This window comes from Anastrepha obliqua, unplaced genomic scaffold (genome assembly GCF_027943255.1).
Source record: "Anastrepha obliqua isolate idAnaObli1 unplaced genomic scaffold, idAnaObli1_1.0 ptg000106l, whole genome shotgun sequence".
In the NCBI taxonomy this organism is placed as follows: Eukaryota; Metazoa; Arthropoda; class Insecta; order Diptera; family Tephritidae; genus Anastrepha; species Anastrepha obliqua.
In genome coordinates, this window is record NW_026562223.1 from 4,166 (window position 1) to 76,254 (window position 72,089).

General features: G+C 36.4%; 5 protein-coding genes across 5 annotated transcripts; 1 reads left to right on the forward strand and 4 right to left on the reverse strand.

Annotated features, from left to right (window-relative positions):
- Positions 1–6,745: 6,745 nt before the first annotated feature.
- LOC129251922 (jerky protein homolog-like) lies at positions 6,746–7,242 on the reverse strand. The gene is made up of 2 exons (XM_054890871.1): positions 7,111–7,242; positions 6,746–7,045 (listed from the first exon to the last, which is right to left on the reverse strand). Exons 1-2 carry the CDS (start codon positions 7,240–7,242, stop codon positions 6,746–6,748), a joined length of 432 nt encoding a protein of 143 aa, XP_054746846.1.
- Positions 7,243–33,730: 26,488 nt separating this feature from the next.
- LOC129251923 (jerky protein homolog-like) lies at positions 33,731–34,227 on the reverse strand. The gene is made up of 2 exons (XM_054890872.1): positions 34,096–34,227; positions 33,731–34,030 (listed from the first exon to the last, which is right to left on the reverse strand). Exons 1-2 carry the CDS (start codon positions 34,225–34,227, stop codon positions 33,731–33,733), a joined length of 432 nt encoding a protein of 143 aa, XP_054746847.1.
- A 10,337-nt stretch (positions 34,228–44,564) lies between these two features.
- LOC129251924 (uncharacterized) lies at positions 44,565–45,056 on the forward strand. The gene has a single exon (XM_054890873.1). The coding sequence runs from the start codon at positions 44,565–44,567 to the stop codon at positions 45,054–45,056; it is 492 nt and encodes a 163-aa protein (XP_054746848.1).
- A 7,536-nt stretch (positions 45,057–52,592) lies between these two features.
- LOC129251925 (jerky protein homolog-like) lies at positions 52,593–53,113 on the reverse strand. Its single transcript, XM_054890874.1, has 2 exons — positions 52,976–53,113; positions 52,593–52,910 (listed from the first exon to the last, which is right to left on the reverse strand). Exons 1-2 carry the CDS (start codon positions 53,111–53,113, stop codon positions 52,593–52,595), a joined length of 456 nt encoding a protein of 151 aa, XP_054746849.1.
- A 6,636-nt stretch (positions 53,114–59,749) lies between these two features.
- On the reverse strand, positions 59,750–60,270 carry LOC129251926 (jerky protein homolog-like). The gene is made up of 2 exons (XM_054890875.1): positions 60,133–60,270; positions 59,750–60,067 (listed from the first exon to the last, which is right to left on the reverse strand). Exons 1-2 carry the CDS (start codon positions 60,268–60,270, stop codon positions 59,750–59,752), a joined length of 456 nt encoding a protein of 151 aa, XP_054746850.1.
- Between the last annotated feature and the right edge of the window lie 11,819 nt (positions 60,271–72,089).

The window sequence follows — 72,089 nt, forward strand, 5'->3', positions numbered from 1 at the left end:
GCAAATCTTGAAGAGTTTTTGTGGGCTGAGGCGGTGCAGACCGCAGTGTATTTGCGCAATAGATGTCCTACTCAAGTACTAAATCAAGTGACTCCATTTGAAATATGGAAAAAGCGCAAACCTTCGGTGAAACATCTACGTATTTTCGGGTCAAGAGCATTTGCAGTTAATAAAACAAGTAAGAAGAAGTTTGAAGCAAAATGCCATGAGTCTATATTTGTCGGATATTCAAATACAGGGTGAACGATATGAAGTATTACCAACTTCACACTGCTTGTATCTGTAAAACAGCTCATGACATCAACGCCAAAATTGTTCTAATGACAGTCACCTCAAAGTTAATAAAATGTTTGTGTATCGCACTATAAAACGTTACAATGAGACTGGTAGCATTGCAACACGCTATGGAGCTGGACCAAAAAAAAAAACGCAACAACGCCAGAAATGGTTCGGAAAGTGAAGGCTCGACTTGAACGGAATCCACGTCGAAGGTGAAGAAAAATGGCCAAAGAACTGAAAATATCGCAAGACAGCATTCGACGCATATTGGAAAATGAGCTCACCGTCAAGGCTTACAAGTTCCAAAAAGCACACGATCTTTCACTCCAGCAGAAAAAGTTCGGTGCGATAGAGCAAAGGAGTTGTTGCGCCTGCACGAACGTGGCGAATTTCCTAACATTGTGTTTTCTGATGAAAAAAATTTCCCAATTGAGCAGTTCATAAACACTCAAAACGATTGTGTTTACTTGAGCGAACGCTCTTACGAGAATTTGAGCCTACGTATGGCCACTCTAATCAAATTCCCATCGCAGGTAAAGGGACCGCTGATGGACGCTCTACAATCGTTTTTATCGAGCCCGGTGTCAAAGTGAATGCGACTTTTTATCGGGAAAATGTTTTAGAAGCTGCTTTAGAGCCATGGACACGCAAACATTTCGGTCGTAGATACGCTTAAGTTTAATTCGTTCATATACATAAATATAGAAAGACTCACATACTTTATGTGGAACTAAAAAAATTTGAAATTTTTGTTTGTTTTGTGCAAGCTCGGTTGTTCAATACTACGCTGCTTCTAAGTCTCTGGAGCGTCATAATATCGTCTAAATAGGCATTATTTTGATCAGCCCATTCTAAGCAAATATTGTATGCTGATATAGTCTCCTCCTGTGTAACTTTCTTCGTATTTACTACCACGTTGTTTGTTTCTTCTGATGGTGAAGTTTGGTCACAATTGATACAGGGATCTTCATTTTGTTCAAAAGACTCCAAAATGGTTTCAGCAATCCATTGCTAAATTTCAGAATCGGATATTTGCTGCAATGGTTTTATTTCTTGAAGCAAATTTGAAATTGCTTGAATATTGGATGTATCTTTAACAAGCTGTAAGCGTAACTCTGAAAGAGGGATGACATCTTCACTATCCCTTTCGGCTGTTACCTCAAACAGTTTTTGAAATGATGACTAAATGGAGGTCACATTAACAGCATCTCAGGCATTAGCTAAAAAGCATATTGCGTGTTTTAAGTTGATATTTCGCAGAGATTCGTCTATTGTTTTTCCACGGCGAACGATGTCACTTAAAAGGCTTGTTTTGTAGTTCAATTTCGTAAGTCTTATAACATTCTGGTCCATGGGCTGTATAAGTGCAGTACAGTTCGGAGGAAGACACATTACAGATATTTGACCATCACTACTCATTAACTCGCCGTCTTTGGGATGGCATGGAGCATTATCAATAAGCAATAGAGCCTTTTCGGGAAGATTTTCGACTCGAAGGAACCCTTTTACCTGCAATTTTAGCAAATTTAAATTAATAAACCAAATTTTTTACAAACAAAGATGACCAGATGTACCTCTGGAACAAATGTTTTGTGAAACCATTCCTCAAACAAAGCCAAGGTCATCCAAGCACTTTTGTTTCTGTTCAGAATTCGTCCAATCTGGCACCAGCTTAATTTATAGCAACTTTCTATGTACCATAACATATCTACTAAGTATTGGTATTATTTCTTCGTACGCATCTGTTATTTACTTCATGATGTACATACATACATATGGTATTTATGCACAGTTAGCTTTAAACAGTTATTTTCCTGATATTCTGCTTTGTACTTAAAATGAGACGCTCAATAAAATTCATTGCTTGTACAGCTTCGAAGTGATCACACGTTTTACATTTTTGCTTAAACAGTTTCCTTTGTAGACAACTGAAATATCCGTAAAATTGTTAAGTGATCGTGGGTTTAATGATTTCCCAATAACCATTAGTTTTACTCTGTGATTTCCAGATGCATTCGTGCAAGCCAGAAAAGTTATTCTTTCCTTACTGATTCCAGAAGAGACCAGATTTATCGGCATTGTATATCTGGTCCTTGGTCAAACCTAAATCAGCAATTGTTTTGTTCAGTTTTTGTAAAAATGGATTAACTGAATGAGTCTTATTCGAAAGTTTTTCTCCACATATTTTGAGGTTTCGTATTCCATATCTTTCTTAAAGTTGGTAATCCAACCATTGCTAGCATGGAAGTCCCCGATTTTTTCTGAATTTTGGAATGGAGAAACTTGGCCTTTTGTTTAAGCATATCATAAGTGATTGGTAAATTCTTGGCTCGTTGATTTGCAAACCATTTCATCAATGCTCTTTCCATTTTAGGAAGCTCTGCAGGCTTAAACGTTTTTCTCTTCCCAGGACCAGGTTCAGCATGCGCCAGGAACTTCCTTATGGTGTTCTTCTTATTCTTAATGCGGTTTATTGTTGACCTGTGCACGTGAAAACTTTTGGCTAAGGTATCGATAGAAAATCCTTCACTTTGCTTCCTTAAAATTTCAGCTTTTTGCTTTATTGTAAGCAACGTAAATTTTTTCCCTGCCATTGTGAGACCGCACTCAATGAAACGTCCGTTAAAATTGATTCAAATGTCCCAAAATACACGCGCGTAAGAGAAATAGCCAATCACAGCAACTCATTTCCGAAATAAATCGGGACTTCCCCGAATTTTATTGAATCTAAGGAACCGTTACCAAAAGCAACAAGGCAATGTCGCAAGTATCGAAGTCAAATTTTTTGGATGTCGCAAGTACTGAGTACGTAATGGAAAAATTTATTATATTATATTATATTATATTATATTATATTATAATATATTATATTATATTATATTATATTATATTATATTATATTATATTATATTATATTATATTATATTATATTATATTATATTATATTATATTATATTATATTATATTATATTATATTATATTATATTATATTATATTATATTATATTATATTATATTATATTATATTATATTATATTATATTATATTATATTATATTATATTATATTTTATTATATTGCTCAAATTATAAGACTAATATTTGTCCTATGTGGTAACCTGGCATATGAAATGTCATCCACTACTTTGTACATTTTTGAGTTTATAAGTTTGAAATAAACCTTTGAGACATTCAGCTACGCGTTTCATCTAAGAAAACTGATTCTCTGTAACAATGGTTATGGGCCCAGAACGTGAAAACTGCTTTTAAATACAAGATATATAAAATAAATTTGTAAATACGTGTGTGACGCGAAACACCGGTTTTTAATTTGCGATAAAAATGAGTCTCGCGCTGCAAATAGAAAAACTTACAGAAGACAATTACGACGTGTGGTCGGTATCGGTGCGCAGTGTGTTAATTACAACGGACTTGTGGAGCGCTGTTTGCGATGGATCGCCAGAAAAAGTAACTAGTAACTAGAAAAAGTAACCAGAAGTCGCTGGCATGTATATTTTTAAATGTGAAACCTACGCAGTTAATGCATATCAAACCATGCAAAACTGCGTCAGAAGCATGGCAAAAGTTACGCCGAATTCATATGTATGCCAGTTGGTCCTGTTAGAAAAGTTCAGTTGTACCAGAAACTATTACGTTTAAACATGCAGCAAGATGATAATGTATCAAAGTATGTACACTCGTTTATTGAGACGATCGACAAGCTTGCAGAGCTAAACATACATATAAACGACGAATTGAAAGTTATTATGCTGTTGTCTAGTCTTCCCAATTTGTGGGAAAACTTCGTTGTTGCTGTTGAGACTCGCGACAGATTGCCGACGTTCGATGCCATTAAGGCGAAAATTCTAGAAGAAGGTGTTCGTAGGCAAGAGCGAAATGAAAGAGAGGGCATGCAAGCAATTTATAAATGTGAGAATAAAACTAAAAATACAAGCATTGTAACAAAGCATACAAACACGGATAACACACACAACGATATGCAAAGTGAGGTGAATTCAAAGGCGACAAAGATACCGAAGATGCAAAAGAAAAATATTTGGTGCATTGACAGTGGCGCTACTTCACGTACCTAAGTTTTGTGATAAAAGTGTATTTATTTCTTTTATTGCGAAAGAAGTTAAAGTAATGTTGGCAGCAGATAAATTTGTTGAATCACACGGCATAGATACTGTAGAATTACAAAATGGTAATCAAAAAATAACCCACCAAAATGTTTTGTATGTTCCATCGTTGCGTATGAATTTTTTGTCTGTGAGTAAAGCAGCAGAATTTGGTAATTTCACCACATTCACATTTGAAAAACGATTAGACACAGTGAGAGATAAAACGAATGCAATAGTATTGCAAGCAAAACAAACAAATAACTTGTATTTGTACACTGAAAACAAATTAGTTAGCGTAAATATGTTAAGTGTTGATTCAATGGCAACGATGTGGCATAATAGTTATGAACATTTAAATTTTCAAAGCCTAAAACAACTTGGTGAGAATGGTCTGGTTTGTGGTATAAATTGGAAAAATATGACAAGGCAGGTAAATTGTGATACATGCAATAAAGCGAAAATTTGTACATTGCCATTTCCACGCAAAGTTGAACGTTCAACAAAGAAAGTGCTTGAACTTATACACACAGATGTGTATGGGCCTATGAATGTAAAATCATTGGATGGCAATCGGTATTTTGTCACATTCATAGACGATTTTTCTCGAAAAATGTTTGTATATTTTGTGAAAGCCAAAAATGAAGTTTTTAAAACATTCAAAGAATTAAAAAGCTATGTTGAATGTCAAATGGACTGTAATATTAAAACTTTGCGAAGCGATAACGGCACAGAGTATGTTAATGGTGATTTTGAAAATTATTTAAAAAGAGAACTGACGGTACCGTATACACCACAACAAAACGGTGTAGCGGAGCGAGCCAATAGAGCCATAGTTAAGATGGCGAAAAGTTTATTGATTCATGCAAATCTTGAAGAGTTTTTGTGGGCTGAGGCGGTGCAGACCGCAGTGTATTTGCGCAATAGATGTCCTACTCAAGTACTAAATCAAGTGAATCCATTTGAAATATGGAAAAAGCGCAAACCTTCGGTGAAACATCTACGTATTTTCGGGTCAAGAGCATTTGCAGTTAATAAAACAAGTAAGAAGAAGTTTGAAGCAAAATGCCATGAGTCTATATTTGTCGGATATTCAAATACAGGGTGAACGATATGAAGTATTACCAACTTCACACTGCTTGTATCTGTAAAACAGCTCATGACATCAACGCCAAAATTGTTCTAATGACAGTCACCTCAAAGTTAATAAAATGTTTGTGTATCGCACTATAAAACGTTACAATGAGACTGGTAGCATTGCAACACGCTATGGAGCTGGACAAAAAAAAAACGCAACAACGCCAGAAACGGTTCGGAAAGTGAAGGGTCGACTTGAACGGAATCCACGTCGAAGGTGAAGAAAAATGGCCAAAGAACTGAAAATATCGCAAGACAGCATTCGACGCATATTGGAAAATGAGCTCACCGTCAAGGCTTACAAGTTCCAAAAAGCACACGATCTTTCACTCCAGCAGAAAAAGTTCGGTGCGATAGAGCAAAGGAGTTGTTGCGCCTGCACGAACGTGGCGAATTTCCTAACATTGTGTTTTCTGATGAAAAAAATTTCCCAATTGAGCAGTTCATAAACACTCAAAACGATTGTGTTTACTTGAGCGAACGCTCTTACGAGAATTTGAGCCTACGTATGGCCACTCTAATCAAATTCCCATCGCAGGTAAAGGGACCGCTGATGGACGCTCTACAATCGTTTTTATCGAGCCCGGTGTCAAAGTGAATGCGACTTTTTATCGGGAAAATGTTTTAGAAGCTGCTTTAGAGCCATGGACACGCAAACATTTCGGTCGTAGATACGCTTAAGTTTAATTCGTTCATATACATAAATATAGAAAGACTCACATACTTTATGTGGAACTAAAAAAATTTGAAATTTTTGTTTGTTTTGTGCAAGCTCGGTTGTTCAATACTACGCTGCTTCTAAGTCTCTGGAGCGTCATAATATCGTCTAAATAGGCATTATTTTGATCAGCCCATTCTAAACAAATATTGTATGCTGATATAGTCTCCTCCTGTGTAACTTTCTTCGTATTTACTACCACGTTGTTTGTTTCTTCACCATCAGTAAGGTCACAATTGATACAGGGATCTTCATTTTGTTCAAAAGACTCCAAAATGGTTTCAGCAATCCATTGCTAAATTTCAGAATCGGATATTTGCTGCAATGGTTTTATTTCTTGAAGCAAATTTGAAATTGCTTGAATATTGGATGTATCTTTAACAAGCTGTAAGCGTAACTCTGAAAGAGGGATGACATCTTCACTATCCCTTTCGGCTGTTACCTCAAACAGTTTTTGAAATGATGACTAAATGGAGGTCACATTAACAGCATCTCAGGCATTAGCTAAAAAGCATATTGCGTGTTTTAAGTTGATATTTCGCAGAGATTCGTCTATTGTTTTTCCACGGCGAACGATGTCACTTAAAAGGCTTGTTTTGTAGTTCAATTTCGTAAGTCTTATAACATTCTGGTCCATGGGCTGTATAAGTGCAGTACAGTTCGGAGGAAGACACATTACAGATATTTGACCATCACTACTCATTAACTCGCCGTCTTTGGGATGGCATGGAGCATTATCAATAAGCAATAGAGCCTTTTCGGGAAGATTTTCGGCTCGAAGGAACCCTTTTACCTGCAATTTTAGCAAATTTAAATTAATAAACCAAATTTTTTACAAACAAAGATGACCAGATGTACCTCTGGAACAAATGTTTTGTGAAACCATTCCTCAAACAAAGCCAAGGTCATCCAAGCACTTTTGTTTCTGTTCAGAATTCGTCCAATCTGGCACCAGCTTAATTTATAGCAACTTTCTATGTACCATAACATATCTACTAAGTATTGGTATTATTTCTTCGTACGCATCTGTTATTTACTTCATGATGTACATACATACATATGGTATTTATGCACAGTTAGCTTTAAACAGTTATTTTCCTGATATTCTGCTTTGTACTTAAAATGAGACGCTCAATAAAATTCATTGCTTGTACAGCTTCGAAGTGATCACACGTTTTACATTTTTGCTTAAACAGTTTCCTTTGTAGACAACTGAAATATCCGTAAAATTGTTAAGTGATCGTGGGTTTAATGATTTCCCAATAACCATTAGTTTTACTCTGTGATTTCCAGATGCATTCGTGCAAGCCAGAAAAGTTATTCTTTCCTTACTGATTCCAGAAGAGACCAGATTTATCGGCATTGTATATCTGGTCCTTGGTCAAACCTAAATCAGCAATTGTTTTGTTCAGTTTTTGTAAAAATGGATTAACTGAATGAGTCTTATTCGAAAGTTTTTCTCCACATATTTTGAGGTTTCGTATTCCATATCTTTCTTAAAGTTTGTAATCCAACCATTGCTAGCATGGAAGTCCCCGATTTTTTCTGAATTTTGGAATGGAGAAACTTGGCCTTTTGTTTAAGCATATCATAAGTGATTGGTAAATTCTTGGCTCGTTGATTTGCAAACCATTTCATCAATGCTCTTTCCATTTTAGGAAGCTCTGCAGGCTTAAACGTTTTTCTCTTCCCAGGACCAGGTTCAGCATGCGCCAGGAACTTCCTTATGGTGTTCTTCTTATTCTTAATGCGGTTTATTGTTGACCTGTGCACGTGAAAACTTTTGGCTAAGGCATCGATAGAAAATCCTTCACTTTGCTTCCTTAAAATTTCAGCTTTTTGCTTTATTGTAAGCAACGTAAATTTTTTCCCTGCCATTGTGAGACCGCACTCAATGAAACGTCCGTTAAAATTGATTCAAATGTCCCAAAATACACGTGCGTAAGAGAAATAGCCAATCACAGCAACTCATTTCCGAAATAAATCGGGACTTCCCCGAATTTTATTGAATCTAAGGAACCGTTACCAAAAGCAACAAGGCAATGTCGCAAGTATCGAAGTCAAATTTTTTGGATGTCGCAAGTACTGAGTACGTAATGGAAAAATTTATTATATTATATTATATTATATTATATTATATTATAATATATTATATTATATTATATTATATTATATTATATTATATTATATTATATTATATTATATTATATTATATTATATTATATTATATTATATTATATTATATTATATTATATTATATTATATTTTATTATATTGCTCAAATTATAAGACTAATATTTGTCCTATGTGGTAACCTGGCATATGAAATGTCATCCACTACTTTGTACATTTTTGAGTTTATAAGTTTGAAATAAACCTTTGAGACATTCAGCTACGCGTTTCATCTAAGAAAACTGATTCTCTGTAACAATGGTTATGGGCCCAGAACGTGAAAACTGCTTTTAAATACAAGATATATAAAATAAATTTGTAAATACGTGTGTGACGCGAAACACCGGTTTTTAATTTGCGATAAAAATGAGTCTCGCGCTGCAAATAGAAAAACTTACAGAAGACAATTACGACGTGTGGTCGGTATCGGTGCGCAGTGTGTTAATTACAACGGACTTGTGGAGCCCTGTTTGCGATGGATCGCCAGAAAAAGTAACTAGTAACTAGAAAAAGTAACCAGAAGTCGCTGGCATGTATATTTTTAAATGTGAAACCTACGCAGTTAATGCATATCAAACCATGCAAAACTGCGTCAGAAGCATGGCAAAAGTTACGCCGAATTCATATGTATGCCAGTTGGTCCTGTTAGAAAAGTTCAGTTGTACCAGAAACTATTACGTTTAAACATGCAGCAAGATGATAATGTATCAAAGTATGTACACTCGTTTATTGAGACGATCGACAAGCTTGCAGAGCTAAACATACATATAAACGACGAATTGAAAGTTATTATGCTGTTGTCTAGTCTTCCCAATTTGTGGGAAAACTTCGTTGTTGCTGTTGAGACTCGCGACAGATTGCCGACGTTCGATGCCATTAAGGCGAAAATTCTAGAAGAAGGTGTTCGTAGGCAAGAGCGAAATGAAAGAGAGGGCATGCAAGCAATTTATAAATGTGAGAATAAAACTAAAAATACAAGCATTGTAACAAAGCATACAAACACGGATAACACACACAACGATATGCAAAGTGAGGTGAATTCAAAGGCGACAAAGATACCGAAGATGCAAAAGAAAAATATTTGGTGCATTGACAGTGGCGCTACTTCACGTACCTAAGTTTTGTGATAAAAGTGTATTTATTTCTTTTATTGCGAAAGAAGTTAAAGTAATGTTGGCAGCAGATAAATTTGTTGAATCACACGGCATAGATACTGTAGAATTACAAAATGGTAATCAAAAAATAACCCACCAAAATGTTTTGTATGTTCCATCGTTGCGTATGAATTTTTTGTCTGTGAGTAAAGCAGCAGAATTTGGTAATTTCACCACATTCACATTTGAAAAACGATTAGACACAGTGAGAGATAAAACGAATGCAATAGTATTGCAAGCAAAACAAACAAATAACTTGTATTTGTACACTGAAAACAAATTAGTTAGCGTAAATATGTTAAGTGTTGATTCAATGGCAACGATGTGGCATAATAGTTATGAACATTTAAATTTTCAAAGCCTAAAACAACTTGGTGAGAATGGTCTGGTTTGTGGTATAAATTGGAAAAATATGACAAGGCAGGTAAATTGTGATACATGCAATAAAGCGAAAATTTGTACATTGCCATTTCCACGCAAAGTTGAACGTTCAACAAAGAAAGTGCTTGAACTTATACACACAGATGTGTATGGGCCTATGAATGTAAAATCATTGGATGGCAATCGGTATTTTGTCACATTCATAGACGATTTTTCTCGAAAAATGTTTGTATATTTTGTGAAAGCCAAAAATGAAGTTTTTAAAACATTCAAAGAATTAAAAAGCTATGTTGAATGTCAAATGGACTGTAATATTAAAACTTTGCGAAGCGATAACGGCACAGAGTATGTTAATGGTGATTTTGAAAATTATTTAAAAAGAGAACTGACGGTACCGTATACACCACAACAAAACGGTGTAGCGGAGCGAGCCAATAGAGCCATAGTTAAGATGGCGAAAAGTTTATTGATTCATGCAAATCTTGAAGAGTTTTTGTGGGCTGAGGCGGTGCAGACCGCAGTGTATTTGCGCAATAGATGTCCTACTCAAGTACTAAATCAAGTGAATCCATTTGAAATATGGAAAAAGCGCAAACCTTCGGTGAAACATCTACGTATTTTCGGGTCAAGAGCATTTGCAGTTAATAAAACAAGTAAGAAGAAGTTTGAAGCAAAATGCCATGAGTCTATATTTGTCGGATATTCAAATACAGGGTGAACGATATGAAGTATTACCAACTTCACACTGCTTGTATCTGTAAAACAGCTCATGACATCAACGCCAAAATTGTTCTAATGACAGTCACCTCAAAGTTAATAAAATGTTTGTGTATCGCACTATAAAACGTTACAATGAGACTGGTAGCATTGCAACACGCTATGGAGCTGGACAAAAAAAAAAACGCAACAACGCCAGAAACGGTTCGGAAAGTGAAGGCTCGACTTGAACGGAATCCACGTCGAGGGTGAAGAAAAATGGCCAAAGAACTGAAAATATCGCAAGACAGCATTCGACGCATATTGGAAAATGAGCTCACCGTCAAGGCTTACAAGTTCCAAAAAGCACACGATCTTTCACTCCAGCAGAAAAAGTTCGGTGCGATAGAGCAAAGGAGTTGTTGCGCCTGCACGAACGTGGCGAATTTCCTAACATTGTGTTTTCTGATGAAAAAAATTTCCCAATTGAGCAGTTCATAAACACTCAAAACGATTGTGTTTACTTGAGCGAACGCTCTTACGAGAATTTGAGCCTACGTATGGCCACTCTAATCAAATTCCCATCGCAGGTAAAGGGACCGCTGATGGACGCTCTACAATCGTTTTTATCGAGCCCGGTGTCAAAGTGAATGCGACTTTTTATCGGGAAAATGTTTTAGAAGCTGCTTTAGAGCCATGGACACGCAAACATTTCGGTCGTAGATACGCTTAAGTTTAATTCGTTCATATACATAAATATAGAAAGACTCACATACTTTATGTGGAACTAAAAAAATTTGAAATTTTTGTTTGTTTTGTGCAAGCTCGGTTGTTCAATACTACGCTGCTTCTAAGTCTCTGGAGCGTCATAATATCGTCTAAATAGGCATTATTTTGATCAGCCCATTCTAAGCAAATATTGTATGCTGATATAGTCTCCTCCTGTGTAACTTTCTTCGTATTTACTACCACGTTGTTTGTTTCTTCACCATAAGTAAGGTCACAATTGATACAGGGATCTTCATTTTGTTCAAAAGACTCCAAAATGGTTTCAGCAATCCATTGCTAAATTTCAGAATCGGATATTTGCTGCAATGGTTTTATTTCTTGAAGCAAATTTGAAATTGCTTGAATATTGGATGTATCTTTAACAAGCTGTAAGCGTAACTCTGAAAGAGGGATGACATCTTCACTATCCCTTTCGGCTGTTACCTCAAACAGTTTTTGAAATGATGACTGAATGGAGGTCACATTAACAGCATCCCAGGCATTAGCTAAAAAGCATATTGCGTGTTTTAAGTTGATATTTCGCAGAGATTCGTCTATTGTTTTTCCACGGCGAACGATGTCACTTAAAAGGCTTGTTTTGTAGTTCAATTTCGTAAGTCTTATAACATTCTGGTCCATGGGCTGTATAAGTGCAGTACAGTTCGGAGGAAGACACATTACAGATATTTGACCATCACTACTCATTAACTCGCCGTCTTTGGGATGGCATGGAGCATTATCAATAAGCAATAGAGCCTTTTCGGGAAGATTTTCGGCTCGAAGGAACCCTTTTACCTGCAATTTTAGCAAATTTAAATTAATAAACCAAATTTTTTACAAACAAAGATGACCAGATGTACCTCTGGAACAAATGTTTTGTGAAACCATTCCTCAAACAAAGCCAAGGTCATCCAAGCACTTTTGTTTCTGTTCAGAATTCGTCCAATCTGGCACCAGCTTAATTTATAGCAACTTTCTATGTACCATAACATATCTACTAAGTATTGGTATTATTTCTTCGTACGCATCTGTTATTTACTTCATGATGTACATACATACATATGGTATTTATGCACAGTTAGCTTTAAACAGTTATTTTCCTGATATTCTGCTTTGTACTTAAAATGAGACGCTCAATAAAATTCATTGCTTGTACAGCTTCGAAGTGATCACACGTTTTACATTTTTGCTTAAACAGTTTCCTTTGTAGACAACTGAAATATCCGTAAAATTGTTAAGTGATCGTGGGTTTAATGATTTCCCAATAACCATTAGTTTTACTCTGTGATTTCCAGATGCATTCGTGCAAGCCAGAAAAGTTATTCTTTCCTTACTGATTCCAGAAGAGACCAGATTTATCGGCATTGTATATCTGGTCCTTGGTCAAACCTAAATCAGCAATTGTTTTGTTCAGTTTTTGTAAAAATGGATTAACTGAATGAGTCTTATTCGAAAGTTTTTCTCCACATATTTTGAGGTTTCGTATTCCATATCTTTCTTAAAGTTTGTAATCCAACCATTGCTAGCATGGAAGTCCCCGATTTTTTCTGAATTTTGGAATGGAGAAACTTGGCCTTTTGTTTAAGCATATCATAAGTGATTGGTAAATTCTTGGCTCGTTGATTTGCAAACCATTTCATCAATGCTCTTTCCATTTTAGGAAGCTCTGCAGGCTTAAACGTTTTTCTCTTCCCAGGACCAGGTTCAGCATGCGCCAGGAACTTCCTTATGGTGTTCTTCTTATTCTTAATGCGGTTTATTGTTGACCTGTGCACGTGAAAACTTTTGGCTAAGGCATCGATAGAAAATCCTTCACTTTGCTTCCTTAAAATTTCAGCTTTTTGCTTTATTGTAAGCAACGTAAATTTTTTCCCTGCCATTGTGAGACCGCACTCAATGAAACGTCCGTTAAAATTGATTCAAATGTCCCAAAATACACGTGCGTAAGAGAAATAGCCAATCACAGCAACTCATTTCCGAAATAAATCGGGACTTCCCCGAATTTTATTGAATCTAAGGAACCGTTACCAAAAGCAACAAGGCAATGTCGCAAGTATCGAAGTCAAATTTTTTGGATGTCGCAAGTACTGAGTACGTAATGGAAAAATTTATTATATTATATTATATTATATTATATTATATTATATTATATTATATTATATTATATTATATTATATTATATTATATTATATTATATTATATTATATTATTTTATATTATATTATATTATATTATATTATATTATATTATATTATATTATATTATAATATATTATATTATATTATATTATATTATATTTTATTATATTGCTCAAATTATAAGACTAATATTTGTCCTATGTGGTAACCTGGCATATGAAATGTCATCCACTACTTTGTACATTTTTGAGTTTATAAGTTTGAAATAAACCTTTGAGACATTCAGCTACGCGTTTCATTTAAGAAAACTGATTCTCTGTAACAATGGTTATGGGCCCAGAACGTGAAAAGGCCTTTTAAATACAAGATATATAAAATAAATTTGTAAATACGTGTGTGACGCGAAACACCGGTTTTTAATTTGCGATAAAAATGAGTCTCGCGCTGCAAATAGAAAAACTTACAGAAGACAATTACGACGTGTGGTCGGTATCGGTGCGCAGTGTGTTAATTACAACGGACTTGTGGAGCGCTGTTTGCGATGGATCGCCAGAAAAAGTAACTAGTAACTAGAAAAAGTAACCAGAAGTCGCTGGCATGTATATTTTTAAATGTGAAACCTACGCAGTTAATGCATATCAAACCATGCAAAACTGCGTCAGAAGCATGGCAAAAGTTACGCCGAATTCATATGTATGCCAGTTGGTCCTGTTAGAAAAGTTCAGTTGTACCAGAAACTATTACGTTTAAACATGCAGCAAGATGATAATGTATCAAAGTATGTACACTCGTTTATTGAGACGATCGACAAGCTTGCAGAGCTAAACATACATATAAACGACGAATTGAAAGTTATTATGCTGTTGTCTAGTCTTCCCAATTTGTGGGAAAACTTCGTTGTTGCTGTTGAGACTCGCGACAGATTGCCGACGTTCGATGCCATTAAGGCGAAAATTCTAGAAGAAGGTGTTCGTAGGCAAGAGCGAAATGAAAGAGAGGGCATGCAAGCAATTTATAAATGTGAGAATAAAACTAAAAATACAAGCATTGTAACAAAGCATACAAACACGGATAACACACACAACGATATGCAAAGTGAGGTGAATTCAAAGGCGACAAAGATACCGAAGATGCAAAAGAAAAATATTTGGTGCATTGACAGTGGCGCTACTTCACGTACCTAAGTTTTGTGATAAAAGTGTATTTATTTCTTTTATTGCGAAAGAAGTTAAAGTAATGTTGGCAGCAGATAAATTTGTTGAATCACACGGCATAGATACTGTAGAATTACAAAATGGTAATCAAAAAATAACCCACCAAAATGTTTTGTATGTTCCATCGTTGCGTATGAATTTTTTGTCTGTGAGTAAAGCAGCAGAATTTGGTAATTTCACCACATTCACATTTGAAAAACGATTAGACACAGTGAGAGATAAAACGAATGCAATAGTATTGCAAGCAAAACAAACAAATAACTTGTATTTGTACACTGAAAACAAATTAGTTAGCGTAAATATGTTAAGTGTTGATTCAATGGCAACGATGTGGCATAATAGTTATGAACATTTAAATTTTCAAAGCCTAAAACAACTTGGTGAGAATGGTCTGGTTTGTGGTATAAATTGGAAAAATATGACAAGGCAGGTAAATTGTGATACATGCAATAAAGCGAAAATTTGTACATTGCCATTTCCACGCAAAGTTGAACGTTCAACAAAGAAAGTGCTTGAACTTATACACACAGATGTGTATGGGCCTATGAATGTAAAATCATTGGATGGCAATCGGTATTTTGTCACATTCATAGACGATTTTTCTCGAAAAATGTTTGTATATTTTGTGAAAGCCAAAAATGAAGTTTTTAAAACATTCAAAGAATTAAAAAGCTATGTTGAATGTCAAATGGACTGTAATATTAAAACTTTGCGAAGCGATAACGGCACAGAGTATGTTAATGGTGATTTTGAAAATTATTTAAAAAGAGAACTGACGGTACCGTATACACCACAACAAAACGGTGTAGCGGAGCGAGCCAATAGAGCCATAGTTAAGATGGCGAAAAGTTTATTGATTCATGCAAATCTTGAAGAGTTTTTGTGGGCTGAGGCGGTGCAGACCGCAGTGTATTTGCGCAATAGATGTCCTACTCAAGTACTAAATCAAGTGAATCCATTTGAAATATGGAAAAAGGGCAAACCTTCGGTGAAACATCTACGTATTTTCGGGTCAAGAGCATTTGCAGTTAATAAAACAAGTAAGAAGAAGTTTGAAGCAAAATGCCATGAGTCTATATTTGTCGGATATTCAAATACAGGGTGAACGATATGAAGTATTACCAACTTCACACTGCTTGTATCTGTAAAACAGCTCATGACATCAACGCCAAAATTGTTCTAATGACAGTCACCTCAAAGTTAATAAAATGTTTGTGTATCGCACTATAAAACGTTACAATGAGACTGGTAGCATTGCAACACGCTATGGAGCTGGACAAAAAAAAAAACGCAACAACGCCAGAAACGGTTCGGAAAGTGAAGGCTCGACTTGAACGGAATCCACGTCGAGGGTGAAGAAAAATGGCCAAAGAACTGAAAATATCGCAAGACAGCATTCGACGCATATTGGAAAATGAGCTCACCGTCAAGGCTTACAAGTTCCAAAAAGCACACGATCTTTCACTCCAGCAGAAAAAGTTCGGTGCGATAGAGCAAAGGAGTTGTTGCGCCTGCACGAACGTGGCGAATTTCCTAACATTGTGTTTTCTGATGAAAAAAATTTCCCAATTGAGCAGTTCATAAACACTCAAAACGATTGTGTTTACTTGAGCGAACGCTCTTACGAGAATTTGAGCCTACGTATGGCCACTCTAATCAAATTCCCATCGCAGGTAAAGGGACCGCTGATGGACGCTCTACAATCGTTTTTATCGAGCCCGGTGTCAAAGTGAATGCGACTTTTTATCGGGAAAATGTTTTAGAAGCTGCTTTAGAGCCATGGACACGCAAACATTTCGGTCGTAGATACGCTTAAGTTTAATTCGTTCATATACATAAATATAGAAAGACTCACATACTTTATGTGGAACTAAAAAAATTTGAAATTTTTGTTTGTTTTGTGCAAGCTCGGTTGTTCAATACTACGCTGCTTCTAAGTCTCTGGAGCGTCATAATATCGTCTAAATAGGCATTATTTTGATCAGCCCATTCTAAGCAAATATTGTATGCTGATATAGTCTCCTCCTGTGTAACTTTCTTCGTATTTACTACCACGTTGTTTGTTTCTTCACCATAAGTAAGGTCACAATTGATACAGGGATCTTCATTTTGTTCAAAAGACTCCAAAATGGTTTCAGCAATCCATTGCTAAATTTCAGAATCGGATATTTGCTGCAATGGTTTTATTTCTTGAAGCAAATTTGAAATTGCTTGAATATTGGATGTATCTTTAACAAGCTGTAAGCGTAACTCTGAAAGAGGGATGACATCTTCACTATCCCTTTCGGCTGTTACCTCAAACAGTTTTTGAAATGATGACTGAATGGAGGTCACATTAACAGCATCCCAGGCATTAGCTAAAAAGCATATTGCGTGTTTTAAGTTGATATTTCGCAGAGATTCGTCTATTGTTTTTCCACGGCGAACGATGTCACTTAAAAGGCTTGTTTTGTAGTTCAATTTCGTAAGTCTTATAACATTCTGGTCCATGGGCTGTATAAGTGCAGTACAGTTCGGAGGAAGACACATTACAGATATTTGACCATCACTACTCATTAACTCGCCGTCTTTGGGATGGCATGGAGCATTATCAATAAGCAATAGAGCCTTTTCGGGAAGATTTTCGGCTCGAAGGAACCCTTTTACCTGCAATTTTAGCAAATTTAAATTAATAAACCAAATTTTTTACAAACAAAGATGACCAGATGTACCTCTGGAACAAATGTTTTGTGAAACCATTCCTCAAACAAAGCCAAGGTCATCCAAGCACTTTTGTTTCTGTTCAGAATTCGTCCAATCTGGCACCAGCTTAATTTATAGCAACTTTCTATGTACCATAACATATCTACTAAGTATTGGTATTATTTCTTCGTACGCATCTGTTATTTACTTCATGATGTACATACATACATATGGTATTTATGCACAGTTAGCTTTAAACAGTTATTTTCCTGATATTCTGCTTTGTACTTAAAATGAGACGCTCAATAAAATTCATTGCTTGTACAGCTTCGAAGTGATCACACGTTTTACATTTTTGCTTAAACAGTTTCCTTTGTAGACAACTGAAATATCCGTAAAATTGTTAAGTGATCGTGGGTTTAATGATTTCCCAATAACCATTAGTTTTACTCTGTGATTTCCAGATGCATTCGTGCAAGCCAGAAAAGTTATTCTTTCCTTACTGATTCCAGAAGAGACCAGATTTATCGGCATTGTATATCTGGTCCTTGGTCAAACCTAAATCAGCAATTGTTTTGTTCAGTTTTTGTAAAAATGGATTAACTGAATGAGTCTTATTCGAAAGTTTTTCTCCACATATTTTGAGGTTTCGTATTCCATATCTTTATTAAAGTTTGTAATCCAACCATTGCTAGCATGGAAGTCCCCGATTTTTTCTGAATTTTGGAATGGAGAAACTTGGCCTTTTGTTTAAGCATATCATAAGTGATTGGTAAATTCTTGGCTCGTTGATTTGCAAACCATTTCATCAATGCTCTTTCCATTTTAGGAAGCTCTGCAGGCTTAAACGTTTTTCTCTTCCCAGGACCAGGTTCAGCATGCGCCAGGAACTTCCTTATGGTGTTCTTCTTATTCTTAATGCGGTTTATTGTTGACCTGTGCACGTGAAAACTTTTGGCTAAGGCATCGATAGAAAATCCTTCACTTTGCTTCCTTAAAATTTCAGCTTTTTGCTTTATTGTAAGCAACGTAAATTTTTTCCCTGCCATTGTGAGACCGCACTCAATGAAACGTCCGTTAAAATTGATTCAAATGTCCCAAAATACACGTGCGTAAGAGAAATAGCCAATCACAGCAACTCATTTCCGAAATAAATCGGGACTTCCCCGAATTTTATTGAATCTAAGGAACCGTTACCAAAAGCAACAAGGCAATGTCGCAAGTATCGAAGTCAAATTTTTTGGATGTCGCAAGTACTGAGTACGTAATGGAAAAATTTATTATATTATATTATATTATATTATATTATATTATATTATATTATATTATATTATATTATATTATATTATATTATATTATATTATATTATTTTATATTATATTATATTATATTATATTATATTATATTATATTATATTATATTATAATATATTATATTATATTATATTTTATTATATTGCTCAAATTATAAGACTAATATTTGTCCTATGTGGTAACCTGGCATATGAAATGTCATCCACTACTTTGTACATTTTTGAGTTTATAAGTTTGAAATAAACCTTTGAGACATTCAGCTACGCGTTTCATTTAAGAAAACTGATTCTCTGTAACAATGGTTATGGGCCCAGAACGTGAAAAGGCCTTTTAAATACAAGATATATAAAATAAATTTGTAAATACGTGTGTGACGCGAAACACCGGTTTTTAATTTGCGATAAAAATGAGTCTCGCGCTGCAAATAGAAAAACTTACAGAAGACAATTACGACGTGTGGTCGGTATCGGTGCGCAGTGTGTTAATTACAACGGACTTGTGGAGCGCTGTTTGCGATGGATCGCCAGAAAAAGTAACTAGTAACTAGAAAAAGTAACCAGAAGTCGCTGGCATGTATATTTTTAAATGTGAAACCTACGCAGTTAATGCATATCAAACCATGCAAAACTGCGTCAGAAGCATGGCAAAAGTTACGCCGAATTCATATGTATGCCAGTTGGTCCTGTTAGAAAAGTTCAGTTGTACCAGAAACTATTACGTTTAAACATGCAGCAAGATGATAATGTATCAAAGTATGTACACTCGTTTATTGAGACGATCGACAAGCTTGCAGAGCTAAACATACATATAAACGACGAATTGAAAGTTATTATGCTGTTGTCGAGTCTTCCCAATTTGTGGGAAAACTTCGTTGTTGCTGTTGAGACTCGCGACAGATTGCCGACGTTCGATGCCATTAAGGCGAAAATTCTAGAAGAAGGTGTTCGTAGGCAAGAGCGAAATGAAAGAGAGGGCATGCAAGCAATTTATAAATGTGAGAATAAAACTAAAAATACAAGCATTGTAACAAAGCATACAAACACGGATAACACACACAACGATATGCAAAGTGAGGTGAATTCAAAGGCGACAAAGATACCGAAGATGCAAAAGAAAAATATTTGGTGCATTGACAGTGGCGCTACTTCACGTACCTAAGTTTTGTGATAAAAGTGTATTTATTTCTTTTATTGCGAAAGAAGTTAAAGTAATGTTGGCAGCAGATAAATTTGTTGAATCACACGGCATAGATACTGTAGAATTACAAAATGGTAATCAAAAAATAACCCACCAAAATGTTTTGTATGTTCCATCGTTGCGTATGAATTTTTTGTCTGTGAGTAAAGCAGCAGAATTTGGTAATTTCACCACATTCACATTTGAAAAACGATTAGACACAGTGAGAGATAAAACGAATGCAATAGTATTGCAAGCAAAACAAACAAATAACTTGTATTTGTACACTGAAAACAAATTAGTTAGCGTAAATATGTTAAGTGTTGATTCAATGGCAACGATGTGGCATAATAGTTATGAACATTTAAATTTTCAAAGCCTAAAACAACTTGGTGAGAATGGTCTGGTTTGTGGTATAAATTGGAAAAATATGACAAGGCAGGTAAATTGTGATACATGCAATAAAGCGAAAATTTGTACATTGCCATTTCCACGCAAAGTTGAACGTTCAACAAAGAAAGTGCTTGAACTTATACACACAGATGTGTATGGGCCTATGAATGTAAAATCATTGGATGGCAATCGGTATTTTGTCACATTCATAGACGATTTTTCTCGAAAAATGTTTGTATATTTTGTGAAAGCCAAAAATGAAGTTTTTAAAACATTCAAAGAATTAAAAAGCTATGTTGAATGTCAAATGGACTGTAATATTAAAACTTTGCGAAGCGATAACGGCACAGAGTATGTTAATGGTGATTTTGAAAATTATTTAAAAAGAGAACTGACGGTACCGTATACACCACAACAAAACGGTGTAGCGGAGCGAGCCAATAGAGCCATAGTTAAGATGGCGAAAAGTTTATTGATTCATGCAAATCTTGAAGAGTTTTTGTGGGCTGAGGCGGTGCAGACCGCAGTGTATTTGCGCAATAGATGTCCTACTCAAGTACTAAATCAAGTGAATCCATTTGAAATATGGAAAAAGGGCAAACCTTCGGTGAAACATCTACGTATTTTCGGGTCAAGAGCATTTGCAGTTAATAAAACAAGTAAGAAGAAGTTTGAAGCAAAATGCCATGAGTCTATATTTGTCGGATATTCAAATACAGGGTGAACGATATGAAGTATTACCAACTTCACACTGCTTGTATCTGTAAAACAGCTCATGACATCAACGCCAAAATTGTTCTAATGACAGTCACCTCAAAGTTAATAAAATGTTTGTGTATCGCACTATAAAACGTTACAATGAGACTGGTAGCATTGCAACACGCTATGGAGCTGGACAAAAAAAAAAACGCAACAACGCCAGAAACGGTTCGGAAAGTGAAGGCTCGACTTGAACGGAATCCACGTCGAGGGTGAAGAAAAATGGCCAAAGAACTGAAAATATCGCAAGACAGCATTCGACGCATATTGGAAAATGAGCTCACCGTCAAGGCTTACAAGTTCCAAAAAGCACACGATCTTTCACTCCAGCAGAAAAAGTTCGGTGCGATAGAGCAAAGGAGTTGTTGCGCCTGCACGAACGTGGCGAATTTCCTAACATTGTGTTTTCTGATGAAAAAAATTTCCCAATTGAGCAGTTCATAAACACTCAAAACGATTGTGTTTACTTGAGCGAACGCTCTTACGAGAATTTGAGCCTACGTATGGCCACTCTAATCAAATTCCCATCGCAGGTAAAGGGACCGCTGATGGACGCTCTACAATCGTTTTTATCGAGCCCGGTGTCAAAGTGAATGCGACTTTTTATCGGGAAAATGTTTTAGAAGCTGCTTTAGAGCCATGGACACGCAAACATTTCGGTCGTAGATACGCTTAAGTTTAATTCGTTCATATACATAAATATAGAAAGACTCACATACTTTATGTGGAACTAAAAAAATTTGAAATTTTTGTTTGTTTTGTGCAAGCTCGGTTGTTCAATACTACGCTGCTTCTAAGTCTCTGGAGCGTCATAATATCGTCTAAATAGGCATTATTTTGATCAGCCCATTCTAAGCAAATATTGTATGCTGATATAGTCTCCTCCTGTGTAACTTTCTTCGTATTTACTACCACGTTGTTTGTTTCTTCACCATAAGTAAGGTCACAATTGATACAGGGATCTTCATTTTGTTCAAAAGACTCCAAAATGGTTTCAGCAATCCATTGCTAAATTTCAGAATCGGATATTTGCTGCAATGGTTTTATTTCTTGAAGCAAATTTGAAATTGCTTGAATATTGGATGTATCTTTAACAAGCTGTAAGCGTAACTCTGAAAGAGGGATGACATCTTCACTATCCCTTTCGGCTGTTACCTCAAACAGTTTTTGAAATGATGACTGAATGGAGGTCACATTAACAGCATCCCAGGCATTAGCTAAAAAGCATATTGCGTGTTTTAAGTTGATATTTCGCAGAGATTCGTCTATTGTTTTTCCACGGCGAACGATGTCACTTAAAAGGCTTGTTTTGTAGTTCAATTTCGTAAGTCTTATAACATTCTGGTCCATGGGCTGTATAAGTGCAGTACAGTTCGGAGGAAGACACATTACAGATATTTGACCATCACTACTCATTAACTCGCCGTCTTTGGGATGGCATGGAGCATTATCAATAAGCAATAGAGCCTTTTCGGGAAGATTTTCGGCTCGAAGGAACCCTTTTACCTGCAATTTTAGCAAATTTAAATTAATAAACCAAATTTTTTACAAACAAAGATTACCAGATGTACCTCTGGAACAAATGTTTTGTGAAACCATTCCTCAAACAAAGCCAAGGTCATCCAAGCACTTTTGTTTCTGTTCAGAATTCGTCCAATCTGGCACCAGCTTAATTTATAGCAACTTTCTATGTACCATAACATATCTACTAAGTATTGGTATTATTTCTTCGTACGCATCTGTTATTTACTTCATGATGTACATACATACATATGGTATTTATGCACAGTTAGCTTTAAACAGTTATTTTCCTGATATTCTGCTTTGTACTTAAAATGAGACGCTCAATAAAATTCATTGCTTGTACAGCTTCGAAGTGATCACACGTTTTACATTTTTGCTTAAACAGTTTCCTTTGTAGACAACTGAAATATCCGTAAAATTGTTAAGTGATCGTGGGTTTAATGATTTCCCAATAACCATTAGTTTTACTCTGTGATTTCCAGATGCATTCGTGCAAGCCAGAAAAGTTATTCTTTCCTTACTGATTCCAGAAGAGACCAGATTTATCGGCATTGTATATCTGGTCCTTGGTCAAACCTAAATCAGCAATTGTTTTGTTCAGTTTTTGTAAAAATGGATTAACTGAATGAGTCTTATTCGAAAGTTTTTCTCCACATATTTTGAGGTTTCGTATTCCATATCTTTATTAAAGTTTGTAATCCAACCATTGCTAGCATGGAAGTCCCCGATTTTTTCTGAATTTTGGAATGGAGAAACTTGGCCTTTTGTTTAAGCATATCATAAGTGATTGGTAAATTCTTGGCTCGTTGATTTGCAAACCATTTCATCAATGCTCTTTCCATTTTAGGAAGCTCTGCAGGCTTAAACGTTTTTCTCTTCCCAGGACCAGGTTCAGCATGCGCCAGGAACTTCCTTATGGTGTTCTTCTTATTCTTAATGCGGTTTATTGTTGACCTGTGCACGTGAAAACTTTTGGCTAAGGCATCGATAGAAAATCCTTCACTTTGCTTCCTTAAAATTTCAGCTTTTTGCTTTATTGTAAGCAACGTAAATTTTTTCCCTGCCATTGTGAGACCGCACTCAATGAAACGTCCGTTAAAATTGATTCAAATGTCCCAAAATACACGTGCGTAAGAGAAATAGCCAATCACAGCAACTCATTTCCGAAATAAATCGGGACTTCCCCGAATTTTATTGAATCTAAGGAACCGTTACCAAAAGCAACAAGGCAATGTCGCAAGTATCGAAGTCAAATTTTTTGGATGTCGCAAGTACTGAGTACGTAATGGAAAAATTTATTATATTATATTATATTATATTATATTATATTATATTATATTATATTATATTATATTATATTATATTATATTATATTATATTATATTATATTATATTATATTATATTATATTATATTATATTATATTATATTATATTATATTATATTATATTATATTATTTTATATTATATTATATTATATTATATTATATTATATTATATTATATTATATTATATTATATTATATTATATTATAATATATTATATTATATTATATTATATTATATTTTATTATATTGCTCAAATTATAAGACTAATATTTGTCCTATGTGGTAACCTGGCATATGAAATGTCATCCACTACTTTGTACATTTTTGAGTTTATAAGTTTGAAATAAACCTTTGAGACATTCAGCTACGCGTTTCATTTAAGAAAACTGATTCTCTGTAACAATGGTTATGGGCCCAGAACGTGAAAAGGCCTTTTAAATACAAGATATATAAAATAAATTTGTAAATACGTGTGTGACGCGAAACACCGGTTTTTAATTTGCGATAAAAATGAGTCTCGCGCTGCAAATAGAAAAACTTACAGAAGACAATTACGACGTGTGGTCGGTATCGGTGCGCAGTGTGTTAATTACAACGGACTTGTGGAGCGCTGTTTGCGATGGATCGCCAGAAAAAGTAACTAGTAACTAGAAAAAGTAACCAGAAGTCGCTGGCATGTATATTTTTAAATGTGAAACCTACGCAGTTAATGCATATCAAACCATGCAAAACTGCGTCAGAAGCATGGCAAAAGTTACGCCGAATTCATATGTATGCCAGTTGGTCCTGTTAGAAAAGTTCAGTTGTACCAGAAACTATTACGTTTAAACATGCAGCAAGATGATAATGTATCAAAGTATGTACACTCGTTTATTGAGACGATCGACAAGCTTGCAGAGCTAAACATACATATAAACGACGAATTGAAAGTTATTATGCTGTTGTCGAGTCTTCCCAATTTGTGGGAAAACTTCGTTGTTGCTGTTGAGACTCGCGACAGATTGCCGACGTTCGATGCCATTAAGGCGAAAATTCTAGAAGAAGGTGTTCGTAGGCAAGAGCGAAATGAAAGAGAGGGCATGCAAGCAATTTATAAATGTGAGAATAAAACTAAAAATACAAGCATTGTAACAAAGCATACAAACACGGATAACACACACAACGATATGCAAAGTGAGGTGAATTCAAAGGCGACAAAGATACCGAAGATGCAAAAGAAAAATATTTGGTGCATTGACAGTGGCGCTACTTCACGTACCTAAGTTTTGTGATAAAAGTGTATTTATTTCTTTTATTGCGAAAGAAGTTAAAGTAATGTTGGCAGCAGATAAATTTGTTGAATCACACGGCATAGATACTGTAGAATTACAAAATGGTAATCAAAAAATAACCCACCAAAATGTTTTGTATGTTCCATCGTTGCGTATGAATTTTTTGTCTGTGAGTAAAGCAGCAGAATTTGGTAATTTCACCACATTCACATTTGAAAAACGATTAGACACAGTGAGAGATAAAACGAATGCAATAGTATTGCAAGCAAAACAAACAAATAACTTGTATTTGTACACTGAAAACAAATTAGTTAGCGTAAATATGTTAAGTGTTGATTCAATGGCAACGATGTGGCATAATAGTTATGAACATTTAAATTTTCAAAGCCTAAAACAACTTGGTGAGAATGGTCTGGTTTGTGGTATAAATTGGAAAAATATGACAAGGCAGGTAAATTGTGATACATGCAATAAAGCGAAAATTTGTACATTGCCATTTCCACGCAAAGTTGAACGTTCAACAAAGAAAGTGCTTGAACTTATACACACAGATGTGTATGGGCCTATGAATGTAAAATCATTGGATGGCAATCGGTATTTTGTCACATTCATAGACGATTTTTCTCGAAAAATGTTTGTATATTTTGTGAAAGCCAAAAATGAAGTTTTTAAAACATTCAAAGAATTAAAAAGCTATGTTGAATGTCAAATGGACTGTAATATTAAAACTTTGCGAAGCGATAACGGCACAGAGTATGTTAATGGTGATTTTGAAAATTATTTAAAAAATTGTGGCATAAAAAGAGAACTGACGGTACCGTATACACCACAACAAAACGGTGTAGCGGAGCGAGCCAATAGAGCCATAGTTAAGATGGCGAAAAGTTTATTGATTCATGCAAATCTTGAAGAGTTTTTGTGGGCTGAGGCGGTGCAGACCGCAGTGTATTTGCGCAATAGATGTCCTACTCAAGTACTAAATCAAGTGAATCCATTTGAAATATGGAAAAAGCGCAAACCTTCGGTGAAACATCTACGTATTTTCGGGTCAAGAGCATTTGCAGTTAATAAAACAAGTAAGAAGAAGTTTGAAGCAAAATGCCATGAGTCTATATTTGTCGGATATTCAAATACAGGGTGAACGATATGAAGTATTACCAACTTCACACTGCTTGTATCTGTAAAACAGCTCATGACATCAACGCCAAAATTGTTCTAATGACAGTCACCTCAAAGTTAATAAAATGTTTGTGTATCGCACTATAAAACGTTACAATGACACTGGTAGCATTGCAACACGCTATGGAGCTGGACAAAAAAAAAAACGCAACAACGCCAGAAACGGTTCGGAAAGTGAAGGCTCGACTTGAACGGAATCCACGTCGAAGGTGAAGAAAAATGGCCAAAGAACTGAAAATATCGCAAGACAGCATTCGACGCATATTGGAAAATGAGCTCACCGTCAAGGCTTACAAGTTCCAAAAAGCACACGATCTTTCACTCCAGCAGAAAAAGTTCGGTGCGATAGAGCAAAGGAGTTGTTGCGCCTGCACGAACGTGGCGAATTTCCTAACATTGTGTTTTCTGATGAAAAAATTTCCCAATTGAGCAGTTCATAAACACTCAAAACGATTGTGTTTACTTGAGCGAACGCTCTTACGAGAATTTGAGCCTACGTATGGCCACTCTAATCAAATTCCCATCGCAGGTAAAGGGACCGCTGATGGACGCTCTACAATCGTTTTTATCGAGCCCGGTGTCAAAGTGAATGCGACTTTTTATCGGGAAAATGTTTTAGAAGCTGCTTTAGAGCCATGGACACGCAAACATTTCGGTCGTAGATACGCTTAAGTTTAATTCGTTCATATACATAAATATAGAAAGACTCACATACTTTATGTGGAACTAAAAAAATTTGAAATTTTTGTTTGTTTTGTACAAGCTCGGTTGTTCAATACTACGCTGCTTCTAAGTCTCTGGAGCGTCATAATATCGTCTAAATAGGCATTATTTTGATCAGCCCATTCTAAGCAAATATTGTATGCTGATATAGTCTCCTCCTGTGTAACTTTCTTCGTATTTACTACCACGTTGTTTGTTTCTTCACCATAAGTAAGGTCACAATTGATACAGGGATCTTCATTTTGTTCAAAAGACTCCAAAATGGTTTCAGCAATCCATTGCTAAATTTCAGAATCGGATATTTGCTGCAATGGTTTTATTTCTTGAAGCAAATTTGAAATTGCTTGAATATTGGATGTATCTTTAACAAGCTGTAAGCGTAACTCTGAAAGAGGGATGACATCTTCACTATCCCTTTCGGCTGTTACCTCAAACAGTTTTTGAAATGATGACTGAATGGAGGTCACATTAACAGCATCCCAGGCATTAGCTAAAAAGCATATTGCGTGTTTTAAGTTGATATTTCGCAGAGATTCGTCTATTGTTTTTCCACGGCGAACGATGTCACTTAAAAGGCTTGTTTTGTAGTTCAATTTCGTAAGTCTTATAACATTCTGGTCCATGGGCTGTATAAGTGCAGTACAGTTCGGAGGAAGACACATTACAGATATTTGACCATCACTACTCATTAACTCGCCGTCTTTGGGATGGCATGGAGCATTATCAATAAGCAATAGAGCCTTTCGAGCCTTCGGCTCGAAGGAACCCTTTTACCTGCAATTTTAGCAAATTTAAATTAATAAACCAAATTTTTTACAAACAAAGATGACCAGATGTACCTCTGGAACAAATGTTTTGTGAAACCATTCCTCAAACAAAGCCAAGGTCATCCAAGCACTTTTGTTTCTGTTCAGAATTCGTCCAATCTGGCACCAGCTTAATTTATAGCAACTTTCTATGTACCATAACATATCTACTAAGTATTGGTATTATTTCTTCGTACGCATCTGTTATTTACTTCATGATGTACATACATACATATGGTATTTATGCACAGTTAGCTTTAAACAGTTATTTTCCTGATATTCTGCTTTGTACTTAAAATGAGACGCTCAATAAAATTCATTGCTTGTACAGCTTCGAAGTGATCACACGTTTTACATTTTTGCTTAAACAGTTTCCTTTGTAGACAACTGAAATATCCGTAAAATTGTTAAGTGATCGTGGGTTTAATGATTTCCCAATAACCATTAGTTTTACTCTGTGATTTCCAGATGCATTCGTGCAAGCCAGAAAAGTTATTCTTTCCTTACTGATTCCAGAAGAGACCAGATTTATCGGCATTGTATATCTGGTCCTTGGTCAAACCTAAATCAGCAATTGTTTTGTTCAGTTTTTGTAAAAATGGATTAACTGAATGAGTCTTATTCGAAAGTTTTTCTCCACATATTTTGAGGTTTCGTATTCCATATCTTTCTTAAAGTTTGTAATCCAACCATTGCTAGCATGGAAGTCCCCGATTTTTTCTGAATTTTGGAATGGAGAAACTTGGCCTTTTGTTTAAGCATATCATAAGTGATTGGTAAATTCTTGGCTCGTTGATTTGCAAACCATTTCATCAATGCTCTTTCCATTTTAGGAAGCTCTGCAGGCTTAAACGTTTTTCTCTTCCCAGGACCAGGTTCAGCATGCGCCAGGAACTTCCTTATGGTGTTCTTCTTATTCTTAATGCGGTTTATTGTTGACCTGTGCACGTGAAAACTTTTGGCTAAGGCATCGATAGAAAATCCTTCACTTTGCTTCCTTAAAATTTCAGCTTTTTGCTTTATTGTAAGCAACGTAAATTTTTTCCCTGCCATTGTGAGACCGCACTCAATGAAACGTCCGTTAAAATTGATTCAAATGTCCCAAAATACACGTGCGTAAGAGAAATAGCCAATCACAGCAACTCATTTCCGAAATAAATCGGGACTTCCCCGAATTTTATTGAATCTAAGGAACCGTTACCAAAAGCAACAAGGCAATGTCGCAAGTATCGAAGTCAAATTTTTTGGATGTCGCAAGTACTGAGTACGTAATGGAAAAATTTATTATATTATATTATATTATATTATATTATATTATATTATATTATATTATATTATATTATATTATATTATATTATATTATATTATATTATATTATATTATATTATATTATATTATATTATTTTATATTATATTATATTATATTATATTATATTATAATAGGACTATGAATAAGTTCGTGCGGTTTTACAACAGATGGCGTAACTTGATTATTATTCCATCGATCCACATTTCCAAACATTCATTGGAGAGCTACTGTCGTAAGGCACAAACGTCAGTATAAGTTTTTTATTTGAAGCGTAAACAACAATATTTTTACCACACTTGAAAATGTCGAATTTCGTGCCAAATAATGTGTTTTTGCGGGGAATTCTTCTTCATTATTTTAATATGAAGAAAAAAGCAGCCGAAAGTCATCGTATCTTGGTGGAAGTTTATGGTGAGCATGCTCTAGCTGAGCGAACGTGCCAGAAGTGGTTTGCACGCTTTAAAAGTGGTGATTTTGGCTTGGAAGACGAAGAACGCGAGGGTGCGCCGCCAAAGTTCATGGATACCGAATTGGAGGAATTGCTCGATCAAGATCCGGCTCAAACGCAAGAAGAGGTTGCAAAAACTTTGGGAGTTGATCAATCAACCATTTCCAAACGTTTAGAAGCCATGGGAATGATCCGAAAGGTAGGCCATTGGGTGCCGTATGAATTGAAGCCAAGAGACGTTGAACGCCGTTTTATGGCATGCGAACAACTGCTTCAACGGCACAAAAGAAAGGGTTTTTTGCATCGAATTGTGACTGGCGATGAAAAGTGGGTCCATTACGACAATCCAAAACGTCGGGCAACGTATGGATACCCTGGCCATGCTTCAACATCGACGTCGGCGCAGAATATTCATGGCCTGAAGGTTATGCTGTGTATCTGGTGGGACCAGCTGGGTGTTGTGTATTATGATCTACTGAAACCGAATGAAACGATTACGGGGGATGTCTACCGACGACAATTGATGCGTTTGAGCCGAGCACTGCGAGAAAAACGGCCGCAATACGCCGATAGACACGACAAAGTTATTTTGCAACATGACAATGCTCGGCCACATGTTGCACAAGTGGTCAAAACATACTTAGAAACGCTCAAATGGGATGTCCTACCCCACCCGCCGTATAGTCCAGACCTTGCGCCATCCGATTACTATCTCTTCCGATCGATGCAACATGGCCTGGCTGACCAGCACTTCCGTAATTACGATGAAGTCAAAAAATGGATCGATTCGTGGATTGCGGCAAAACCGACCGAATTTTTCACAAAGGGAATCCGTGAATTGCCAGAAAGATGGGAAAAAGTAGTAGCAAGCGATGGACAATACTTTGAATATTAAATTTGTAACCATTTTACGCCAATAAAGTTTCAAATTTCGAAAAAAACCGCACGAACTTATTCATAGTCCTATTATTATGTTATAATATATTATATTATATTATATTATATTATATTTTATTATATTGCTCAAATTATAAGACTAATATTTGTCCTATGTGGTAACCTGGCATATGAAATGTCATCCACTACTTTGTACATTTTTGAGTTTATAAGTTTGAAATAAACCTTTGAGACATTCAGCAACGCGTTTCATTTAAGAAAACTGATTCTCTGTAACAATGGTTATGGGCCCAGAACGTGAAAAGGCCTTTTAAATACAAGATATATAAAATAAATTTGTAAATACGTGTGTGACGCGAAACACCGGTTTTTAATTTGCGATAAAAATGAGTCTCGCGCTGCAAATAGAAAAACTTACAGAAGACAATTACGACGTGTGGTCGGTATCGGTGCGCAGTGTGTTAATTACAACGGACTTGTGGAGCGCTGTTTGCGATGGATCGCCAGAAAAAGTAACTAGTAACTAGAAAAAGTAACCAGAAGTCGCTGGCATGTATATTTTTAAATGTGAAACCTACGCAGTTAATGCATATCAAACCATGCAAAACTGCGTCAGAAGCATGGCAAAAGTTACGCCGAATTCATATGTATGCCAGTTGGTCCTGTTAGAAAAGTTCAGTTGTACCAGAAACTATTACGTTTAAACATGCAGCAAGATGATAATGTATCAAAGTATGTACACTCGTTTATTGAGACGATCGACAAGCTTGCAGAGCTAAACATACATATAAACGACGAATTGAAAGTTATTATGCTGTTGTCGAGTCTTCCCAATTTGTGGGAAAACTTCGTTGTTGCTGTTGAGACTCGCGACAGATTGCCGACGTTCGATGCCATTAAGGCGAAAATTCTAGAAGAAGGTGTTCGTAGGCAAGAGCGAAATGAAAGAGAGGGCATGCAAGCAATTTATAAATGTGAGAATAAAACTAAAAATACAAGCATTGTAACAAAGCATACAAACACGGATAACACACACAACGATATGCAAAGTGAGGTGAATTCAAAGGCGACAAAGATACCGAAGATGCAAAAGAAAAATATTTGGTGCATTGACAGTGGCGCTACTTCACGTACCTAAGTTTTGTGATAAAAGTGTATTTATTTCTTTTATTGCGAAAGAAGTTAAAGTAATGTTGGCAGCAGATAAATTTGTTGAATCACACGGCATAGATACTGTAGAATTACAAAATGGTAATCAAAAAATAACCCACCAAAATGTTTTGTATGTTCCATCGTTGCGTATGAATTTTTTGTCTGTGAGTAAAGCAGCAGAATTTGGTAATTTCACCACATTCACATTTGAAAAACGATTAGACACAGTGAGAGATAAAACGAATGCAATAGTATTGCAAGCAAAACAAACAAATAACTTGTATTTGTACACTGAAAACAAATTAGTTAGCGTAAATATGTTAAGTGTTGATTCAATGGCAACGATGTGGCATAATAGTTATGAACATTTAAATTTTCAAAGCCTAAAACAACTTGGTGAGAATGGTCTGGTTTGTGGTATAAATTGGAAAAATATGACAAGGCAGGTAAATTGTGATACATGCAATAAAGCGAAAATTTGTACATTGCCATTTCCACGCAAAGTTGAACGTTCAACAAAGAAAGTGCTTGAACTTATACACACAGATGTGTATGGGCCTATGAATGTAAAATCATTGGATGGCAATCGGTATTTTGTCACATTCATAGACGATTTTTCTCGAAAAATGTTTGTATATTTTGTGAAAGCCAAAAATGAAGTTTTTAAAACATTCAAAGAATTAAAAAGCTATGTTGAATGTCAAATGGACTGTAATATTAAAACTTTGCGAAGCGATAACGGCACAGAGTATGTTAATGGTGATTTTGAAAATTATTTAAAAAGAGAACTGACGGTACCGTATACACCACAACAAAACGGTGTAGCGGAGCGAGCCAATAGAGTCATAGTTAAGATGGCGAAAAGTTTATTGATTCATGCAAATCTTGAAGAGTTTTTGTGGGCTGAGGCGGTGCAGACCGCAGTGTATTTGCGCAATAGATGTCCTACTCAAGTACTAAATCAAGTGAATCCATTTGAAATATGGAAAAAGCGCAAACCTTCGGTGAAACATCTACGTATTTTCGGGTCAAGAGCATTTGCAGTTAATAAAACAAGTAAGAAGAAGTTTGAAGCAAAATGCCATGAGTCTATATTTGTCGGATATTCAAATACAGGGTGAACGATATGAAGTATTACCAACTTCACACTGCTTGTATCTGTAAAACAGCTCATGACATCAACGCCAAAATTGTTCTAATGATGAAAAAAAATTCCCAATTGAGCAGTTCATAAACACTCAAAACGATTGTGTTTACTTGAGCGAACGCTCTTACGAGAATTTGAGCCTACGTATGGCCACTCTAATCAAATTCCCATCGCAGGTAAAGGGACCGCTGATGGACGCTCTACAATCGTTTTTATCGAGCCCGGTGTCAAAGTGAATGCGACTTTTTATCGGGAAAATGTTTTAGAAGCTGCTTTAGAGCCATGGACACGCAAACATTTCGGTCGTAGATACGCTTAAGTTTAATTCGTTCATATACATAAATATAGAAAGACTCACATACTTTATGTGGAACTAAAAAAATTTGAAATTTTTGTTTGTTTTGTGCAAGCTCGGTTGTTCAATACTACGCTGCTTCTAAGTCTCTGGAGCGTCATAATATCGTCTAAATAGGCATTATTTTGATCAGCCCATTCTAAGCAAATATTGTATGCTGATATAGTCTCCTCCTGTGTAACTTTCTTCGTATTTACTACCACGTTGTTTGTTTCTTCACCATCAGTAAGGTCACAATTGATACAGGGATCTTCATTTTGTTCAAAAGACTCCAAAATGGTTTCAGCAATCCATTGCTAAATTTCAGAATCGGATATTTACTGCAATGGTTTTATTTCTTGAAGCAAATTTGAAATTGCTTGAATATTGGATGTATCTTTAACAAGCTGTAAGCGTAACTCTGAAAGAGGGATGACATCTTCACTATCCCTTTCGGCTGTTACCTCAAACAGTTTTTGAAATGATGACTAAATGGAGGTCACATTAACAGCATCTCAGGCATTAGCTAAAAAGCATATTGCGTGTTTTAAGTTGATATTTCGCAGAGATTCGTCTATTGTTTTTCCACGGCGAACGATGTCACTTAAAAGGCTTGTTTTGTAGTTCAATTTCGTAAGTCTTATAACATTCTGGTCCATGGGCTGTATAAGTGCAGTACAGTTCGGAGGAAGACACATTACAGATATTTGACCATCACTACTCATTAACTCGCCGTCTTTGGGATGGCATGGAGCATTATCAATAAGCAATAGAGCCTTTTCGGGAAGATTTTCGGCTCGAAGGAACCCTTTTACCTGCAATTTTAGCAAATTTAAATTAATAAACCAAATTTTTTACAAACAAAGATGACCAGATGTACCTCTGGAACAAATGTTTTGTGAAACCATTCCTCAAACAAAGCCAAGGTCATCCAAGCACTTTTGTTTCTGTTCAGAATTCGTCCAATCTGGCACCAGCTTAATTTATAGCAACTTTCTATGTACCATAACATATCTACTAAGTATTGGTATTATTTCTTCGTACGCATCTGTTATTTACTTCATGATGTACATACATACATATGGTATTTATGCACAGTTAGCTTTAAACAGTTATTTTCGTGATATTCTGCTTTGTACTTAAAATGAGACGCTCAATAAAATTCATTGCTTGTACAGCTTCGAAGTGATCACACGTTTTACATTTTTGCTTAAACAGTTTCCTTTGTAGACAACTGAAATATCCGTAAAATTGTTAAGTGATCGTGGGTTTAATGATTTCCCAATAACCATTAGTTTTACTCTGTGATTTCCAGATGCATTCGTGCAAGCCAGAAAAGTTATTCTTTCCTTACTGATTCCAGAAGAGACCAGATTTATCGGCATTGTATATCTGGTCCTTGGTCAAACCTAAATCAGCAATTGTTTTGTTCAGTTTTTGTAAAAATGGATTAACTGAATGAGTCTTATTCGAAAGTTTTTCTCCACATATTTTGAGGTTTCGTATTCCATATCTTTTTTAAAGTTTGTAATCCAACCATTGCTAGCATGGAAGTCCCCGATTTTTTCTGAATTTTGGAATGGAGAAACTTGGCCTTTTGTTTAAGCATATCATAAGTGATTGGTAAATTCTTGGCTCGTTGATTTGCAAACCATTTCATCAATGCTCTTTCCATTTTAGGAATTGTAAATACGTGTGTGACGCGAAACACCGGTTTTTAATTTGCGATAAAAATGAGTCTCGCGCTGCAAATAGAAAAACTTACAGAAGACAATTACTAATTACAACGGACTTGTGGAGCCCTGTTTGCGATGGATCGCCAGAAAAAGTAACTAGTAACTAGAAAAAGTAACCAGAAGTCGCTGGCATGTATATTTTTAAATGTGAAACCTACGCAGTTAATGCATATCAAACCATGCAAAACTGCGTCAGAAGCATGGCAAAAGTTACGCCGAATTCATATGTATGCCAGTTGGTCCTGTTAGAAAAGTTCAGTTGTACCAGAAACTATTACGTTTAAACATGCAGCAAGATGATAATGTATCAAAGTATGTACACTCGTTTATTGAGACGATCGACAAGCTTGCAGAGCTAAACATACATATAAACGACGAATTGAAAGTTATTATGCTGTTGTCGAGTTTTCCCAATTTGTGGGAAAACTTCGTTGTTGCTGTTGAGACTCGCGACAGATTGCCGACGTTCGATGCCATTAAGGCGAAAATTCTAGAAGAAGGTGTTCGTAGGCAAGAGCGAAATGAAAGAGAGGGCATGCAAGCAATTTATAAATGTGAGAATAAAACTAAAAATACAAGCATTGTAACAAAGCATACAAACACGGATAACACACACAACGATATGCAAAGTGAGGTGAATTCAAAGGCGACAAAGATACCGAAGATGCAAAAGAAAAATATTTGGTGCATTGACAGTGGCGCTACTTCACGTACCTAAGTTTTGTGATAAAAGTGTATTTATTTCTTTTATTGCGAAAGAAGTTAAAGTAATGTTGGCAGCAGATAAATTTGTTGAATCACACGGCATAGATACTGTAGAATTACAAAATGGTAATCAAAAAATAACCCACCAAAATGTTTTGTATGTTCCATCGTTGCGTATGAATTTTTTGTCTGTGAGTAAAGCAGCAGAATTTGGTAATTTCACCACATTCACATTTGAAAAACGATTAGACACAGTGAGAGATAAAACGAATGCAATAGTATTGCAAGCAAAACAAACAAATAACTTGTATTTGTACACTGAAAACAAATTAGTTAGCGTAAATATGTTAAGTGTTGATTCAATGGCAACGATGTGGCATAATAGTTATGAACATTTAAATTTTCAAAGCCTAAAACAACTTGGTGAGAATGGTCTGGTTTGTGGTATAAATTGGAAAAATATGACAAGGCAGGTAAATTGTGATACATGCAATAAAGCGAAAATTTGTACATTGCCATTTCCACGCAAAGTTGAACGTTCAACAAAGAAAGTGCTTGAACTTATACACACAGATGTGTATGGGCCTATGAATGTAAAATCATTGGATGGCAATCGGTATTTTGTCACATTCATAGACGATTTTTCTCGAAAAATGTTTGTATATTTTGTGAAAGCCAAAAATGAAGTTTTTAAAACATTCAAAGAATTAAAAAGCTATGTTGAATGTCAAATGGACTGTAATATTAAAACTTTGCGAAGCGATAACGGCACAGAGTATGTTAATGGTGATTTTGAAAATTATTTAAAAAGAGAACTGACGGTACCGTATACACCACAACAAAACGGTGTAGCGGAGCGAGCCAATAGAGCCATAGTTAAGATGGCGAAAAGTTTATTGATTCATGCAAATCTTGAAGAGTTTTTGTGGGCTGAGGCGGTGCAGACCGCAGTGTATTTGCGCAATAGATGTCCTACTCAAGTACTAAATCAAGTGACTCCATTTGAAATATGGAAAAAGCGCAAACCTTCGGTGAAACATCTACGTATTTTCGGGTCAAGAGCATTTGCAGTTAATAAAACAAGTAAGAAGAAGTTTGAAGCAAAATGCCATGAGTCTATATTTGTCGGATATTCAAATACAGGGTGAACGATATGAAGTATTACCAACTTCACACTGCTTGTATCTGTAAAACAGCTCATGACATCAACGCCAAAATTGTTCTAATGACAGTCACCTCAAAGTTAATAAAATGTTTGTGTATCGCACTATAAAACGTTACAATGAGACTGGTAGCATTGCAACACGCTATGGAGCTGGACAAAAAAAAAAACGCAACAACGCCAGAAACGGTTCGGAAAGTGAAGGCTCGACTTGAACGGAATCCACGTCGAAGGTGAAGAAAAATGGCCAAAGAACTGAAAATATCGCAAGACAGCATTCGACGCATATTGGAAAATGAGCTTACCGTCAAGGCTTACAAGTTCCAAAAAGCACACGATCTTTCACTCCAGCAGAAAAAGTTCGGTGCGATAGAGCAAAGGAGTTGTTGCGCCTGCACGAACGTGGCGAATTTCCTAACATTGTGTTTTCTGATGAAAAAAATTTCCCAATTGAGCAGTTCATAAACACTCAAAACGATTGTGTTTACTTGAGCGAACGCTCTTACGAGAATTTGAGCCTACGTATGGCCACTCTAATCAAATTCCCATCGCAGGTAAAGGGACCGCTGATGGACGCTCTACAATCGTTTTTATCGAGCCCGGTGTCAAAGTGAATGCGACTTTTTATCGGGAAAATGTTTTAGAAGCTGCTTTAGAGCCATGGACACGCAAACATTTCGGTCGTAGATACGCTTAAGTTTAATTCGTTCATATACATAAATATAGAAAGACTCACATACTTTATGTGGAACTAAAAAAATTTGAAATTTTTGTTTGTTTTGTGCAAGCTCGGTTGTTCAATACTACGCTGCTTCTAAGTCTCTGGAGCGTCATAATATCGTCTAAATAGGCATTATTTTGATCAGCCCATTCTAAGCAAATATTGTATGCTGATATAGTCTCCTCCTGTGTAACTTTCTTCGTATTTACTACCACGTTGTTTGTTTCTTCTGATGGTGAAGTTTGGCCACAATTGATACAGGGATCTTCATTTTGTTCAAAAGACTCCAAAATGGTTTCAGCAATCCATTGCTAAATTTCAGAATCGGATATTTACTGCAATGGTTTTATTTCTTGAAGCAAATTTGAAATTGCTTGAATATTGGATGTATCTTTAACAAGCTGTAAGCGTAACTCTGAAAGAGGGATGACATCTTCACTATCCCTTTCGGCTGTTACCTCAAACAGTTTTTGAAATGATGACTGAATGGAGGTCACATTAACAGCATCCCAGGCATTAGCTAAAAAGCATATTGCGTGTTTTAAGTTGATATTTCGCAGAGATTCGTCTATTGTTTTTCCACGGCGAACGATGTCACTTAAAAGGCTTGTTTTGTAGTTCAATTTCGTAAGTCTTATAACATTCTGGTCCATGGGCTGTATAAGTGCAGTACAGTTCGGAGGAAGACACATTACAGATATTTGACCATCACTACTCATTAACTCGCCGTCTTTGGGATGGCATGGAGCATTATCAATAAGCAATAGAGCCTTTTCGGGAAGATTTTCGGCTCGAAGGAACCCTTTTACCTGCAATTTTAGCAAATTTAAATTAATAAACCAAATTTTTTACAAACAAAGATTACCAGATGTACCTCTGGAACAAATGTTTTGTGAAACCATTCCTCAAACAAAGCCAAGGTCATCCAAGCACTTTTGTTTCTGTTCAGAATTCGTCCAATCTGGCACCAGCTTAATTTATAGCAACTTTCTATGTACCATAACATATCTACTAAGTATTGGTATTATTTCTTCGTACGCATCTGTTATTTACTTCATGATGTACATACATACATATGGTATTTATGCACAGTTAGCTTTAAACAGTTATTTTCCTGATATTCTGCTTTGTACTTAAAATGAGACGCTCAATAAAATTCATTGCTTGTACAGCTTCGCAGTGATCACACGTTTTACATTTTTGCTTAAACAGTTTCCTTTGTAGACAACTGAAATATCCGTAAAATTGTTAAGTGATCGTGGGTTTAATGATTTCCCAATAACCATTAGTTTTACTCTGTGATTTCCAGATGCATTCGTGCAAGCCAGAAAAGTTATTCTTTCCTTACTGATTCCAGAAGAGACCAGATTTATCGGCATTGTATATCTGGTCCTTGGTCAAACCTAAATCAGCAATTGTTTTGTTCAGTTTTTGTAAAAATGGATTAACTGAATGAGTCTTATTCGAAAGTTTTTCTCCACATATTTTGAGGTTTCGTATTCCATATCTTTCTTAAAGTTTGTAATCCAACCATTGCTAGCATGGAAGTCCCCGATTTTTTCTGAATTTTGGAATGGAGAAACTTGGCCTTTTGTTTAAGCATATCATAAGTGATTGGTAAATTCTTGGCTCGTTGATTTGCAAACCATTTCATCAATGCTCTTTCCATTTTAGGAAGCTCTGCAGGCTTAAACGTTTTTCTCTTCCCAGGACCAGGTTCAGCATGCGCCAGAAACTTCCTTATGGTGTTCTTCTTATTCTTAATGCGGTTTATTGTTGACCTGTGCACGTGAAAACTTTTGGCTAAGGCATCGATAGAAAATCCTTCACTTTGCTTCCTTAAAATTTCAGCTTTTTGCTTTATTGTAAGCAACGTAAATTTTTTCCCTGCCATTGTGAGACCGCACTCAATGAAACGTCCGTTAAAATTGATTCAAATGTCCCAAAATACACGTGATTCAAATGTCCCAAAATACACGTGCGTAAGAGAAATAGCCAATCGCAGCAACTCATTTCCGAAATAAATCGGGACTTCCCCGAATTTTATTGAATCTAAGGAACCGTTACCAAAGGCAACAAGGCAATGTCGCAAGTATCGAGTTCAAATTTTTTGGATGTCGCAAGTACTGAGTACGTAATGGAAAAATTTATTATATTATATTATATTATATTATATTATATTATATTATATTATATTATATTATATTATATTATATTATATTATATTATATTATATTATATTATATTATATTATAATATATTATATTATTTTATATTATATTATATTATATTTTATTATATTGTTCAAATTATAAGACTAATATTTGTCCTATGTGGTAAGCTGGCATATGAAATGTCATCCACTACTTTGTACATTTTTGAGTTTATAAGTTTGAAATAAACCTTTGAGACATTCAGCTGCGCGTTTCATTTAAGAAAATTGATTCTCTGTAACAATGGTTATGGGCCCAGAACGTGAAAACTGCCTTTAAATACAAGATATATAAAATAAATTTGTAAATACGTGTGTGACGCGAAACACCGGTTTTTAATTTGCGATAAAAATGAGTCTCGCGCTGCAAATAGAAAAACTTACAGAAGACAATTACGACGTGTGGTCGGTATCGGTGCGCAGTGTGTTAATTACAACGGACTTGTGGAGCGCTGCTTGCGATGGATCGCCAGAAAAAGTAACTAGTAACTAGAAAAAGTAACCAGAAGGCGCTGGCATGTATATTTTTAAATGTGAAACCTACGCAGTTTATGCATATCAAACCATGCAAAACTGCGTCAGAAGCATGGCAAAAGTTATGCCGAATTCATATGTATGCCAGTTGGTCCTGTTAGAAAAGTTCAGTTGTACCAGAAACTATTACGTTTAAACATGCAGCAAGATGATAATGTATCAAAGTATGTACACTCGTTTATTGAGACGATCGACAAGCTTGCAGAGCTAAACATACATATAAACGACGAATTGAAAGTTATTATGCTGTTGTCGAGTCTTCCCAATTTGTGGGAAAACTTCGTTGTTGCTGTTGAGACTCGCGACAGATTGCCGACGTTCGATGCCATTAAGGCGAAAATTCTAGAAGAAGGTGTTCGTAGGCAAGAGCGAAATGAAAGAGAGGGCATGCAAGCAATTTATAAATGTGAGAATAAAACTAAAAATACAAGCATTGTAACAAAGCATACAAACACGGATAACACACACAACGATATGCAAAGTGAGGTGAATTCAAAGGCGACAAAGATACCGAAGATGCAAAAGAAAAATATTTGGTGCATTGACAGTGGCGCTACTTCACGTACCTAAGTTTTGTGATAAAAGTGTATTTATTTCTTTTATTGCGAAAGAAGTTAAAGTAATGTTGGCAGCAGATAAATTTGTTGAATCACACTACAGTATCTAGTAGAATTACAAAATGGTAATCAAAAAATAACCCATCAAAATGTTTTGTATGTTCCATCGTTGCGTATGAATTTTTTGTCTGTGAGTAAAGCAGCAGAATTTGGTAATTTCACCACATTCACATTTGAAAAACGATTAGACAGTGAGAGATAAAACGAATGCAATAGTATTGCAAGCAAAACAAACAAATAACTTGTATTTGTACACTGAAAACAAATTAGTTAGCGTAAATATGTTAAGTGTTGATTCAATGGCAACGATGTGGCATAATAGTTATGAACCTTTAAATTTTCAAAGCCTAAAACAACTTGGTGAGAATGGTCTGGTTTGTGGTATAAATTGGAAAAATATGACAAGGCAGGTAAATTGTGATACATGCAATAAAGCGAAAATTTGTACATTGCCATTTCCACGCAAAGTTGAACGTTCAACAAAGAAAGTGGGTGAACTTATACACACAGATATGTATGGGCCTATGAATGTAAAATTATTGGATGGCAATCGGTATTTTGTCACATTCATAGACGATTTTTCTCGAAAAATGTTTGTATATTTTGTGAAAGCCAAAAATGAAGTTTTTAAAAAATTCAAAGAATTAAAAAGCTATGTTGAATGTCAAATGGACTGTAATATTAAAACTTTGCGAAGCGATAACGGCACAGAGTATGTTAATGGTGATTTTGAAAATTATTTAAAAAATTGTGGCATAAAAAGAGAACTGACGGTGCCGTATACACCACAACAAAACGGTGTAGCGGAGCGAGCCAATAGAGCCATAGTTAAGATGGCGAAAAGTTTATTGATTCATGCAAATCTTGAAGAGTTTTTGTGGGCTGAGGCGGTGCAGACCGCAGTGTATTTGCGCAATAGATGTCCTACTCAAGTACTAAATCAAGTGACTCCATTTGAAATATGGAAAAAGCGCAAACCTTCGGTGAAACATCTACGTATTTTCGGGTCAAGAGCATTTGCAGTTAATAAAACAAGTAAGAAGAAGTTTGAAGCAAAATGCCATGAGTCTATATTTGTCGGATATTCAAATACAGGGTGAACGATATGAAGTATTACCAACTTCACACTGCTTTTATCTGTAAAACAGCTCATGACATCAACGCCAAAATTGTTCTAATGACAGTCACCTCAAAGTTAATAAAATGTTTATGTATCGCACTATAAAACGTTACAATGAGACTGGTAGCATTGCAACACGCTATGGAGCTGGACAAAAAAAAAACGCAACAACGCCAGAAATGGTTCGGAAAGTGAAGGCTCGACTTGAACGGAATCCACGTCGAAGGTGAAGAAAAATGGCCAAAGAACTGAAAATATCGCAAGACAGCATTCGACGCATATTGGAAAATGAGCTCACCGTCAAGGCTTACAAGTTCCAAAAAGCACACGATCTTTCACTCCAGCAGAAAAAGTTCGGTGCGATAGAGCAAAGGAGTTGTTGCGCCTGCACGAACGTGGCGAATTTCCTAACATTGTGTTTTCTGATGAAAAAAATTTCCCAATTGAGCAGTTCATAAACACTCAAAACGATTGTGTTTACTTGAGCGAACGCTCTTACGAGAATTTGAGCCTACGTATGGCCACTCTAATCAAATTCCCATCGCAGGTAAAGGGACCGCTGATGGACGCTCTACAATCGTTTTTATCGAGCCCGGTGTCAAAGTGAATGCGACTTTTTATCGGGAAAATGTTTTAGAAGCTGCTTTAGAGCCATGGACACGCAAACATTTCGGTCGTAGATACGCTTAAGTTTAATTCGTTCATATACATAAATATAGAAAGACTCACATACTTTATGTGGAACTAAAAAAATTTGAAATTTTTGTTTGTTTTGTGCAAGCTCGGTTGTTCAATACTACGCTGCTTCTAAGTCTCTGGAGCGTCATAATATCGTCTAAATAGGCATTATTTTGATCAGCCCATTCTAAGCAAATATTGTATGCTGATATAGTCTCCTAACTTTCTTCGTATTTACTACCACGTTGTTTGTTTCTTCACCATCAGTAAGGTCACAATTGATACAGGGATCTTCATTTTGTTCAAAAGACTCCAAAATGGTTTCAGCAATCCATTGCTAAATTTCAGAATCGGATATTTGCTGCAATGGTTTTATTTCTTGAAGCAAATTTGAAATTGCTTGAATATTGGATGTATCTTTAACAAGCTGTAAGCGTAACTCTGAAAGAGGGATGACATCTTCACTATCCCTTTCGGCTGTTACCTCAAACAATTTTTGAAATGATGACTGAATGGAGGTCACATTAACAGCATCCCAGGCATTAGCTAAAAAGCATATTGCGTGTTTTAAGTTGATATTTCGCAGAGATTCGTCTATTGTTTTTCCACGGCGAACGATGTCACTTAAAAGGCTTGTTTTGTAGTTCAATTTCGTAAGTCTTATAACATTCTGGTCCATGGGCTGTATAAGTGCAGTACAGTTCGGAGGAAGACACATTACAGATATTTGACCATCACTACTCATTAACTCGCCGTCTTTGGGATGGCATGGAGCATTATCAATAAGCAATAGAGCCTTTTCGGGAAGATTTTCGGCTCGAAGGAACCCTTTTACCTGCAATTTTAGCAAATTTAAATTAATAAACCAAATTTTTTACAAACAAAGATGACCAGATGTACCTCTGGAACAAATGTTTTGTGAAACCATTCCTCAAATAAAGCCAAGGTCATCCAAGCACTTTTGTTTCTGTTCAGAATTCGTCCAATCTGGCACCAGCTTAATTTATAGCAACTTTCTATGTACCATAATATATCTACTATGTATTGGTATTATTTCTTCGTACGCATCTGTTATTTACTTCATGATGTACATACATACATATGGTATTTATGCACAGTTAGCTTTAAACAGTTATTTGCCTGATATTCTGCTTTGTACTTAAAATGAGACGCTCAATAAAATTCATTGCTTGTACAGCTTCGAACCCCTTGGGGGAGCCTGTTATCCCTAGAGGGCGCGTCCCCAGGTGGTGGATAGGGGAACACCTCCCAGATATGGAAGGTAGGAGAGTTGGTCTCCCGCGAACCACACAGGCCGAAGACGTAAACTTCGTTAAAAAAACTCCCTTAAGCCAAGGTGTGATGCGACCCGTGCCTATTGGGTGGGTTTGGCAGCCGGGGGACTAAACAAGGCTGTCTTTGAACGGAGCCCTCCTGATATCAGGCCGCCTCAGGTTGTAACGGTGGCCTTGCCGTGGTATGGGGCGCTGCCATGGTCGACCGGTTATTTCCCCTAATTCCTCTTTGGTCACCGCGCATGGCGACATGCGCAGCCCCTTGGGCGGGGCAGGTGACCGTACGAACCAGAACAATGAAACCAACAAAAAAACAAAAATCGGATGGCGGCGAGAAACAGACGGACAAAGTGACGGAAGGACAAACGGACGCACTGACAGCACAAGACAGACAAACGGACACACAAACTAAGCGACAGGACAAACAATCGGTTACCCATGACAAACTGGGGATCGGATCCTCCACGGAGGATGAGCTCCTGGCCTCTAGCCAGGAAGCAGTTGAGGGTAAAGCTGTGGGCCACAGCACGCCAACAACAATAAATGAACCTACAACATCCGCTAAAGCCATGGGGCAAAAGCGCGCCAATAAAGGCCCATCAAGGTACAAGCTCTACCAGAGGTCTCTCGCTATCCTTGGCAGGATTCATAAGAACGAGACCGAAGGTAAAGCTCATCCCAAAGATGAGGCTGACAGGGCAAGGTGTCAAAAGGTGGTGGACGAATATCTGGTATTCCAAACCGCCCGAAAGACAGAGGCCAAAAAACGTAACCGTTCGCAAGACGAAAACAAAAGGGCAACAAAGAAGCACAAGATCTCAGATCAGGGTGCGGTTGTCCCCAAACTTACGAAACAATTCAGTGAGGTGGCAAGGGACCATCTTCAAATGGCACTGGTGGACGAAACTTCCAACCGCGGCAAACCTGTGCTGGAAAAATGGTCGGAGATTGAGGCTCGGTTGTCTCGCATAATCGTCGACCATGTCATGGCGAACCCGGAGGGTCAATCGCCAGGTTTCGACTCGGTGGAAGTGGTTCGCGGTTGCCGGTTAATCAAATGATGACCGGTTAATCAAAATGACCAGTACTCATTGCATTTCCTGACAAAAGCGATTGGTGAAATCCAGAACAGCTGGGATGGCTTGAGGCTCAAGCTCATTCCAGCTAGCGAGATACCACGAAGGCCGAGGGCTCGCATCTGGATACCAAACATGGAGTTTGAAGCCAATCAGTTAATTCCCTATCTCCAGGCTCACAACCGCGCAGTGCCGATGGCCGATTGGTCGATCATCAAAGCGGAGGCTCCGCAAAGGCACAGCGTGTCGTTCCTCCTTCAAATTACAGAAGAGAGCCTTGAACCACTGCAAAAAGTGGAAAATAAACTTCGGTTTGGCATACGGAAGGCCCAGCTGAAGATATTCCGTTCAGCGAATCCGGAGGAGGAGCAGGATGAGGTTGACGGCACCAGCGAACTGCTGACTGGCATGCAGTTAAATGACGCCGAACCTGCGGAAGCAAACCAATAAAAAATGGTTTTAAAGGTTTCCAAATTAACCTGCAGCATTCGCAAACTGCAACGGACAACCTAACCGTTCTCCTAGGGGAGGAGAACGTTGACATAGCCTTAATCCAGGAACCCTGGGTGCGGAGCAACGAGGTGAAGGGGTTCCCTGGAAGAAACTACAATCTGTACTATAAGCGTACTCAAGGTAATCCTAGATCATGCATTGTAGCCAAAAAACACTTAAACATATTTTTAATCCCATCATACAGTTCACAGGATGTGACGGCCGTTGAGGTGGAAGCTGCTGACGGTGTCAGCATCACACTTGCATCCATCTATATGGTACATGATCGGCCAGCACCGCCCGAGGAGGCTTGTGGGCTTGTGCTTGAAGGAACCAGAAACAAAACCCTGCTACTCGGATGCGACGCCAACGCGAGGCATGCGTTGTGGGGAAGCTCTGAGACAAACGACCGAGGTGAGTCTTTATATAATTTTATTATTAATACTAACTTATCGGTATGTAACAGGGGTAACACTCCCACTTTCACCTTTCCTAGTACGGAGTACTTCAGAGGATGGGAGGAAGTGATTGATTTTACTCTACTGTCTGAAAATAGCTCAGTAAGGGTAGATAATTGGAGGGTATCCAATAAAAGGTCCTTTTCTGATCATAGTTGGATCCTCTACGATTTGGATCTTAAGGTAGATCCACCCCTACCGTATCGAAATCCTTTAAGAACCAACTGGAAGAGGTTCAAAAATGCAGTAAACAATAGGTTAGGAGAGATTCCTATCTCTCAAATCACGCTCACGGAAAACCTTGAGAGTAGGGTCATAACACTGGAAAAGGCATTTAGTAGGGCCTACAAAACGTCCTGCCCCATAAAATTTAGCAAAAAAACTCACCCTCCTTGGTGGAGCAGTGAGCTCTTAAAACTAAGGGAAAAATCTAGATCAACGTTTAACCTCAGCTACTCGACGGGAAATTGGGAATTGTACAGAGAAAGTCGGAGACAGTACAAAAAGGCAATCAGGGCCGCCAAAAAAGAGAGCTGGAGGGAATTTTGCTCGTCAATCGAATCCACCAGGGATTCTGCTAGGCTCAGCCGTGTTCTTTCCAAAGACCACTCAATGGCTTCTTGGGTCAAGAAACCTGATGGAACTTGGACTGCTACAGCAGAGGAATCGCTAGAGCTTCTGCTAAACACGCATTTTCCGGGATGCAGCGCTTACGAAAGTGAGAGGGGAAACATTAGGCGGAACCAATATAATCCACAGCATCTTGCAAATGAAATTATTACCAAAGAAAAAGTTGCATGGGCAATCAAATCTTTCTCACCCTTTAAATCTCCGGGGCCAGATGGGATCATTCCAAAGATGTTACAGGAAACCCTGGACTGTATCCTACCATGGCTAGAGGAAATTTTTAAAGCGTGTTTAAACTTAGGCCATATTCCAGATAGCTGGAAACTAGTCAAGGTCGTCTTCATACCAAAAGTAGGTAGAAGAGGACATGAATCAGCGGAGGACTTCAGGCCAATCAGTCTTTCGTCTTTCCTGTTAAAAACCTTTGAAAGACTTTTGGATATGCACCTCAGAAGCTCTTTGGAGAGCTCTGGTATATCAACTGCACAACACGCATACCTTAAAGGCAAATCTACGGAGACAGCGCTTCACGAGGTAATCCGAACTATAGAGGGCTCTCTAGAGAGCAAACATTATACCATGGCGGCATTCTTGGATATCGAAGGCGCCTTTAACAATGTTAGCACAGATGCCATCCAACGGGCGTTGGTAGACCTGGAGGTGGACAGTTGCGTTAGTAACTGGGTCATCTCCATGCTAGAAACCAGGATCATCAAAGCTAATATGGGTAATATCAACATAACCAAGAAGGTCCACGGGGGCACTCCACAAGGAGGAGTATTATCTCCACTTCTTTGGCTATGTGTGATCAGCAAAATCTTAATAAAACTTGACGGAGGTGGGGTAAAAGTGGTGGCGTACGCTGATGATGTGGTGCTAATGGTGTCAGGACTGTGTCCAAATACGATCAGTGGGATAATCCAAAGGGCGTTAGGCGAGCTTAACTCTTGGGCCACAGGATGTGGGCTAAGTTTAAACCCGCGTAAAACAGAACTTATGCTTTTTACCACCAGATACAAGGTACCAACTTTCACTCTACCAAATATCAACGGACAAACTCTGTCACTATCAACCAGCGCAAAGTACTTAGGAGTAATTCTGGACTCCAAACTTAGCTGGAAGTTAAACGTTGAAGAACGGGTAAGGAAAGCAGAAATTGCTTTATATGCCTGCAAACGTATGCTTGGAAGAAGATGGGGTCTTCAACCTACATTATGGCTGTATAAGGCGGTTATACGACCAATTTTAACGTATGGCTCGGTAGTTTGGTGGAAATCTCTAGAGAGAGAGTACAATACCAAATTACTCGGTAGAATACAAAGATCAGCCTGTGCAATAACGGTCGGTGCAATCAGATCATGTCCTAGAGAGGCTCTCAATGCACTGACACGCGTTATTCCAATAGACCTACATATAAAGAAGACGGCAACCATGAGTGCATTTAGGTTAAATGAAGCGGGTCGCTGGAAAGAAAAAACTTATGGTCACGCTAGTCTATTATTGCGACAAACTCAGTTAACCTCGGTGAGGACTGACTACATCGTCCCGATGGTAACGTTCAATAGGAATTTTGCCACACTATTCCCATCTAAAAAAGAATGGAATAAGGGATTCTCTCTAAACAACTTCGATACCACAGTCTATACAGATGGCAGTAAAATGGATTGTGGTGTCGGAGCTGGTATATATTCTCAGAGACTTGGAATTGAAAAATCTGTGCGTCTCCCTAATACCAGTAGCGCCTTCCAAGCGGAAGTACTAGCAATTGGGAAAGCCTGTAGGTTACTAATCGCAGATTTCTCTTTTAAGGGCAATATCGCTATTCTTTCGGATAGCCAAGCTGCAATCCAGGCGCTGGATGCGACTATAACAACCTCTAAAGTGGTGGAGAAAAGTAGGAATAGCCTCACCAACTTGAGTGAAAACCATAGCGTAACCTTAATTTGGGTCCCGGGACACCGGAACATAGAAGGTAACGAAAAAGCTGATGAACTGGCAAGAGGGGGATCTGCCATGAATAGCGCTCTTGCAGTACCAGTACTCACTCCACTAGGTGCGGTCAAGAATGCAATTTCCCTAAAATACCTTCGAATTGCAGAGTGTAGATGGAGAGATCAGACGAAATACAAAATCAGCAGAACGTTATGGCCCACCTACAACCTCAAGCAATCGTCGACATTAATAAACATTAAACGACGGGACACCTGCAGACTTACGGCAGTCATAACTGGCTTCTGGTCTATCGGAGAACAAGCCGCCAAAATGGGAATCCCTCACAACACATACTGTTATAGTTGTAAACAACCGGAGAAAAAAGAAACAATCTTCCATTTTCTCTGTGAATGCCCTGCTCTATGGAAGGACAGAATGTCAACCCTGGGCAAGCCGCTGTTCGAGAGTCTCGAGCACCTGTCTGGCTTAGACGTCAACAACCTAATAAGGTTCCTAAACTGCACAGACTGGATATAGTCCTGCTGTAAATAACTGTTAAACAATTTGGTAACGAGGATGTGGCAACAAAATGGTGCGGAAGCGCTAGTTGGATTCTGGATGAATCACCACTCTAACCAACCAACCAACCAACAGCTTCGAAGTAATCACACGTTTTACATTTTTGCTTAACAGTTTCCTTTGTAGACAACTGAAATATCCGTAAAATTGTTAAGTGATCGTGGGTTTAATGATTTCCCAATAACCATTAGTTTTACTCTGTGATTTCCAGATGCATTCGTGCAAGCCAGAAAAGTTATTCTTTCCTTACTGATTCCAGAAGAGACCAGATTTATCGGCATTGTATATCTGGTCCTTGGTCAAACCTAAATCAGCAATTGTTTTGTTCAGTTTTTGTAAAAATGGATTAACTGAATGAGTCTTATTCGAAAGTTTTTCTCCACATATTTTGAGGTTTCGTATTCCATATCTTTTTTAAAGTTTGTAATCCAACCATTGCTAGCATGGAAGTCCCCGATTTTTCCTGCATTTTGGAATGGAGAAACTTGGCCTTTTGTTTAAGCATATCATAAGTGATTGGTAAATTCTTGGCTCGTTGATTTACAAACCATTTCATCAATGCTCTTTCCATTTTAGGAATTGTAAATGCGTGTGTGACGCGAAACACCGGTTTTTAATTTGCGATAAAAATGAGTCTCGCGCTGCAAATAGAAAAACTTACAGAAGACAATTACGACGTGTGGTCGGTATCGGTGCGCAGTGTGCTAATTACAACGGACTTGTGGAGCGCTGCTTGCGATGGATCGCCAGAAAAAGTAACTAGTAACTAGAAAAAGTAACCAGAAGGCGCTGGTATGTATATTTTTAAATGTGAAACCTACGCAGTTAATGCATATCAAACCATGCAAAACTGCGTCAGAAGCATGGCAAAAGTTACGCCGAATTCATATGTATGCCAGTTGGTCCTGTTAGAAAAGTTCAGTTGTACCAGAAACTATTACGTTTAAACATGCAGCAAGATGATAATGTATCAAAGTATGTACACTCGTTTATTGAGACGATCGACAAGCTTGCAGAGCTAAACATACATATAAACGACGAATTGAAAGTTATTATGCTGTTGTCGAGTCTTCCCAATTTGTGGGAAAACTTCGTTGTTGCTGTTGAGACTCGCGACAGTTTGCCGACGTTCGATGCCATTAAGGCGAAAATTCTAGAAGAAGGTGTTCGTAGGCAAGAGCGAAATGAAAGAGAGGGCATGCAAGCAATTTATAAATGTGAGAATAAAACTAAAAATACAAGCATTGTAACAAAGCATACAAACACGGATAACACACACAACGATATGCAAATTGAGGTGAATTCAAAGGCGACAAAGAAACCGAAGAAATCTCAGTTTAAGGGGAAATGCTTCAATTGTCAACAAATAGGTCATCGGGCTTATGATTGCCGAAATAACAGAAAGAACATTCAAACAAAAGAAGAAACGCAATCAACGTCAAATTGCTTAATGTATTGTAGTAGCGATTATATGCAAAAGAAAAGTATTTTTTGCATTGACAGTGGCGCTACCTCACATATGTGTTGTGATAAAAGTGTATTTATTTCTTTTATTGCGAAAGAAGTTAAAGTAATGTTGCCAGCAGATCAATTTGTTGAATCACACGGCATAGGTACTGTAGAATTACAAAATGGTAATCAAAAAATAACCCATCAAAATGTTTTGTATGTCCCATCGTTGCGTATGAATTTTTTGTCTGTGAGTAAAGCAGCAGAATTTGGTAATTTCACAACATTCGCATTTGAAAAACAATTAAACACAGTGAGAGATAAAACGAATGCAATAGTATTGCAAACAAAACAAATAAATAACTTGTATTTATACACTGAAAACAAATTAGTTAGTGTAAATATGTTAAGTGTTGATTCAATGCGCCTGCACGAACGTGGCGAATTTCCTAACATTGTGTTTTCTGATGAAAAAAAATCCCAATTGAGCAGTTCATAAACACTCAAAACGATCGTGTTTACTTGACCGAATGCTCTTACGAAAATTTGAGCCTACGTATGGCCACTCTAAGCAATTTCCCATCGCAAGTAATGGTTTGGGCCGCAGTGACCGCTCACGCTCTCCAATTGTTTTTATCGAGCCCGCTGTCAAAGTGAATGCGACTTATTTTCGGGAAATTGTTTTAGAAGCTGCTTTAGAGCCATGGACACGCAAACATTTCGGTCGTAGATACGCTTAAGTTTAATTCGTTCATATACATAAATATAGAAAGACTCACATACTTTATGTGGAACTAAAAAAATTTGAAATTTTTGTTTGTTTTGTGCAAGCTCGGTTGTTCAGTACTACGCTGCTTCTAAGTCTCTGGAGCGTCATAATATCGTCTAAATAGGCTTTATTTTGATCAGCCCATTCTAAGCAAATATTGTATGCTGATATAGTCTCCTCCTGTGTAACTTTCTTCGTATTTACTACCACGTTGTTTGTTTCTTCACCATCAGTAAGGTCACAATTGATACAGGGATCTTCATTTTGTTCAAAAGACTCCAAAATGGTTTCAGCAATCCATTGCTAAATTTCAGAATCGGATATTTGCTGCAATGGTTTTATTTCTTGAAGCAAATTTGAAATTGCTTGAATATTGGATGTATCTTTAACAAGCTGTAAGCGTAACTCTGAAAGAGGGATGACGTCTTCACTATCCCATTCGGATGTTACCTGAAACAGTTTTTGAAATGATGACTGAATGGAGGTCACATTAAGGGGTAACACCAGTGTACACGCGTAAAATAAACACGATTTTTAAAGAATTTTTTTGTATAGAAGGAAAGGGGAAACAATCACTCTGATTTGGGAAGTTATTACCTATATACTAGAATACAAAACTACAAAGTTTGATCGAAAAATTTTACAAAATGGCGGCATTGGAGACATTTTTGTAATGTGGTTTCTCTTGAAGGAGCTCCGCGGCACAGAGGGTGCAAACTTTAATCTGAGCAAAGAAACATTTTTTTTCTTAATCTAGATAAGAATAGCTAGAGAAACACGTAGGGGATTTAAAAAATATTTAATTTTGTGGAATTAGCAAGCATTTGAAGGAAAAAAACTCTATTTTGGACTAAAAAAACGGCACTTAAGTAATTATAACAATCGTTTAAATTAATCTATCGAAAATCCCCTACGCTCTTCTCTTAAGAAGGTTATTATACAGACGTAGTGAAAAACCTGATTAAAAATATTTAAAATTGTTTGAGTTATGCTGCGTGCCAATTTCAGAAAAGTTTTGAGAAAAACGCGTTTAAAGTTTGGAAATTTGGAGAAGTCGTTAGGTAGCAGTCACTAACGCTTGGTTAAAAGCTTAAAATATTTATGAAATAGACTTCGGTAACGTATAAAATTTTTTGTTCTGTATTTTAAAAGGTTCAAAGAATTTTTTAAACTTATAAAAAAAAAAATGAATTTTTTGAAATTTCTACAGTGGTGTTACCCCTTAACAGCATCCCAGGCATTAGCTAAAAAGCATATTGCGTGTTTTAAGTTGATATTTCGCAAAGATTCGTCTATTGTTTTTCCACGGCGAACGATGTCACTTAAAAGGCTTGTTTTGTAGTTCAATTTCGTAAGCCTTATAACATTCTGGTCCATGGGCTGTATAAGTGCAGTACAGTTTGGAGGAAGACACATTACAGATATTTGACCATCACTACTCATTAACTCGCCGTCTTTGGGATGGCATGGAGCATTATCAATAAGCAATAGAGTCTTTTTGGGAAGATTTTCGGCACGAAGGAACCCTTTTACCTGCAATTTTAGGAAATTTAAATTAATAAACCAAATTTTTTACAAACAAAGATGACACGATGTACCTCTGGAACAAATGTTTTGTGAAACCATTCCTCAAACAAAGCCAAGGTCATCCAAGCACTTTTATTTCCTTTGTAGACAACTGGAATATCTGTAAAATTGTTAAGTGATCGTGGGTTTAATGATTTCCCAATAACCATTAGTTTTACTCTGTGATTTCCAGATGCATTCGTGCAAGCCAGAAAAGTTATTCTTTCCTTACTGATTTTATGTCCTGGAGCGGAAGTTTCTTTTGACCGCACAAGAGTTCTATCAGGCAAAAGCTTCCAAAAGAGACCAGATTTATCGGCATTGTATATCCGGTCCTTGGTCAAACCTAAATCAGAAATTTTTTTGTTCAGTTTTTGTAAAAATGGATTAACTGAATGAGTCTTATTCGAAAGTTTTTCTCCACATATTTTGAGTCTTCGTATTTCATATTTTTTTTTAATGTTCGTAATCCAACCATTGCTAGCATGGAAGTCCCCGATTTTTCCTGAATTTTGGAATGGAGAAACTTGGCTTTTTGTTTAAGCATATCAGAAGTGATTAGTAAATTCTTGGCTCGTTGATTTGCAAACCATTTCATCAATGCTCTTTCCATTTTAGGAAGCTCTGCAGGCTTAAACGTTTTTCTCTTCCCAGGACCAGATTCAGCATGCGCCAGGAACTTCCTTATGGTGTTCTTCTTATTCTTAATGCGGTTTATTGTTGACCTGTGCACGTGAAAACTTTTGGCTAAGGCATCGATAGAAAATCCTTCACTTTGCTTCCTTAAATTATCAGCTTTTTGCTTTATTGTAAGCAACGTAAATTTTTTCCCTGCCATTGTGAGACCGCACTCAATGAAACGTCCGTTGAAATTGATTCAAATGTCCCAAAATATACGTGGGCAAGAGAATAAGCCAATCACAGCAATTCATTTCCGAAATAAATCGGGACTTCCCCGAATTTTATTGAATCTAAGGAACCGTTACCAAAAGCAACAAGGCAATGTCGCAAGTATCGAGTTCAAATTTTTTGGATGTCGCAAGTACTGAGTACGTAATGGAAAAATTTATTATATTATATTATATTATATTATATTATATTATATTATATTATATTATATTATATTATATTATATTATATTATATTATATTATATTATATTATATTATATTATATTATATTATATTATATTATATTATATTATACTAGCAAACCCGGCCCCCTTCGCTGGGCACACTAAAATAGAATAGATATGGTTTAGAACAGAAAATATATGGTTTTCATATTATTTATTTCTTTATTCTTTATTCAAACGCTTTGGCGTAAACAATATTTTTTGTTTTTCTATTTGTTTTTGAGTAAATATAAAATATAAATTGAAAATCAGGAAAAAAGAAGATTGTTTTTAAATTTCAAATCAACGCATATGAATAACTAAGAAACAATCGTCTTTTTTCCTGATCATCCATGAATTTTTCGTTTCAATTTATATGTTTTATTAAGCATTGGAGCTTTTTTAACCATTATCCATTTATATTTTTCAAAAAAAAAAAAAACGAAAAAAATTGTTTTTTCCACGAACACATAATTTCATTCGGATTTCACATTAAATTCTCAAATTTCGTAAGAAATTATTCACTGTTCCAAAATCCACTCCAAAAAAATTCACAAACAATTTTAACATGTCGCACTTACGTTTTTTCCTAATGGCATCCAAATCAGAAAGAAATATTGACACATTGTAACTCACACTGTCATTTGACAGTTCAGTTCCGCCCCAGGCGTTAAAAAAGTAAGCGACATTATGGCTGGCTCAAAATAACGCTGTACCCGTTGCCACTGCTCCGAATTACAACCAAACTTTACGAAACCCATTTTCAATACTTACTTAACAATGTGCATAAGTTTGGTTTAATTCGGTGCAAAGACACGGCGGGTCCACGTTTTGGCATATATTTCCAGACTCTAGTCATCAATAAGTATGAAAATTACCCCGTATTAAAGCACTTATCAACAGCTTTCATTTGATACCCATATTGTACATACACAACCAAAGGTTACCCGGGTCCACGTTTTGACCTATATCTCCAGACCCCAGTCACGTAGCGGCATGAAAAATACTCTGTACTAAGGCATTTACCAACAGCTTCAATTTGATATCCATATTGTACAAACACATTCTAGGCTCCACGTTTTGGTCTCTATTTCGAGACCCTAGTCACGGAGCGGCATGAAAAATACTCTGAACTAAAGCATTCACCAACAGCTTCCATTTGATACCCATATTGTACATACACGTCCGAAGGTTACCCGGGTCCACGTTTTGACCTATATCTCGAGACCCTATCTACCAATAGGTATTCAAACTATACGGAAATCATCTTCAATACCTACTTAACAATGTGTGTAAGTTTGGTTTAATTCGGTGCAAAGACACGGCGGGTCCACGTTTTGGCATATATTTCCAGACCCTAGTCATCAATAGGTATGAAAATTACCCCGTATTAAAGCACTTATCAACAGCTTTCATTTGATATCCATATTGTACAAACACATTCTAGGGTCCACGTTTTGGTCTCTATCTCGAGACCCTAGTCACGGAGCGGATGGAAATACTCTGAACTAAAGCATTCACCAATAGCTTCCATTTGATACCCATATTGTACATACACATCGGAAGGTTACCCGGGTCCACGTTTTGACCTATATCTCGAGACCCTATCCACCAATAGGTATCCAAACTATACGGAAACCATCTTCAATACCTCCTTAACAATGTGTGTAAGTTTGGTTTAATTCGGTTCAAGGACACGGCGGGTCCACGTTTTGGCTTATATTTGGAGACCCTAGTCATCAATAGGTATGAAAATTACCCCGTATTAAAGGACTTATCAACAGCTTTCATTTGATACCCATATTGTACATACACAACCAAAGGTTAGCCGGGTCCACGTTTTGACCTATATCTCGAGACCCTATCTACCAATAGGTATCCAAACTATACGGAAACCATCTTCAATACCTCCTTAACAATGTGTGTAAGTTTGGTTTACTTCGGTTCAAAGACACGGCGGGTCCACGTTTTGGCTTATATTTGGAGACCCTAGTCATCAATAGGTATGAAAATTACCCCGTATTAAAGGACTTATCAACAGCTTTCATTTGATACCCATATTGTACATACACATCCGAAGGTTACCCGGGTCCACGTTTTGACCTATATCTCGAGCCCTATCCACCAATAGGTATCCAAACTATACGGAAACCATCTTCAATACCTTCTTAGCAATGTGTGTAAGTTTGGTTTAATTCGGTGCAGACACGGCCGGTTAGCGAACACACACAAAAAGTTGACTTTATTTTATATATAAGATTTTTTTCAGTTTGTGTCCGAAAAATCCAAATATCTTACGGAACCCTATTTTTTTCCAAAATAAAATGTAATCCATGTTACTCTTGGATAATGTAGTTTTCGAATGGTGAAAGAATTTTTAAAATCGGTCCAGTAGTTTTTGAGCCTATTCGTTACAAACAAACAAACAAACAAACAAAGTTTTCCTCTTTATAATATTAGTATAGATATAAGATTTTTTTCAGTTTGTGTCCGAAAAATCCAAATATGTTACGGAACCCTATTTTTTTCCAAAATAAAATGTAATCCATGTTACTCTTGGATAATGTAGTTTTCGAATGGTGAAAGAATTTTTAAAATCGGTCCAGTAGTTTTTGAGCCTATTCGTTACAAACAAACAAACAAACAAACAAAGTTTTCCTCTTTATAATATTAGTATAGATTATATTATATTATATTATATTATATTATATTATATTATATTATATTATATTATATTATATTATATTATATTTTATTATATTGTTCAAATTATAAGACTAATATTTGTCCTATGTGGTAAGCTGGCATATGAAATGTCATCCACTACTTTGTACATTTTTGAGTTTATAAGTTTGAAATAAACCTTTGAGACATTCAGCTGCGCGTTTCATTTAAGAAAATTGATTCTCTGTAACATGGTTATGGGCCCAGAACGTGAAAACTGCTTTTAAATACAAGATATATAAAATAAATTTGTAAATACGTGTGTGACGCGAAACACCGGTTTTTAATTTGCGATAAAAATGAGTCTCGCGCTGCAAATAGAAAAACTTACAGAAGACAATTACGACGTGTGGTCGGTGTCGGTGTGTCAGTGTGTGTCAGTGTGCTAATTACAACGGACTTGTGGAGCGCTGTTTGCGATGGATCGCCAGAAAAAGTAACTAGTAACTAGAAAAAGTAACCAGAAGGCGCTGGCATGTATATTTTTAAATGTGAAACCTACGCAGTTAATGCATATCAAACCATGCAAAACTGCGTCAGAAGCATGGCAAAAGTTACGCCGAATTCATATGTATGCCAGTTGGTCCTGTTAGAAAAGTTCAGTTGTACCAGAAACTATTACGTTTAAACATGCAGCAAGATGATAATGTATCAAAGTATGTACACTCGTTTATTGAGACGATCGACAAGCTTGCAGAGCTAAACATACATATAAACGACGAATTGAAAGTTATTATGCTGTTGTCGAGTCTTCCCAATTTGTGGGAAAACTTCGTTGTTGCTGTTGAGACTCGCGACAGATTGCCGACGTTCGATGCCATTAAGGCGAAAATTCTAGAAGAAGGTGTTCGTAGGCAAGAGCGAAATGAAAGAGAGGGCATGCAAGCAATTTATAAATGTGAGAATAAAACTAAAAATACAAGCATTGTAACAAAGCATACAAACACGGATAACACACACAACGATATGCAAAGTGAGGTGAATTCAAAGGCGACAAAGATACCGAAGATGCAAAAGAAAAATATTTGGTGCATTGACAGTGGCGCTACTTCACGTACCTAAGTTTTGTGATAAAAGTGTATTTATTTCTTTTATTGCGAAAGAAGTTAAAGTAATGTTGGCAGCAGATAAATTTGTTGAATCACACTACAGTATCTAGTAGAATTACAAAATGGTAATCAAAAAATAACCCATCAAAATGTTTTGTATGTTCCATCGTTGCGTATGAATTTTTTGTCTGTGAGTAAAGCAGCAGAATTTGGTAATTTCACCACATTCACATTTGAAAAACGATTAGACAGTGAGAGATAAAACGAATGCAATAGTATTGCAAACAAAACAAACAAATAACTTGTATTTATACACTGAAAACAAATTAGTTAGTGTAAATATGTTAAGTGTTGATTCAATGCGCCTGCACGAACGTGGCGAATTTCCTAACATTGTGTTTTCTGATGAAAAAAAATCCCAATTGAGCAGTTCATAAACACTCAAAACGATCGTGTTTACTTGACCGAATGCTCTTACGAAAATTTGAGCCTACGTATGGCCACTCTAAGCAATTTCCCATCGCAAGTAATGGTTTGGGCCGCAGTGACCGCTCACGCTCTCCAATTGTTTTTATCGAGCCCGCTGTCAAAGTGAATGCGACTTATTTTCGGGAAATTGTTTTAGAAGCTGCTTTAGAGCCATGGACACGCAAACATTTCGGTCGTAGATACGCTTAAGTTTAATTCGTTCATATACATAAATATAGAAAGACTTACATACTTTATGTGGAACTAAAAAAATTTGAAATTTTTGTTTGTTTTGTGCAAGCTCGGTTGTTCAGTACTACGCTGCTTCTAAGTCTCTGGAGCGTCATAATATCGTCTAAATAGGCTTTATTTTGATCAGCCCATTCTAAGCAAATATTGTATGCTGATATAGTCTCCTCCTGTGTAACTTTCTTCGTATTTACTACCACGTTGTTTGTTTCTTCACCATCAGTAAGGTCACAATTGATACAGGGATCTTCATTTTGTTCAAAAGACTCCAAAATGGTTTCAGCAATCCATTGCTAAATTTCAGAATCGGATATTTGCTGCAATGGTTTTATTTCTTGAAGCAAATTTGAAATTGCTTGAATATTGGATGTATCTTTAACAAGCTGTAAGCGTAACTCTGAAAGAGGGATGACGTCTTCACTATCCCATTCGGATGTTACCTGAAACAGTTTTTGAAATGATGACTGAATGGAGGTCACATTAAGGGGTAACACCAGTGTACACGCGTAAAATAAACACGATTTTTAAAGAATTTTTTTGTATAGAAGGAAAGGGGAAACAATCACTCTGATTTGGGAAGTTATTACCTATATACTAGAATACAAAACTACAAAGTTTGATCGAAAAATTTTACAAAATGGCGGCATTGGAGACATTTTTGTAATGTGGTTTCTCTTGAAGGAGCTCCGCGGCACAGAGGGTGCAAACTTTAATCTGAGCAAAGAAACATTTTTTTTCTTAATCTAGATAAGAATAGCTAGAGAAACACGTAGGGGATTTAAAAAATATTTAATTTTGTGGAATTAGCAAGCATTTGAAGGAAAAAAACTCTATTTTGGACTAAAAAAACGGCACTTAAGTAATTATAACAATCGTTTAAATTAATCTATCGAAAATCCCCTACGCTCTTCTCTTAAGAAGGTTATTATACAGACGTAGTGAAAAACCTGATTAAAAATATTTAAAATTGTTTGAGTTATGCTGCGTGCCAATTTCAGAAAAGTTTTGAGAAAAACGCGTTTAAAGTTTGGAAATTTGGAGAAGTCGTTAGGTAGCAGTCACTAACGCTTGGTTAAAAGCTTAAAATATTTATGAAATAGACTTCGGTAACGTATAAAATTTTTTGTTCTGTATTTTAAAAGGTTCAAAGAATTTTTTAAGCTTATAAAAAAAAATGAATTTTTTGAAATTTCTACAGTGGTGTTACCCCTTAACAGCATCCCAGGCATTAGCTAAAAAGCATATTGCGTGTTTTAAGTTGATATTTCGCAAAGATTCGTCTATTGTTTTTCCACGGCGAACGATGTCACTTAAAAGGCTTGTTTTGTAGTTCAATTTCGTAAGCCTTATAACATTCTGGTCCATGGGCTGTATAAGTGCAGTACAGTTTGGAGGAAGACACATTACAGATATTTGACCATCACTACTCATTAACTCGCCGTCTTTGGGATGGCATGGAGCATTATCAATAAGCAATAGAGTCTTTTTGGGAAGATTTTCGGCACGAAGGAACCCTTTTACCTGCAATTTTAGGAAATTTAAATTAATAAACCAAATTTTTTACAAACAAAGATGACACGATGTACCTCTGGAACAAATGTTTTGTGAAACCATTCCTCAAACAAAGCCAAGGTCATCCAAGCACTTTTATTTCCTTTGTAGACAACTGGAATATCTGTAAAATTGTTAAGTGATCGTGGGTTTAATGATTTCCCAATAACCATTAGTTTTACTCTGTGATTTCCAGATGCATTCGTGCAAGCCAGAAAAGTTATTCTTTCCTTACTGATTTTATGTCCTGGAGCGGAAGTTTCTTTTGACCGCACAAGAGTTCTATCAGGCAAAAGCTTCCAAAAGAGACCAGATTTATCGGCATTGTATATCTGGTCCTTGGTCAAACCTAAATCAGAAATTTTTTTGTGCAGTTTTTGTAAAAATGGATTAACTGAATGAGTCTTATTCGAAAGTTTTTCTCCACATATTTTGAGTCTTCGTATTTCATATCTTTTTTTAATGTTCGTAATCCAACCATTGCTAGCATGGAAGTCCCCGATTTTTCCTGAATTTTGGAATGGAGAAACTTGGCTTTTTGTTTAAGCATATCAGAAGTGATTAGTAAATTCTTGGCTCGTTGATTTGCAAACCATGTCATCAATGCTCTTTCCATTTTAGGGAGCTCTGCAGGCTTAAACGTTTTTCTCTTCCCAGGACCAGATTCAGCATGCGCCAGGAACTTCCTTATGGTGTTCTTCTTATTCTTAATGCGGTTTATTGTTGACCTGTGCACGTGAAAACTTTTGGCTAAGGCATCGATAGAAAATCCTTCACTTTGCTTCCTTAAATTATCAGCTTTTTGCTTTATTGTAAGCAACGTAAATTTTTTCCCTGCCATTGTGAGACCGCACTCAATGAAACGTCCGTTGAAATTGATTCAAATGTCCCAAAATATACGTGGGCAAGAGAATAAGCCAATCACAGCAATTCATTTCCGAAATAAATCGGGACTTCCCCGAATTTTATTGAATCTAAGGAACCGTTACCAAAAGCAACAAGGCAATGTCGCAAGTATCGAGTTCAAATTTTTTGGATGTCGCAAGTACTGAGTACGTAATGGAAAAATTTATTATATTATATTATATTATATTATATTATATTATATTATATTATATTATATTATATTATATTATATTATATTATATTATATTATATTATATTATATTATATTATATTATATTATATTATATTATATTATATTATATTATATTATATTATATTATATTATATTATACTAGCAAACCCGGCCCCCTTCGCTGGGCACACTAAAATAGAATAGATATGGTTTAGAACAGAAAATATATGGTTTTCATATTATTTATTTCTTTATTCTTTATTCAAACGCTTTGGCGTAAACAATATATTTTGTTTTTCTATTTGTTTTTGAGTAAATATAAAATATAAATTGAAAATCAGGAATAAAGAAGATTGTTTTTAAATTTCAAATCAACGCATATGAATAACTGAGAAACAATCGTCTTTTTTCCTGATCATCCATGAATTTTTCGTTTCAATTTATATGTTTTATTAAGCATTGGAGCTTTTTTAACCATTATCCATTTATATTTTTCAAAAAAAAAAAAACGAAAAAAATTGTTTTTTCCACGAACACATAATTTCATTCGGATTTCACATTAAATTCTCAAATTTCGTAAGAAATTATTCACTGTTCCAAAATCCACTCCAAAAAATCCAAAATCACATCCAAATCAGAAAGAAATATTGACACATTGTAACTCACACTGTCATTTGACAGTTCAGTTCCGCCCCAGGCGTTAAAAAAGTAAGCGACATTATGGCTGGCTCAAAAGAACGCTGTACCCGTTGCCACTGCTCCGAATTACAACCAAACTTTACGAAACCCATTTTCAATACTTACTTAACAATGTGCATAAGTTTGGTTTAATTCGGTGCAAAGACACGGCGGGTCCACGTTTTGGCATATATTTCCAGACTCTAGTCATCAATAAGTATGAAAATTACCCCGTATTAAAGCACTTATCAACAGCTTTCATTTGATACCCATATTGTACATACACAACCAAAGGTTACCCGGGTCCACGTTTTGACCTATATCTCCAGACCCCAGTCACGTAGCGGCATGAAAAATACTCTGTACTAAGGCATTCACCAACAGCTTCAATTTGATATCCATATTGTACAAACACATTCTAGGCTCCACGTTTTGGTCTCTATTTCGAGACCCTAGTCACGGAGCGGCATGAAAAATACTCTGAACTAAAGCATTCACCAACAGCTTCCATTTGATACCCATATTGTACATACACGTCCGAAGGTTACCCGGGTCCACGTTTTGACCTATATCTCGAGACCCTATCTACCAATAGGTATTCAAACTATACGGAAATCATCTTCAATACCTACTTAACAATGTGTGTAAGTTTGGTTTAATTCGGTGCAAAGACACGGCGGGTCCACGTTTTGGCATATATTTCCAGACCCTAGTCATCAATAGGTATGAAAATTACCCCGTATTAAAGCACTTATCAACAGCTTTCATTTGATATCCATATTGTACAAACACATTCTAGGCTCCACGTTTTGGTCTCTATCTCGAGACCCTAGTCACGGAGCGGATGGAAATACTCTGAACTAAAGCATTCACCAATAGCTTCCATTTGATACCCATATTGTACATACACATCGGAAGGTTACCCGGGTCCACGTTTTGACCTATATCTCGAGACCCTATCTACCAATAGGTATCCAAACTATACGAAAACCATCTTCAATACCTCATTAACAATGTGTGTAAGTTTGGTTTAATTCGGTTCAAGGACACGGCGGGTTCACGTTTTGGCTTATATTTGGAGACCCTAGTCATCAATAGGTATGAAAATTACCCCGTATTAAAGGACTTATCAGCAGCTTTCATTTGATACCCATATTGTACATACACAACCAAAGGTTAGCCGGGTCCACGTTTTGACCTATATCTCGAGACCCTATCTACCAATAGGTATCCAAACTATACGGAAACCATCTTCAATACCTCCTTAACAATGTGTGTAAGTTTGGTTTAATTCGGTTCAAGGACACGGCGGGTCCACGTTTTGGCTTATATTTGGAGACCCTAGTCATCAATAGGTATGAAAATTACCCCGTATTAAAGGACTTATCAACAGCTTTCATTTGATACCCATATTGTACATACACAACCAAAGGTTAGCCGGGTCCACGTTTTGACCTATATCTCGAGACCCTATCTACCAATAGGTATCCAAACTATACGGAAACCATCTTCAATACCTCCTTAACAATGTGTGTAAGTTTGGTTTAATTCGGTTCAAAGACACGGCGGGTCCACGTTTTGGCTTATATTTGGAGACCCTAGTCATCAATAGGTATGAAAATTATCCCGTATTAAAGGACTTATCAACAGCTTTCATTTGATATCCATATTGTACATACACATCCGAAGGTTACCCGGGTCCACGTTTTGACCTATATCTCGAGCCCTATCCACCAATAGGTATCCAAACTATACGGAAACCATCTTCAATACCTTCTTAGCAATGTGTGTAAGTTTGGTTTAATTCGGTGCAGACACGGCCGGTTAGCGAACACACACAAAAAGTTGACTTTATTTTATATATAAGATTTTTTTCAGTTTGTGTCCGAAAAATCCAAATATCTTACGGAACCCTATTTTTTTCCAAAATAAAATGTAATCCATGTTACTCTTGGATAATGTAGTTTTCGAATGGTGAAAGAATTTTTAAAATCGGTCCAGTAGTTTTTGAGCCTATTCGTTACAAACAAACAAACAAACAAACAAACAAAGTTTTCCTCTTTATAATATTAGTATAGATTATATTATATTATATTATATTATATTATATTATATTATATTATATTATATTATATTATATTATATTATATTATATTATATTATATTATATTATATTATATTATATTATATTATATTATATTATATTATATTATATTATATTATATTATATTATATTATATTATATTATATTATATTATATTATATTATATTATATTATATTATATTATATTATATTATATTATATTATAATATATTATATTATATTATATTATATTATACTAGCAAACCCGGCCCCCTTCGCTGGGCACACTAAAATAGAATAGATATGGTTTAGAACAGAAAATATATGGTTTTCATATTATTTATTTCTTTATTCTTTATTCAAGCGCTTTGGCGTAAACAATATTTTTTGTTTTTCTATTTGTTTTTGAGTAAATATAAAATATAAATTGAAAATCAGGAAAAAAGAAGATTGTTTTTAAATTTCAAATCAACGCATATGAATAACTGAGAAACAATCGTCTTTTTTCCTGATCATCCATGAATTTTTCGTTTCAATTTATATGTTTTATTAAGCATTGGAGCTTTTTTAACCATTATCCATTTATATTTTTCAAAAAAAAAAAAAAACGAAAAAAATTGTTTTTTCCACGAACACATAATTTCATTCGGATTTCACATTAAATTCTCAAATTTCGTAAGAAATTATTCACTGTTCCAAAATCCACTCCGAAAAAATTCACAAACAATTTTAACATGTTGCACTTACGTTTTTTCCTTATGGCATCCAAATCAGAAAGAAATATTGACACATTGTAACTCACACTGTCAATTTGACAGTTCAGTTCCGCCCCAGGCGTTAAAATAGTAAGCGACATTATGGCTGGCTCAAAAGAACGCTGTACCCGTTGCCACTGCTCCGAATTACAACCAAACTTTACGAAACCCATTTTCAATACTTACTTAACAATGTGCATAAGTTTGGTTTAATTCGGTGCAAAGACACGGCGGGTCCACGTTTTGGCATATATTTCCAGACCCTAGCCATCAATAAGTATGAAAATTACCCCGTATTAAAGCACTTATCAACAGCTTTCATTTGATACCCATATTGTACATACACAACCAAAGGTTACCCGGGTCCACGTTTTGACCTATATCTCCAGACCCCAGTCACGTAGCGGCATGAAAAATACTCTGTACTAAGGCATTCACCAACAGCTTCAATTTGATATCCATATTGTACAAACACATTCTAGGCTCCACGTTTTGGTCTCTATTTCGAGACCCTAGTCACGGAGCGGCATGAAAAATACTCTGAACTAAAGCATTCACCAACAGCTTCCATTTGATACCCATATTGTACATACACGTCCGAAGTTTACCCGGGTCCACGTTTTGACCTATATCTCGAGACCCTATCTACCAATAGGTATTCAAACTATACGGAAATCATCTTCAATACCTACTTAACAATGTGTGTAAGTTTGGTTTAATTCGGTGCAAAGACACGGCGGGTCCACGTTTTGGCATATATTTCCAGACCCTAGTCATCAATAGGTATGAAAATTACCCCGTATTAAAGCACTTATCAACAGCTTTCATTTGATATCCATATTGTACAAACACATTCTAGGGTCCACGTTTTGGTCTCTATCTCGAGACCCTAGTCACGGAGCGGATGGAAATACTCTGAACTAAAGCATTCACCAATAGCTTCCATTTGATACCCATATTGTACATACACATCGGAAGGTTACCCGGGTCCACGTTTTGACCTATATCTCGAGACCCTATCCACCAATAGGTATCCAAACTATACGGAAACCATCTTCAATACCTCCTTAACAATGTGTGTAAGTTTGGTTTAATTCGGTTCAAGGACACGGCGGGTCCACGTTTTGGCTTATATTTGGAGACCCTAGTCATCAATAGGTATGAAAATTACCCCGTATTAAAGGACTTATCAACAGCTTTCATTTGATACCCATATTGTACATACACAACCAAAGGTTAGCCGGGTCCACGTTTTGACCTATATCTCGAGACCCTATCTACCAATAGGTATCCAAACTATACGGAAACCATCTTCAATACCTCCTTAACAATGTGTGTAAGTTTGGTTTACTTCGGTTCAAAGACACGGCGGGTCCACGTTTTGGCTTATATTTGGAGACCCTAGTCATCAATAGGTATGAAAATTACCCCGTATTAAAGGACTTATCAACAGCTTTCATTTGATACCCATATTGTACATACACATCCGAAGGTTACCCGGGTCCACGTTTTGACCTATATCTCGAGCCCTATCCACCAATAGGTATCCAAACTATACGGAAACCATCTTCAATACCTTCTTAGCAATGTGTGTAAGTTTGGTTTAATTCGGTGCAGACACGGCCGGTTAGCGAACACACACAAAAAGTTGACTTTATTTTATATATAAGATTTTTTTCAGTTTGTGTCCGAAAAATCCAAATATCTTACGGAACCCTATTTTTTTCCAAAATAAAATGTAATCCATGTTACTCTTGGATAATGTAGTTTTCGAATGGTGAAAGAATTTTTAAAATCGGTCCAGTAGTTTTTGAGCCTATTCGTTACAAACAAACAAACAAACAAACAAACAAAGTTTTCCTCTTTATAATATTAGTATAGATTATATTATATTATATTATATCATATTATATTATATTATATTATATTATATTATATTATATTATATTATATTATATTATATTATATTATATTGTATTATATTATATTATATTATATTATATTATATTATATTATATTATATTATATTATATTATATTATATTATATTATATTATATTATATTATATTATATTATATTATATTATATTATATTATATTTTATTATATTATATTATATTATATTATATTATATTATATTATATTATAATAGGACTATGTTTAAGTTCGTGCGGTTTTACAACAGATGGCGTAACTTGATTATTATTCCATCGATCCACATTTCCAAACATTCATTGGAGAGCTACTGTCGTAAGGCACAAACGTCAGTATAAGTTTTTTATTTGAAGCGTAAACAACAATATTTTTACCACACTTGAAAATGTCGAATTTCGTGCCAAATAATGTGTTTTTGCGGGGAATTCTTCTTCATTATTTTAATATGAAGAAAAAAGCAGCCGAAAGTCATCGTATCTTGGTGGAAGTTTATGGTGAGCATGCTCTAGCTGAGCGAACGTGCCAGAAGTGGTTTGCACGCTTTAAAAGTGGTGATTTTGGCTTGGAAGACGAAGAACGCGAGGGTGCGCCGCCAAAGTTCATGGATACCGAATTGGAGGAATTGCTCGATCAAGATCCGGCTCAAACGCAAGAAGAGGTTGCAAAAACTTTGGGAGTTGATCAATCAACCATTTCCAAACGTTTAAAAGCCATGGGAATGATCCGAAAGGTAGGCCATTGGGTGCCGTATGAATTGAAGCCAAGAGACGTTGAACGCCGTTTTATGGCATGCGAACAACTGCTTCAACGGCACAAAAGAAAGGGTTTTTTGCATCGAATTGTGACTGGCGATGAAAAGTGGGTCCATTACGACAATCCAAAACGTCGGGCAACGTATGGATACCCTGGCCATGCTTCAACATCGACGTCGGCGCAGAATATTCATGGCCTGAAGGTTATGCTGTGTATCTGGTGGGACCAGCTGGGTGTTGTGTATTATGAGCTACTGAAACCGAATGAAACGATTACGGGGGATGTCTACCGACGACAATTGATGCGTTTGAGCCGAGCACTGCGAGAAAAACGGCCGCAATACGCCGATAGACACGACAAAGTTATTTTGCAACATGACAATGCTCGGCCACATGTTGCACAAGTGGTCAAAACATACTTAGAAACGCTCAAATGGGATGTCCTACCCCACCCGCCGTATAGTCCAGACCTTGCGCCATCCGATTACTATCTCTTCCGATCGATGCAACATGGCCTGGCTGACCAGCACTTCCGTAATTACGATGAAGTCAAAAAATGGATCGATTCGTGGATTGCGGCAAAACCGACCGAATTTTTCACAAAGGGAATCCGTGAATTGCCAGAAAGATGGGAAAAAGTAGTAGTAAGCGATGGACAATACTTTGAATATTAAATTTGTAACCATTTTACGTCAATAAAGTTTCAAATTTCGAAAAAAAACCGCACGAACTTAAACATAGTCCTATTATTATATTGCATTATATTATATTGTTCAAATAAAAAGATTAATACTTGTCCTGTGTGGCAACATTGCATATGAAATGTCATCCACTATTTTGTACATTTGTGAGTTTATAAGTTTGAATTAAACCTTTGGGACATTCAGCTGCGCGTTTTATTTAAGAAAAGTGATTCTCTGTTACAATGGTTATGGGCCCAGAACGTGAAATGGCTTTTAACCCTTAACTGGTCCGGTACTCCATTAGTATCATAAATGGTTCGGCGTAGTCTGTGAGACGAGTACGTTTTGAAGCTCAAGAATAAAACACAACATAAAGTTATTATTATTTTTTAATAAACATCGATATTATGAACACAAATGAACTACATTTAGTAAAAATACATGCAATTGGGGCAAAGTCTTACAAATTATAAACACAAGAAGAAATAATGTACCACACATCTACAAAAAAAAGCTTTTTCTTTCCGAAAATCATAAAAAAGTGAGAACAACCTATTTAACTATTTTTTTAAGAATTGATTTGTAAATCATTATATAACCATAAAACTCATAAATATATGGAAAGTTGAAGGTGGTTTTGTATTCAGCAAGGCCAAAAGTTCACAAGTTTGAGATACAGTTTTTGCAGATTGGATCTGCGCACCCTAAGCAGACTGGATTCTTGCAATAAACGCGTAGGTATTTGGTCATCCTGCGTTTGTTGCTAGGACATATATGGCAAATCTTACGTTTTTGGAGAATAAGATTTGTTTCATCATTAGTTGGTTGTTCTTCTGGAATTCTAAGTATCCTTCTAATCATGGTTCGTATTTCACGTGGTATATTCATCATTGTTATGCGCCGTTTCATATGATCTTCCACCAATTGCATAGCTAGCTGTTTTCCAAAAACATTTTTTTCTTTTATTATTGGATTGTTTTTGTAACACTGAGGAAGAATATAAGAATTTACCACAGAAATATCCAAGACAGGGAAGAAGATTGTCAATGGCCACCTTCGACTACGACGACTGGATGTACTTTTTGAACACTTTTCGTCAATGGAATCAACTCCTCCTTTATTTTCGTTAAAAAAGGTGATTTTTTCTGGTTTATTACAACAGTTACTTGGTCAGTGTATTCTCTGTCGTGCATGGAAGATATCCGAATTGTGGCTTTTCCAACTTTTTCAACGTGGGAAATTATTGTGCATTCCTCCCTAAATCCATAGAATGTTGATCCAGCAGTTCTTTTGCGATTGGGTAGGAAGGTCTGTGGTATTTCGGGTTTATTTTTTTTTAGGGTGCCTACATACGTTAAATTTTTCTTTAGAAGGACGTCCACTAACTGTATTGAAGAATACCAGCTATCAGCTGTTATGTTGCGATTGCTGTTGAAGAGCGGCGTTGCTAGGCGTAATACTGCTTGCGTAGGTTTTAAAAGTTTCTTATCTTCGTCACTGAGACCAAAACCATCCGAGTCCTTTCCGCAATAGATATAAGCATTATAAAGATAGTTGTTTCTCGCGACTGTGCACTGCATTTTAAGGCCATATTTTGCTGGCTTGTTTGGCATGTACATCTTAAAGCGGCATCTCCCACGGAAACTCACCAGCATTTCGTCTACAGTAGCAGATTGCCCTAATCCATATAAACTTTGGCAATTCTCTATAAAACTGTTAAACACGAAGGATATAGATGCAGCAGGGTCATCTTTTTGCGTTCTTCTCTATCTTCTCGATTATCAAATCTTATCGCAGCCAAAAGGACAGCAAATCTTTTCTTACTGAGAACTGATCTGAATATGTCCCTTCCAGTTCCATCTGTTGCAAATAGACAGTCTAGGTGTTCATGACTTGAATTAAATACTGCCGTGTACACGAGAAGTCCAAAAAAAGCTTTCAACTCATCTCTATCTGTTTCTCTTAGGTGGTGTTTTGAAACAGCAGAATATTTTTCACTCATCGAATTTAGCTCTTTTTTAGTGCACTGCATAATATGTTCCAATATATTGTCACTAAAAAGTAAGCCCCAAATAGCTAGCGGATCTGCAGACTCACCAAGCATCCTTGCCTTTGCTTTCAGTATGGGAACTTTTATCACAATGTTATGTTTTTGGACTTTAGATGATGGATGAACTTCTGAAGTACACCACCTATACCGATTTTTGCCAAGAGCTAGCTGAATTAGGTCACGAAATAACAAACATTCATAACATAAAAAATAACCAACTCAGAACGCAAAAAACAACCACTTTCACTATTTTCACTTGAATTAAAAACAAAGGATAATAACAAAGAAATATATAGTATAACTAATCTTCTACATTGCAAAATTAGTTTTGAACCACCCCGTCAAAAAAGAATAGTACCACAGTGTACAAACTGCCAAAGATACGGCCATTCGAAAAATTATTGTCAAGTAGACCCAGCGTGCGTAAAATGTGCAGGCAAACACAAAACAATTATGTGTCCAATTAAAGACAATAATAAAAATAGCATAAAATGCATACATTGTGGCGAAAATCACACAGCAAACTACCGCGGTTGTGCGATATATAAAGCACTACAAGTCCAGAGATATCCGGCACTACGCAAAAAAAGTATTCAAAATGAAAAAGAACAAATGAATAATGAGACAATCGAAACAAACGCAAATACAACACGAGTGGTGCCAGGCATAACATACGCCCTGGCAACAACAATCAACACAATACCAAAAGAACAGAATCAAACAAAAAATAACATCGAACATGTTCCAAAAAATAACGACGATATGATCGAACTAAAAGAAATGATGAGACAATTAATAACCCAAATGACAAGTATGATGAACATATTAACACTGCTCGTTACCAAACTCGATGAACGAAAGGAATAAAATTAATTTAGCTATATGGAATGCGAATGGACTTGCTCGCCACGTTCTGGAACTCAAATCATTCTTAATAAATAAATCAATCGAACTCATGCCACTGACAAAGCTTTTGTTGACATATATATATATATATAATTGGCGCGTACACTTCTGTTATGTGTTTGGCCGAGCTCCTCCTCCTATTTGTGGTGTGCGTCTTGATGTTGTTCCACAAATGGAGGGACCTACAGTTTCAAGCCGACTCCGAACGGCAGATATTTTTATGAGGAGCTTTTTCATGGCAGAAATACACTCGGAGGTTTGCCATTGCCTGCCGAGGGGCGACCGCTATTAGAAAAATGTTTTTATTAATTTTGCTTTCACCGAGATTCGAACCAACGACCTCTCTGTGAATTCCGAATGGTAATCACGCACCAACCCATTCGGCTACGGCGGCCGCCGAACTGACATACCGAACTATAATATACATTACACAAATGAACCCGACAACAAAGCGCACGGTGGGACAGCAATTATTATCAAAAGAAATATTAAATACAATGAACTGGAGGTATACAGAGAAAAAAAACATCCAAGCCACCACAATAGCCATAGAAGACACAAAAGGGCAAATAGCAATATCTGCAGTCTACTGTCCCCCCAAATATAACAACACAAAAGAACAATACCTGCATTATCTAAAATCGCTAGGGAATCGATACTTAGCCGGAGGAGACTACAATGCTAAAAACATACTTTGGGGGTCAAGGTTAACAAATAAAAAAGGGAGGCAATTAATTGAAGCCATTAGAAAAAATAATAGTCGGTTTATTAGCACAAGTGAGCCAACCTACTGGCCAACAGATACGAAAAAACAACCGGACTTAATTGACTTTTGCATAATTAAAAATATGCCATATGAAAATCTGACAATAAAATCATGTTTAGAGCTATCTTCAGACCATTCACCATTAATTATGACCTTACTTGGACCTATTGAAATAAAACAATCTCTGGGCCTATATAATTCTAGAACGAATTGGACTAATGCTTGCCAAATATTAGAGCAAAAACTCAAAAAAAATATATCACTGAAAACTCAAGATGAAATTGACTCCGCTATTGTATATTTCAAT

Bases quoted from the DNA above. Each gene is read 5' to 3' on its own strand.
- LOC129251922 (XM_054890871.1), bottom strand. From the start codon at position 7,242: ATGTTATGGTACATAGAAAGTTGCTATAAATTAAGCTGGTGCCAGATT. The intron at 7,046-7,110 runs GTACATCTGGTC...CTAAAATTGCAG, and splicing joins ACAAAACATTTGTTCCAGAG to GTAAAAGGGTTCCTTCGAGC.
- LOC129251923 (XM_054890872.1), bottom strand. From the start codon at position 34,227: ATGTTATGGTACATAGAAAGTTGCTATAAATTAAGCTGGTGCCAGATT. The intron at 34,031-34,095 runs GTACATCTGGTC...CTAAAATTGCAG, and splicing joins ACAAAACATTTGTTCCAGAG to GTAAAAGGGTTCCTTCGAGC.
- LOC129251924 (XM_054890873.1), top strand. From the start codon at position 44,565: ATGGGGCAAAAGCGCGCCAATAAAGGCCCATCAAGGTACAAGCTCTAC.
- LOC129251925 (XM_054890874.1), bottom strand. From the start codon at position 53,113: ATGGTTATTGGGAAATCATTAAACCCACGATCACTTAACAATTTTACA. The intron at 52,911-52,975 runs GTACATCGTGTC...CTAAAATTGCAG, and splicing joins ACAAAACATTTGTTCCAGAG to GTAAAAGGGTTCCTTCGTGC.
- LOC129251926 (XM_054890875.1), bottom strand. From the start codon at position 60,270: ATGGTTATTGGGAAATCATTAAACCCACGATCACTTAACAATTTTACA. The intron at 60,068-60,132 runs GTACATCGTGTC...CTAAAATTGCAG, and splicing joins ACAAAACATTTGTTCCAGAG to GTAAAAGGGTTCCTTCGTGC.